Here is a 72,089-nt window from a genome sequence, read left to right on the forward strand (position 1 = left end):
ATAATAATCTTTAAAAAAATTAAAAAGAAGCTGGGCGGTGATGGCACAGGCCTTTAATCCCAGCACTCGGGAGGCAGAGGCAGGTGGATCTCTGGGATCAAGGCCAGCCTGGGCTACCAAGTGACAGCCAAGGCTGCACAGTAAAACCCTGTCTCAAACCCCACCTCCCCTAGGGGGAAAAAATTAGGAGGAAAGTGACATGGACTGAGTGATACAGCGTCCATATTTGGAGCAGTGAGGGAGGGAACAGATGAAACGAAACTCGGCGTGAGCTGGTCATTGTTGGAGATGGGTGGGGGCACAGGGGAGTGGCGTGTGGGGACACAGGACACTGGATCTAGTGGCAGATAACAACCTCACTCTATGACTTTTCTGACTCCAAACACTGTAAACTTCCGTGGAATGGTGGTTGTTTTTGTTTGTTTGTTTGTTTGTTTTGTTTTGTTTTAATTCTCCACAGTAAATAGCTAAACCAAATACTTGGTTTGGGTGTATTAATAAGCTACCATGCACAAATCCATCTCTCTCCGTTTTTCCCACCCCATGCCACCAGACAACAAGACTTTTGTCAGTCTGAAACCACAGACTCTCCAGGTCCAAGTGGACACAACTAACTTCATCTAAATACACGAATCTAAGCTGGACTGTAGACTGAGGCAGATAGAATTAAGGATGTAAGAATCTTCGCTGAGAATAAAGGAGAGCGTGGAAGCCGATCAGGTCCGAGGTATCTACTTAAAAAAAGCATCAAATTAATTTGCATTGGATCCCTTTTACAAACCAACCTTCTTCGTTTGAGGGACTGCTTTCCTGAGTGCTCCCTGAACTCTGTCAATCATTCAGCATCTCCCCTTCTAACGCCCTTAGTTGCCATGAAACTCTTTGTTTTCTGCAGCATTGCTTTTGAGAATTCCGCTAGCAAACTCGTGGAGCCCGGAGAGAAGATCCATCGGGCACCACCAGGCTCCTCTCTGCGAGAGTGGGAGAGCAGGTTTCACTGTCTTTGCAAGAGAAGGTAATTAGAATTATAGCTGTAATAAAGAGCTGCACTCTCAGCTTCCAGGCGGTCTGTTTTACGGAACGCTCATGTGGGACAGACCAATAGAAACAGTTGCTTTCAAAATGCCGTAAGCTTCCTAGGGCACAGGCGCTCCTTAGCCTAAGGGAAGGCAGGTCATAGCTGGCCAGAACATCAGAGGAAGACCCACCTCCAAAGCCGGCCAAGCTGCAGCAGCAGCAGAGCTAACCATGCTTTGTGGCATAGCACTCACTGATTGTGTGGTCCAGACACTGCTTCATGTTTGCCCAAGTCTTCTTCTCACCAGGGCAGCATGAGGGACAGGCTGGCAAGCTTAAGCAGCACTCTTTACTTTCAGGTAGTCTAAATTTTCAACCCTAATGTTGAAACAACTAGCTGTGGTTTTTAAATCTCTCCCGTACCCCTAACGCTAGAGATTGAGCCCAGAGCTTTGTGCATGCTAGACAAGCATTCTACCACTGAGGTACATCCCCAGCCATTTTTGTTTTTAATCTTTGAAGTGCTTTTCAAAATCAGATGAAGAATTGTAAGTTGTTCATTAAAAAAAATTTGGAGTCCTCCTCCACAATGTTTGAATGTGAAGAGGCCTAACTTAACATCAGTGCAGCCATGACAGGCTACAGACGAACAATACTGGGACTAGACCTCACCATTACAATAACCAGGAGAAGCCACAAACTGTACCTTGCTGGAGACCAATCAGAATTGAGACAACCAAGTACTAAATGCTCTAAGACATAAAGGATAGTGTGGTGTCTTCGTTCCGGTTTCCTCACACCTTATATACCTTTCTCTGCTCTGCCGTCACTTCCTGGGATTAAAGGCCTGTGTGCTTCCCAGTACTGGGATTAAAGGCGTGTGCCACCACTGCCTGCCTCTGTTTCCAGTGTGGCCTTGAACTCACAGAGACCCAGACAGATCTCTGCCTCCCCAGTGACAGGATTAAAGGAGTGTGCTACCACTCTCTGGCCTCTATGTCTAATCTAGTGGCTGGCTCTGTCCTCTGATCCTCAGATCAGGGTACACATCATATCACCACATTTCCCCTTTTTTGTCTAAAATAATAAAAATTAAGGCAGTTCAGCTGAGACCGTTTCGGGTGAAGACTCAGAGGATTTCAGTCAGATGATTCGTGGAGTTGGTGAGGTAATAGGTGGTGCCTGTGGCTGCTCTGATCCTCTGATCCTCAGATAAGTTCATTAGGGTACATAACGTATTACCACGGGATCGCTTATGTAATCTGTATATAGGTCACCAATTTCCTTACACCAATGCCAGTACCAATCCCTGTTTGACAAGACTTCTGTTACCTCACTCCTGCCCAGTCAGGAGTTCAACCCTCGTCTGAATCCAGAATTCCCCTACCCCCCATCCTGTACTCCTTAAAACTCTGCCATAACTGAGCTCAAGGCTCTCCCTGATCCAACCTGAGCTTGCAATAAAGGCTCTTTGCTTTTGCATATGAACTTGGATTCCTGGTGATCTCTGAGGGACTCATGACGTGGGCGTAACAGATGCAGCACAGCAGCTCCAGGCCAATGGTAGAGAACAGCTTCCATGCTAGGTTTTTCCATGCAGAAGCTGCTCCCATCTGTCCTGTGCCTTTTATACCAACTAGACAGCAAGGGCCTTTCTTAGGTAGAAAGGAGATGGGTACGGTGGTTCAGTCAGCAATGTCTGCCCCACACGTACCAAAATGGGCAGAAGGCACAGCGTTCAGTCACTCTCACCTCAGCAATGTTTAGCACAAAAAGTACATCAGAAGAAAATGGAGACTTTGCCCATGCTAGCACAGTGGATATAATTCCAGATATTTCTGAACACAGGACTGGATCTTTTTCACCAGCAAAGATGTAGACAGCCACAGATTATAATTCAGACTGTAGGAGGAGGTCACTTGAAACAATCTCAATCTTGGCTGTTTTTGATAAAATATAGGTAATGCCATCGGTCCTACTGTGGGTTGGGAACATTCCATAACGGAACAGATGGGTGTCTGGTAGTACACAGAGAATACTTTAAAACATCCATGTTCCTTCCTATTTGCAGGAGTGCTGGCAACATCCCTTTTGAGTCAGCTGGTCCATTTCTGCTTAGTAGCTGTTCAGCTTGCACCACATCAGAGCGGGCAGAGAGCGGCCTGAGCACCCCTTATGCAATGTGCGTAAACTAAACTGCCAGAGAGTTTGTAATTAGATCCAACATGCTATTGGAAGGAAGACCATAATTTACTTTTTTTTCCTTTTTCTCTTTCTTTTTAATCATTTTCGATCTTTAGCACTAGACTATGTTTGCATTCAACTGTTAGTAACCGGCAAGCTCCTATATTGAAGCCCTGACCCCCAGGACCTCTGAGTGTGGCTGTCCCTGGAGACAGGGTTTCTACAGAGGTGTTAGGTTAAAATAAAGCAGTGATGGTGGGCCTCGGTCCCAAAGGACTGCGGTTACTGTACAAGAGGAAGTTTGGACACAGAATGCACAAATGGAAGGACTGTGAAGACAGGACCAAGAGGACACCTGCAGGGACAGAAACCTCAGAACTCTGACAAGACATCTTGATCTTAGATGTCGGTCCAGACCAGTGAGAAAACACAATCTCTGTTGTTTAAGATGCCCGTCTAGGGCCCTTGGTTAAAGCAGCCCTAGCTGCTGGACCCAGAGATTCTGCCTTGCTCCTGCATCTGGAGTCTGTGCACGCTCCTTTCTAGGATACGTCACAGTTTCCATCACTGTCCAGGGAAGTTTGCAAACCAGGTCAAGAGATGTTTGCATCTGTAAACGACCCTGAATCCGGATGGAAACAGGAACCAAAAGTAAAGGCTTCTAAAGTGTCTTAACATGCACATGCCTGTGGCTTTGCAGGCCCCAGCTCAGCCAGAGCATGTGGCCAAAGCTGCACTCAGCCAGAGCTGCTGCTTGTGGGCTTACAGAGCCCCTGGCTCAGGCCGGAGCATGTGGCCAGACTTTCTTTAGCTTTTTTTTCTCCTGGTGGGTGGTAGGCTCTCTCTCTCTCTCTCTGGATTCCCATTTCAGACTGCCACCACACTAGGCAGCTGCTTTGAAATTTCCTCGGACATCTACTGTTCTACACAGTCGACAGATTTGGTAAGTCAATTAAGATATCTTAAAGGGAAAAATTAGTTAAAAGAGAATTTTTTTCCCACATTAAAAAAACAGGAAACATTTTTACCATGGAAGGAACTTGGTCTCTGTTTGATAACACATTAGACAGTCTGAAAAATGGAATAATTAAATATGGCATTTAAAATGTTTTGAAAACTAAGACTTTCCTGGACAATGAGACATGTCTGCTTCTGGCAGCACTGATTTACTTCAAAGAGGAAGATGGGCATTGAAGACACTCTATATGGAGTTTATCTTCTTCTTGGGGCCATTTGAGCAAGAAACTGCTCTTGCCTGGGCTGCTTGACAAAATGTTGTAGAGACTGGACATGTAGGACCCATGGAAAAATGACCACTATATTTTGCCAAACAAGGTGAGATGATCCTTCAATTTCCTGCTTTGCAGAGGAGACTGTCGGATATTATGCAGGACACAGGGAGAAGTGACTGAGAGACTCTAGGCCTGTGGGCTGAAGATGGACACCCCAACGTTGCAGAGGAACTTTAGATGACTGTCCAGGTAGGCAGCTGTCTCATTTCCAGAATTTTGGAATTTGTTTACAATGCACTTCCTGTTTACTTAGGTAATATTATATCCTTCTGGGGTCTTTGATGTAGTTGAAGACTAGATAGTTATAATTATGGTTTTCCTTAGTTATTATAAGAGATAAATTAGATATGAAACTTTAGACTCACAAATATAGGATAGATGATAGAATGTTTTCTTTAATTTTGCCAAATACTAATAGACTAGGTATTGTAACTGTAATTCTTGCTTGATAACTATTCTATTATATGTAATTTTACTGTGTTAAAGTTAAAAACCTTCCTTTTTGATTAGACAGAAAAGGGGAAGTGCTGTGGAATGCCTTTCTGTACACTGTGAGTATGTGTTGCTATGATTGGTTAATAAAGAAGCTGCTCTGGCCTATAGCAAGTCAGGTTATAGCCAGGCAGGAAATCTAAGTGACAGGAAGAAGAAAGGAAGAGGCAGAAGAGATGTGAGCCAGCCACTCGAGGAGCAACATGTAATGGGATGCAGGTAAAGCCATGGCCATGTGCCAACACATAGATTAATATAAATAGGTTAATTAAAGATGAAAGAGCTAGCTAGCAAGAATTCCTAGCCATTGGCCATTCAGTTTGTAAATAATATAAGTATCTGTGTGTTTACTTGGGACCAAGCAGCTGCAAGATGCGAGTGGGAGAGATTTGTCCTGACCATGGACTGGGCAGGATACAGGAAGTCTTTTGTCTACAGAACTACAGCAGCTACAGACTAGGGAACTAAAGGCAGACATGAGCAGAGGCTGTGGTGGCAGTGCTGTGTGCATGAGGGCGGGGCACTCACTTTAGGGCTTGGAAGACGTGACACACATGCTTTTAACTGCACCAGGATAGTTTGGCAGCAGGTTGCGAAACGTGTCTTCAGTTACTCTGAAGGAGTCAGTGAATGTCAGCAATGTGGGCATCTTGTGACAGAGTGTGCCATTCCCAGGAACTCTGTGAAGGACCAACTGGGCCACACCAGACACTAGGGTTGGTGCTCTCTAGGACACCTCATCTAACTTTCCAACAACTTGGGAAGTGGGTGTGTGTCCCACTTCTAACAAATTGTGTGTATGGGGGGAGGTGAAGTACTTAAGACTTACAGTGCCGCGTGTAACAGTCACAAAGGTCACCAGTGAGGGATTGCCTTTGACGATTGTTCATAAATTTACTTGTGAAACCGGTGGAGCTCAGCTGTCACTCTTTGGGGCTCCCTCCCCCCACTGGAGAGTCAATGGAGATCCTCTCACACTTCCTAGGCAAGCAGTCCTCCACCCCTAGGCTGTATCTCCTCTCTAGCCCTTTTACATTTTTTTTTTATTTTGAGATAGGGTCTTAGTAAGTTGCCTAAGCTGGCCTTGAACTCACCCAGGAGCCTTCAAACCTTAGTTCTTCTACCTCACTCTCCCAAATAGCAAGGATTCCAGGCCTATGACACCAGACCCAGCTTTGCTGAGTCCTTAAACACCCACGCAAATCCATCCCATAGGGTGTTTTTTAGTCTTTCCTTGTTTCTTTTCTTTTTAAGATAGGTTTCTATTCTGTAGCCCAGGGTAGCCTCTAACTCACTTCAGCTTTCCAAGTGCCAGGATTACAGATGTGAGCCACCACACTCAGCACATAGGCCTCAGGTGTGTGTGTGAGTGTGTGTGTGTGTGTGAGTGTGTGTGTGTAAATGTGGGCATACACGTGATGGGATGCATATGTGCCACTACACATATGTGGAGGTCAGAGGGCAACTTTCAGGGGTAGGTTCTCTCCTCCCACCTTGCAAAGGCAATGTCTTTGTTTCTGCCCTGCTGGGTACTCCAAGCTGGCTGGCACTTGAACTTCTGGGCAATTTTGTCTCTGTCTCCCAAGTCACCAAAGAAGTCCTGAGAATACAAATGTATGCCATGACATCTGGCTTTCTTATGTGGGTTCAGGGAACTAAACAGGCTTGCACAGTAAGATCATTTAATCTCTGAGTCATCTCACCAGCCCTTCACCTTATTTTGAGACAGGGTCTTTCGCTGAGCCTGGAGTGCACTGTTTTGGCTAGACCGACTGGCTAGCAAGCCCCGAGAACCACCTACTCACCAGAGGTGAGGTTACAGCCTCACACCGCTATGCCAGGCTTTGATGTGGATGCTGACATTTCAAACCCAGGTCCTCATGCTTACAAAGCAAGTGTTTTACCCTCTACACCATCTCCCTACCTCCACATCACAGATTTTTTTTTCTTTATTTCTTTCCACCACTCTCCCTATGTAACCCTGTCTGTCTGTCCTGAAACTCAATATGTAGATAAAGCAGCTGGCTATGATCTCACTCCTGCCTCTGTCACCCAAGTGCTGATGTTAGGGTCCATGAGAAGTCCTGTAAAAGATCACTAGTCATGATGCAATCAACAAGAGCGTTTATTATACCATCATGTTTATGGAGTCTTTATTATACCAGCATGCTTATGGAGTCGTTCACCTGTACATACAAAATGGCAACAACCCCAAGAGGGTCATGTGTGGTGATATATTGTGTACCCTAATAAACTTGCCTGAGGATCAGAGAAGCAGAGCAGCCAGCCAGTTCTTACCTTTACAAAATGCTCAGCCTAAAGAGAGTGAGTTTCTGTTTCCTCACGCCTTATATACCTTTCTCTGCCCTGCCATATTACTTCCTGGGATTAAAGTCGTGTGTGCTTCCCAAGGCATGAGATCTCAAGTGCTGGGATCTCAAGTGCAGCCACCACTGCCTGGCTCTATTTAACTTCTATACTAGATCAATCTCATGTAGCCCAGTGTGGCCTTGAACTCACAGAGATCCAGGTGTGTGCCACCACTGCCTGACCTCTATATCTAACCTAGTGGCTGGCTTTGTCCTCTGATCCTCAGGCAAGTTTATTAGGTTACACAATGTATCACCACATTCTTGTAAGCTCCTTTTAAGCACAGCTAAGGGGAGTTTTAGGCTTGGATAGATCATTTTATCTGTGATTGGCTTATGCAAGTGGCAATCATATTAGTATGTTTCTAATTTGTTAGGGCTAGCAGGGTTGGCTAAGGCTGAAGCTGTTCCATTCTTGAGCAAGTCTGGACAAGTCACAAGCTTTGTCTTTGTTTGGTTATTGCCTTGAAGTACCTGAGGGGATGAGGGAGGGAGTTGGCCCAGGCCTAATACATGTAATTCTCCTCATTCTTACTGTCAGAGGCGTGGGTAATTGATTTCCCTTTGTGGCTTCCTCAGAAACTGTCTGTTCAGTTTAAAGAGGCAGGAATTGAGACCTAGTTCTTAATTGAGTTAATAGGAGCCTGTTGTGGCATTTGCTTGGCCTTCTCACTGGGATTAAAGGTGTGCACTGCCACCACCAGCCACATCATAGATTCTTAATCGTTAAGATTCTGCTGAATCAGAGTAGAACAGACTCTTACACCAATGTTGTAGAGTGCCACAGATTTCTGTGCAGGGACATGAGCATGGGAAAGGTAAAGGCAAGCCACTGATGCCCATGAGTTTGAACGAATTGGTGTACTGTCTAAACAAAAAAAAAAAATCACTCCCCATCACCGAGAACAAAACCACCAGAGCTGAAAAAACACATCTCAACTCTCAGCAGGGACTCAGACATTGTAAGCAACACTCAGCTTGGATGTGAAAAACCCTAACCCTTTAGGCTTACACCCCCCAAGACCCAGGAAATAAGGAACTAAAAAGAAAACTAGTTCCAAGGGCCACCTGAGTCAGCCACTACTCAATCACCCCTGTAACAATATAACAATGTGAAAAGATTTCTGTTAAGAGATGTGCTCAACTGTGACTGGGATAGTTGCAGGTGTTCCAGGAAGGACCACTGTGACCTTTGTGTAAATTCCACTCCCGCCCTGATACCCCCCTTGAGGTTTCAGGAAGAATGTGCATGCGGACGTGACTGTACCCACTCTGTGATCACCCTGTGATCAGACCATGTTCTTGTGAAACGAAATTGTATGGGAATTGTAATCTTATGGCTTTTGTGGGTTTTTCCTTTAAAAACCCCCATGTGGCTGCAGTAAGATGCGGCTCTTGCTCTTACGAGCAGAGTTTGCCCTTCTGTACAGAAGCCAATAAAATCCTCGTGCTGTTGCATCAACTGGACTGGAGTCTGGGTTCTTGGGGCACCCACTTGAGACCCTAAACTTTGGGGTCCAGCAGATGCAAAGTTGTCCAAGAAAGGGAATTAAGACTGAGCCCGGCCAGCTGAGAAGCAGAGGAACCTGCTTTGCTCTGAAAGCCCCAAGTGTCCTGTGCACAATATGTTATCTTGCAATCCTTCATCTAAAACCTAACCTTGACTTTGGAGCCAATTCCTCTCAGCTCATCATATCAGTTGCTAAAAATAACAAAGATCAGAAAAGCCCCAGAATTTCAACACTGAATGCACGTATGACACGCACAAAGCACATTCTCAGGATTTTGCATGACAGGAACAAAATGTACACCAGTTAGATGATAGTATCAAGAGTGTTTGCTGCCGGGCGGTGGTGGCGCACACCTTTAATCCCAGCACTTGGGAGGCAAAGGCAGACAGATCTCTGTGAGTTGGAGGCCAGCCTGGTCTACAGAGAGAGATCCAGGAAAGGCGCAAAGCTACACAGAGAAACCCTGTCTCGAGAAACCAAAAAAAAAGAGTGTTTGCTTATTGTCCTAACTCATGATTTACATATATACTACATTTTATAGCATGTATGACATTATGAATTAATTACTTAAAGAAGAATCATGCATACACATTGTTATGGGGAGCCCACCAGACATTATCACTTAAGACAGTTTATAGCTAATTGAAAGTTTTTACTCCAGGCAGCTGAGACTACACTCAGGTATTTTTGGAACCCATGTGTAGCAGCCACTGTTTAGGGTAAAGGGTTTTTAAAGGCAAAAACCACATCTTGGTGTATTGCTTGGCAGCTTCAGGGAGAGGTCTTGCTCAAGCAAGCAGTTTAACAGAAGCCAAGATAAGCTAGCTTGGACATCTTGACCTTAGGTTTCTAGAACGGAGTTGGGTAATTATCCATGGGATTCTCCATCAAGGAGATCAAAATAGTTAGACCTAAGATGGCCTCAACAAGAATACAAGATGGAGGAACCTCTGCACTGCCTTGCCCTGACACAACATGAATAGACACGTCATTAAGTTTATCTTAGTGTAAAATGTCAGTCCCAAAGGGAGCCGCCAGCATGGGATTCTGTAGACTGCTAGGCATGTGAGTTAAAGATATCACCTTGTAGGCCAGGTGGTAGTGGTGCACACCTTTAATCTCAGCACTTGGGAGGCAGAGGCAGGCGGATCTCTGTGAGTTTGAGGCCAGCGTGGTCTACAAAGCTAATTCTAGGATAGCCAGGGCTACATAAAGAAACCCTGTCTCCAAAAACTGCAAACAAACAAACAAAGCAAAGCAAAGCTCATGACCCAAAGTAATGGAGACAGGTGCAAAGGGAAGGCAGAGATGCCAGGTACTCACCCTGCTCTTGGTTACCTTGTGACCTGAGGGAGGTATTGATAAGTTTTGGCAAAATCTTTTTATTATTTATTTATTTTCTTCCTTTTCTTTTTCCCCCCCTCTTTATTTCTTTGAAGGTTTTGGGGGAGGTATGGGGGCAGGAACAGAGTCTCACTATGTAGTCCAGGCTCACTTTGAACTCACAGCAATCCACCTGCCTCCGCCTCTGAAGCACTGAGATTACAGGCATGAACCATTACACCCAGCAGTGAAAGTAGTGGTCACCCAGATGGGAGAGGGAGGCCCAGTGTATTGGTGAAATTATGGGGGGTGGAACTTCCAGATCAAAGCTGGAATGGCTACCCACTACAACAGTGGGCAGAATGAGGCAGAGGAGCAGCTTCTGTGAACCTGGTAAAGTTCTGTTTTTAAAGAGCCGTGGTAAAAACACACATAAAACTTGCCATCCTGACATTTTCAGTGTCCCATTCAGGGGCATCCAGTACTCCTTGCTACTGGAAAGGCATCACTACTCTCCTTTCTTTCTTTCTTCTTTGCTTCCCACATGAAACTTTCCACCCTTTAAGTATCTCCCCGTTTTTCCTGCGGCCACCGTGGCCCGGTAACCACCACTCATGCTGTCAGCTTCCTTAGGTTTGACAGGTCCTGTCCCCTTTCTTGATGTCGGGCACTCTTTGAAATTCATAGAGCTGAACGTTTTGTGGGTGTCTGTTTTTCTGTGCGTGGATTATGCCTCAATTAAAAGACAGTATTGGTCTAGGATTCAGCAAACTGAAGCACTAAAGGTTCAGATGTGCAACTGAATGGACCTTTGAAGAATTCATTAACCTCTACTAACTTTTCAATGTTTTGATAATAAAAGTTATCCCCTCCCGAGAAGCAAGTGATTCCATGGTATATTTGGGAGGAGATAAAGGAACTTGCTTATGTAGTGTTGGTGAGTACACCACAGGGATTGTGTGGAGGGCTAGACCATTCCAAGTGTTACTGAGGTTGGGGGACCATCCTTGCTAACGACACCATAGTGAGCAACTCTGCCCATAGGTGGAGGAGATTGGGTTGAGGACTTCTCAACCAACCTTGACTGTCACACAGTACATAACCCCTCCCACGTGTATCCTACATGTTGCTAGACCTTTACCTCAAAGGTTCTATCTGTCTGAGCCAAAAGCTAAGTCATAAGGAGTGAATGTGCCAGGAATTACCCAAGGACAAGTCTTTTGTGTTTCCTAATACCTAAATTCTATTCTTGGTCCGTTCATAACCCATGTATCTGCTGAGAGATCACTTCTCGGACCTTTCCTAACATTGATTTATTTGTTTTTGCTGGGGGTGGTGGTGGGTGAGGAGGAGAGTTGAGACAGTGTTTCACCGTGTAACTAACTCTGCCCTAGTACTCACTACACAGAACAGGCGGGCTCGTCCTGGCTCATCCTGAGTGCCTTCCTACTACCGTAGTGTTTCCAGAATGCTGCTGAAGGCACTGTCTGGCACGTCACTGTGTGCTCTTCCTGAGGACTCAGAGAAGAAATGGCCTCACATTGGTATATTAGAGCAGCTATCTATACCAGCTTTCTATACCTGTTCCTGGTGGTTAGGGTCTGTGCTGGGTGTTCCAGGTTCTTGGCCTCTTATTCAAGGAATTAAAACAGGGGTGCAAAGACATTTCAAAGTAGTATGGAAAGTTTGTTAAAAAGCGAAGCAGAAAGAAATATGTCGTCAAAAATAACAGTGTAACACGAGACTTAGAGTTTTCAAAAGCCCTGATTATTGTTTGGGGCTTTATTTCATGGGGTTCAAGAGAAGGAGGAGCTTGATTGCTCAGGGTCAGATGGGGGCAGTTCTCTGTTTTGGTAGGCTTATGTAAGTTTCCACACATTATAAATGTCCCTTCCCATAATACATCTGATTTTAATCATATACATACCAAACTGTGCATAGTCATAAGAGTTACAGGGGTTCTCCATAAAAATTATTTTAGAGTATACTACTTGCCTTATTGGACAAGCATCTAAAACTAATTTAAACATAGTTGGCTCCTCTACCCTGGTACCCAGATATCACTGGAGTAGGCATGAATAGAAACCATCTACATTTGGTGGTCATTTGGGGGAGGGGAAGGGTATCCCATTGTTTGGGGTGGGTGTACATACAGCTTGATGCACGTCAGGTCCTAGGTTGCTAAGTACATTGGTCAAAGAGGTGTGTGTGTGTGTGTGTGTGTGTGTGTAAATAGTACATGCAAGTAGGGGTCCAAGGTTGCTAAGTGCATTGTCATTATTAGAGAGGTATGTGTATAGCCCAAAGCAAAATGGAGTCACAGGTGACTAAACTATTCCCTGTGCTCACCTGCCTGGTATCTAGAGTACCTTTTGTTCAAGAAAAACTTTTGTGAAAGGAAGTTCAATAAGTGAAGAAGCACAGTGAATAAATGCAACGGAATGTGACCTTTTTCAGAAAAAGGACAGTTTGCACTTGGAGAATTTAAACTCTTGCAGAAGTTTTCTAATTCTTAGGACAATTGTCCTTCAGGAAAAAGGTAATTAAAAAAAATAAAGTAGCCTTTCGCTGCTGCCTCCACAGCCATGAGTATGCTCAGGCTACAGAAGAGGCTTACCTCTAGCGTCCTCCGCTGTGGTAAGAAGAAGGTCTGGCCGGGCGGTGGTGGCGCACGCCTTTAATCCCAGCACTCGGGAGGCCGGCAGATCTCTGTGAGTTCGAGGTCAGCCTGGGCTACCAAGTGAGTTCCAGGAAAGGCGCAAAGCTGTCTCGAAAAAACAAAAACAAAAACAAAAAAAGAAGAAGGAGGTCCGGTTGGACCCCAATGAGACCAATGAAATCGCCAATGCCAACTCCCGTCAGCAGATCTGGAAGCTGATCAAGGATGGGCGGATCATCCGGAAGCCTGTGACTGTCCATTCCCGGGCTCGATGCCGGAAAAACACTTTGGCTCGACGGAAGGGCAGGCATATGGGCACAGGGAAGCGGAAGGGTACTGCCAACGCTCGGATGCCTGAGAAGGTGACCTGGAGGAGAAGGATGCGGATCTTGCGCCGACTTCTCAGGAGATACCGTGAATCCAAGAAGATTGACCGCCATATGTATCACAGCCTGTATCTGAAGGTCAAGGGGAATGTCTTCAAAAACAAGCGGATTCTCATGGAACACGTCCACAAGCCGAAGGCAGACAAGGCCCGCAAGAAGCTCCTGGCTGACCAGGCTGAGGCTCGCAGGTCTAAGACCAAGGAAGCCCGAAAGCGCCGGGAGGAGCGTCTCCAGGCCAAGAAGGAGGAGATCATCAAGACTCTGTCCAAGGAGGAAGAGACCAAGAAATAAAGCTTCTCTCGTGTCTGTACATAATGGGCTGCCTGTGGCCTCAGGCGGATCAGTCATTAAAATAAAACAAGCCTTTAAAAAAAAAAATAAAAAAAAAATAAAGTAACGGAAAGTGGCATACTTCCCTTTATGGGAGACATGAGGTGCGTGCGGTATAAGACGAAGCTTCAAGCTTCAGCAGCGTCTCTGGCAAATAGAAAAAACAGTTGCTAAAGCCAGGCATGATGGTACATTCCTTAAATCCCAGCACTTGGGAGGCAGAGGCAGGAGAATCTCTGAGTTTGAGACCAGCCTGGTCTACGGAGTGAGTTCCAGGACAGCCAGAGCTGCACAGAGAAACCCTGTCTCAAAAGAAAGAAAAAAGAAAAACGGCTGATGAATCTTTCTATTATTACAACCTAAGTGCTCAACTATGTATGAAAACAAAAGTGATTTCTACTTATTCTCAGTTAGAACCATTACAGTGGAATGGGGAATGGGAACAGAGTCTGCGGTTGTTCGTTTTGAATGTTGACTCGCCACAACCCAGAATCACTCGGGAAGAGAGCCTGAATGACTAAGTTGGCCTGTGGGAGATTGCTCTGATGGTCAATTGGTGTAGGAAGACACAGCTCACTGTGAGCAGCATTGTTCCCTGGGTAGGAGGGGACCTTGAACTTGAGAAATTTAAGGACTTGAGAAATTTAAACAAGTATGTTGAAAGGCCCTGCTGCCTGGACAGAGGTTGCAATCCACCATAGACTGGCAGCTTTCTCTAAGCTCAGCAACATGAAGGATTTCCTCCTCCTGCCTCCCCCCAGCAAAAGCTTCCTGTTTTCCACCTACCCTTATCTGGAGGATGTCTCTAGGTCCAGGATGACTGACGTATCTCAAGGGTGACCCTTGACACAGTTCGCTGCAAATGCTCTTCCCCTGAAGACCCCCTGGTAGTTAAGCAAGCGCTCTAGCTATCTTGATAAGAACGTGCTTCCACTAATACAGCTGTATGGTAGGAGCGTGCTACTTAATGCAAATTAAGGTTTGTCCCCAGGCTCCCCAATCCTATGTATTCGATACCACTCTGGAATACAGTTGAGCTGATTCACTGAAGTCATCTCCTGGAGGGCTGTCTCCATCGTACCCACAGCTGTCTGAACCCTGCTCTCCACCTCTGCTCCAGCTCCCTCCACCTTCATGAACCAGTGCAGCCAACGATCCTGAGGGAGAAGAGGAGCCACACAAATACAGCAAGCAGGCAGCCTGGGCGCTTTTGTTTCTCTCTGCTCTTGACTGACTGTGAATGTCATGTGACTAGCTACTTCAGTACCTGCCTTGATGTCTCTGAAATCATGGGCTGTAACCTGGGCTTGTAAACTGAGATAAACCTTCCCTGGACTGGCTGGTCTTATGTCAACCTGATACCAGCTGGAGTCATTTCGGGAAAGGGAACCTCAGTTGAGAAAATGCTCCCACTAGACTGGCCTACGAGCAAGACTCTGGTACATTTTTTTTTTTCAATTGGTGACTGATGTGGGAGGGTCCAGCTCTATCGAGACAGTGACACCCTTAGGCTGGTGGTCCTAGGTACCATTTGGAAAGCACTGCTTTACGGCTTCTGCATCAGCTCTTCCCCCCAGGTTCCTGCCCCCTGACCTGTGTGAGTTCCTGCCATGCCTTCCCTCAATAGACTGTGACCCAGGACAGATAAGCCAAATAACCACATAACCCTTTCCTCCCCCAGCCCTCCCTCCCCATTGCTCAGGATGTTTTTTATCACAGCAACAGAAATCGAAGGAGGACAGGGTCTCACTCTGTAGTCCAGAATGGTCTTCTTAGACCCTGGTAGCTGCCACGTGACAGGCTCAGTGCGCTGGCTAGTTTTACGTCCACTTGACACAGCTAGACTCATCGGAGAGGAGGGAGCCTCGGTTGAGAAAAATGCCTCCGTAGAACTGGCTGCAGACAAGCCTGTACCAGGCTTTTTCTTTTGGGCCACCAAACCAGCTTCCAAATCATGACACAGAGACTTAATATTATTTATGAATGCTCGGCCTAGCTTAGGCTTGTTTCTGGCTAGCTCTTTTAACTTAAATTAACCTGTTTCTCTTGATCTGCCTTTTGCCTCAGTGCTTTTTACCTTTATTTCTGTATGTTCTACTCTGTGTCTGCTGGCTGGTGGCTGCTTGGCTGGCCCGGCATCCCTCTCTTTTTCTCTCATTCTCTCCTCATTCTTCTCATTCTTTCTTTCTCAGCCTAGATTTCTCCTCCTATTTATTCTCTCTGCCTGGCAGCCTCACCCATCCCTCTTCGGCCTACCTATTCAGCTCTTTATTAGACCAAGCAGGTGCCTTAGGCAGGCAAGGTGAAAAAAATGCAACACATCTTTATATAATTAAACATACATCCTTACATCATTAAACAAATGTAGCATAAACAAATGTAACATATCTTTACACAGTTAAAGTAATATTCCTCAGCATAAATAAATGTAACACATCTTTGCCCTGTTAAAATAATATCCCACAACACAAGCCTGCAGGGCATTTTCTTAATTAGTGATTGATGGGGGAAGGCCCAGTCCATTGTGGGTGGTGTCACCCCTGGGATGGTGGTCCTGGGTTCTATAAGAAAGCAGGCTGAGCAAGCTATGAGGAGGAAGCCAGTAAACAGCACTCTTCCATGGCCTCTGCATCAGCACCTGCCTCCAGGTTCCTGCCCTGTTTGAGTTCCTGTCATGACTTCCCTCAATGAACTGTGATATGGAAGCCCAATAAGCCCTTTCCACCCCAAATTGCTTTGGTCATGGTGTTTCACCATAGCAACAGAAGCCCTTATCTAGGAAACTCAGCCGTCTGACCTCCTAGGCCATTAAAGAAGCAAGTTACAGTTAGCAGCAGAAAAGGGGGTTCAGCCAAATGTGTCCACATTGGGAAGAAAAATAAGAGGTCCAATGACAAGCCCCAACCTCACCCCAGCCCATCTTTTGTGTCCTGACATGAGGTTTAGGTTTAAATAGAAGACAAAGAGTATGCTTAACTAAGCAATTCTGGTCAAGGTATGGTCTCTCCCATCGTTGATCCATTAGTTTCTGGGCTCCAGTGCACCTGTGAGATGACCTGATGAGCTGTCAACCTCCTGGCAGGCCATCTCTGCCTCCGGGTTGCCCCACACAAATGCAAGCATACACCTGATCCGTCACTTTCCAGGAGACTGTCTTCCTGCTTTGTAGCCATAAGTTTCTCTGGCCCCATCTGGCCCCGAGGTCCCATAGCTGCTTATAAAATAATCACCCAGAGGCTTAATATCAATTGCAAATTATATGGTCTACGGGTCAGGCTTCTTACTAGCTAGCTCTTATAACTTAACTCAACCCATTTCTATTAATTTATATGTTGCCACTTGGCCGTGGCGTTACTGCAGGCATCTTGTTGCTCCTTCGGAGACGGGCTGGCGTCTCCTTGACTCCACCCTTCTTCATCTCGTCTTCAGTATGAATGGACCACCTAACCTTATCCTGCCCTGCCATAGGCCAATGCAGCTTTATTTATCAACCAATCAGAGCAACACATATTCACAGGGTACAGAAAGACATCCCACGGCACTCCTTCTTCCATAGCGTCCTTTGGCTCACTTTTCTGGTACCAATCTAAGTGGTACCAACTTTATTTTTCTCCCAGCATAAGCTTCCTGGAGAAATTCTAATTCCTTGGGGAAAATCCTGCCAGTATTCTCCTAGCTGAATGGAGGGATACACACATCTCCTTAGAATGGCTTTGTTCCTGCCAGGATGACTAAACTTTTTAATCTATCCAGTGTGTGTCACCACACCCAATTATAATGGTGTATTAAAAGTCTATAAGGCTAGGGAGGCTGCTTGCTGGGAGAGGGCTGGTCTAGCATGCATGAGCTCATATACAATATTGTAAGTATTTTGGGGGAGTTGTTTATTGAAATAATGCTCAAAAAACACAATGTTTAGACCTTCTGGCACTAACTCACTTTTCCTCCACAACTTATTTTAATTAATAAAGGCTCTAGCAAAAGTTTCAGATAATGTTACTGTTCATTACGCTGCAGTGCTCATGGCTGGCCACCGGCCGTGGCTGGCCACCAGCCGTGGTGGCCATGCCCATAGAGGAGAGTGCTGGAGGAGAGTCACGAGCCATGGTTACCTTTTTGAGCTTTATTGGGAGAGAGGGGGGGAGAGAGAGAGAGAGGGAGAGAGAGGGGAAGACAGAAAGAGAGAGAGAGGGCAGATGGAAGGAAGGAACAGAAAGGAAAGAGAAGGACGCACAGAGGGCCCACCCACTTTTTAGGCTGGGATGATGACGTAATTAAGGACCAAATCCTTACAGTTACTACACACAGAAAAGTGAGCCGAAGGACACTGTGGAAGGAGGAACACAGTCTCCTGGAAGTGATGGATCGGGTGTATGCTGGCTTGCACTTGTGTGGGGCAACCCAGGGGCAGTGGGTGGGAGGATGCTAGATGGTAATTAGTTTCTCTATTATCCACTCACCCACACTGATTCCCTTCCCTTACTGCTGTGAAGAATGCAGCAATAAACATGGATGTGCAGGTATCTCTGTGGTGGAATCAGTTCTTCAAGTATATGTGCATGAGTGGGATAGCTGGGTCCTATGGCAGTTTGATTTTTAGTTTTTTTGAGAAACCTCCATACTGATTTCCACGGCTGTGCTAGTTCACACTCCCCCAACAAAGAACCACAGCTACTCCTTTCCAGTGTCCTCGCCAGCATTTGGTGGTGACCATTTTCTGTAGCGTCCACGCTACTCCCGTTCACCATGTCTGAGCGAAGGGCTGAGGATTAAAACAGAGACAAGACAGCAGGTCATTCCTCTCAGTAGAATACTCTTTATTGAAGGAGGGAGGAGGCCTTAAATACAGGCTTACAGCACAGTGGAAGAACCCCGGAGGGCAGAAGTTCGCTACAGATGTTTTACATTCCAGCATTGCACCAATATGCAGGATACACAAACAAGGAACCTCCAGTAATCTGTTTAGAAGAAGGAAACTGGCAGGGAATCAGCATAGGAAGGACACCTGATCAAGGTCAGCAAGCAAGGCAACAGCTACCCAGGAACGGGGGTCAGGGCCCAACAATTTTTTTGAGAATGGCAATTCTGACTGGAGTGAAATGGAATTTCAAAGTCATCTTGCGATGTGCATTTCACTAAAGGCTAAGAAGATTGAGCATTTAAAAAAAAAAAAAAAGAAAGAACACTAATTGGCCTTTTGTGTTTCTTCTTTGAACTATCTGTTAATGTCATTAGCCCATTTGTCGATAGGCAGTTTTGCTTTTTTGGTGTGTAATTTTTGCAGTTGTTTATCTATTCTGGTTATTAGTCACCTGTCGGGCGTAGAGATGGCAGACCTCTTCCCGTTCTGCAGGCTGTCTGTTCACCTTGCTGATGGTTTGCTGTGCAGACAATTTTTCCCTTCATGTAGCCCATGTGCTGATTCTTGGGACTACTTCTGATGCTGCTAAATGTGTAGGAAGTTCATTCTGTTACATTTTTTTTCTTTATTTGTATGAGTGTTTTTCCCCCCTGCATGTACGGAAATGCACTGTGAGCATGCCTGGTGCCCATGGAAACCAGAAGAAAGGACTTGATTCCTAAAGTTATGAATATTTGGAAGTTGCCATGTGGGTGCTGGGAAGGAAACCCAGGTCCTCAGCAAAAGCAGCCAGTTCTCTTAACCTCTGAGTATCTCTCCAGTGCTGTGGATATCGCTCTGTATAAATAAAATGCTGACTGGCCAGTAGCCAGGCAGGAAGTATAGGCAGAACAAGCAGAGAAGAGAATTCTGGGAAGTGGAAAGCTGAGGCAGAGAGACGCTGCCAGCTGCCGCCATGAGAAGATGTTAAGATAACGGTAAGCCACAAGCCATGTGACAACTTATAGATGAATAGAACTGGGTTGATTTAAGATATAAGAACTAGATAATAAGAAGCCTGTTGTGGCCATATAGTTTGTAAGCAATGTAAGTCTCTGTGTGTTTACTTGGTTGGGTCTAAGTGGCTGCGGGACTGGTGGGTGAGAGAGATTTGTCCTGACCGTGGGCCAGGCAGGACCAGGAAAACTCTAGTTACACTCCAGCTACTCCCTAGTGCCTTTTTTTTTTTCAAACTGTGAGCCAGGGTCTCTCTTTATGTAGCCCTGGTGGTCCTGGAGCTTGGTTTGTAAGGCTGGCCTTGAACTCACAGAGATATGCCTGTTTCTGCCTCTGGCATGCTGAGATTTAAGGCTTGAACCACCACACCCAGCTTCTCCATGACTATGTTTGAAATGGACTCCCTGTGTTTCCTCTAGCAGTTTTCATAGTTCAGATTAAGGTCTTTGGTTTATTTAACAGCTGATTTTTGTGCAAGTTCAGAGTTATGGATCCAATTTCATTCTTCTGTAGGTGTATTTTGCCATTTTTGCCAATGCTGTTTATTGAATAGTCTGTCTTTTCTCCCCAAGTCTGTCAAATATTAAGAGGCCATATCTATTATGGGTTCATTTATGGTTCTCTAATCTGTCCTGTTGGTCATGACATCAGTTTTTTTGTGCTAGTACTGGGCCATGTGTTATCCCTAGGGCTCTTCCTAGTTTTGAAACCTATACCACACTCACACCTTAATATGTACATACATGTGAACACTGAAAGTGCGGATTGGGTGTTAGGAGCCTGCCCTCACTCCTGTACATGCGCAGCTCGGGGTCTTGCGTCTTATGTCATCAGGAGGCGCTGGCAACTATGTATGCATGGCATGGTCACACAATCTGTGCCTTAAAAAAGCCGGACGCAGAACCCACCCTCTCTCTCTGTTCCCTGCTCTGCCCTGCTCCCGCCATCTCTCCCTCCCTCCAGGCCTGGCTCTCCTCCCTCCTATCCCCTCCTTCCTCCCAATAAAGCTCTCTGTAACTCTGGTAGTTGTGGCTGTAAGGATTCTGTCCTTAATTACGTCATCAGCCTGTGACTGTGTCCCAGCCTAAAAAGTGGGTGGGCCCTCTGTGCGTCCTTCTCTTCCCTTTCCACTCCTTCCTTCCATCTGTCTTCTTCTCTCCTTCTCTCTCCCTGCTTCCCTTCTCTCTCTCTCTCTCTCTCTCTCTCTCTCTCTCTCTCTCTCTCTCCCCCCTCCCCCCCAATAAAGCTCTAAAAAGGTCACCGTGGCCTGTGATTCCTCCTTCAGCACTCTCCTCGTTTAGCATGGCCGCCATGGGCGGTGGCCAGCCACGAGGAGCAGCGCGCCATTTAACCAACATTGGTGCCAAAACCTGGGATAGACCACCGAGGACCTGCTGTGACTGCTGCCGCCTGCCGCCTTCCTCCCCAATCCAGCGAGACCGTGAGCGCACGCATCCCTCCCCTCCACTGGACCCCTACACAGCTCCCGCTACCGCCATGATTCTTCACAGTGAGTCTGCCGTTCTCGCGGCCATAGTCTGAGCTATATTCTTTGCGACAGACACTCCAGGGGTTGTCCTCGGGCTGTACTGGCAACGGGAGGCACATTTTTGCTCCTGATGAGGGGGTCAATGCAGCACAGCCACTTCAGCCCAGCCCATCCCTTGACAAAGAGGATGGCGAACTTGAGCTGATTCTTAGATCTCTCGGGGATGCCCGAGATTGTAGTCTGATTCCCGGTTTGTTATTTTAATTTTTTATTTTTCTCTCGGCTACAGCCATGAGACAAAGGGGCAGATACGGTACATTTACCACCTACACTGGCAGACAGGGGCGGGCACCAGTAAACCTGGCCACATAACAGCATAAACCCGGCCCCATAACAGTGCCACGGGAACTTCTGCCAGCGAATGGGCAAATAAGAGTTACTTTATCTCCAAGCTTTCTGCTAAAGCTCTGAACCCTTCTCCCTCCCCACTTCTGCATCTGCCACATGCAAACTTTTCTGTCTGACTTCACCAGCAGTGGGCGTGCTCAAATGGGCGGACTTGGACGGTTTCTACCACTCACCCTAATTCACCTTAACTCCACCCACTCATTCTCAAACTGCCTGTGTTTCTCACGTGCATACAGACAGGGTCCTGATCTTTGCCTTGTCCCTAATTCCAAAAAAATAAGTTCTCATGCACCACAAGCTTTTCTCTTCCCAGTTCCCTGTTCTAACTCACTGTTCAGCTAATGGTACAGGACCACCACAGAACCGGAGTCCAGAGATCACCAGCATCTTGTCAAACAGAAAGTTCCCAGCCACAGCCAAGAGGGATACATGTCTCCAGAGCAAACAGATGACAGACAGCATCCCACAACATCTGTCAACCTCGGAAAACTCCCCTTCTCCATTCCCCCCAGAGCCAACCGACGTCCAAAAGTCAGCTGGAAGCAGTTTTTGAGAGGAACGACGCCTCTATTCCCATCTACCTACTTTTTTATATATATATAATAAGCGAAAGTCTGGGATGTAAAGATTCTGTCCTTAATTACGTCATCAGCCTCTGACTGTGTCCCAGCCTAAAAAGTGGGTGGGCCCTCTGTGCTCCCCTCTCTTTCCTTTCCACTCCTTCCTTCCGTCTGTCTTCTTCCCTCTCTCTCTCTCTCTCTCCCTGCCTTCCCTTCCCTTTCCTCCCTCCCTCTCTCTCTCTCTCTCTCTCTCTCTCTCTCTCTCTCTCTCTCTCTCCCTCTTTCCCCCCCCCCCAATAAAGCTCTAAAAAGGTAACCATGGCCTGTGATTCCTCCTCCAGCACTCTCCTCCGCCGGCATGGCCGTCGCGGGTGGCGGCCAGCCAGGAGCAGTACCATTTAACCAACAGTGGCCATGGCTTGTGACTTTCCCGCCAGTAACTAATGCCGATTATCATCCTTTCATTGGGGCGTTTGCCACAGCCCAACGCCTAAGTCTGGTCTCTAGAACTGTGATGGAAGGAGAGAACTAATTCCTCACAACTGTTCTCTGACCTGCACACGCATACTGCTGGTATCTCTACCTCCCACGGCCACCACCACCGACATGACTGTCACGGATGAAGATGGGACCATTCCCTAATGTCTAAGCATGAGCCTTTCCCAAGACACAGATATGACTGTTAGTTATTATTACAGTGGCTCTGTGCTATTCATTAAGCAGCACTGTTTACCGTGCGAGAAAAGCCACAAGGCACAACAAAACCCACTACAAGAGAAGGAACAGAGGGGAATGTGCTTAGGCCTGTGGAATTTGGTGCAGGGAGAGAGAGGAGGGAGAAGAAGGAAGCGGCAGAGTCTGTGACCCGCTTTTATGAATTCCCCTGCACATGCACATATGGGCTTACCTAGCTACACCACGCATGCGCATAGATTATGTGATCATGCTGCAAGCAAATTATGTGACCACAAAGCACATGGATTACATAAGACATAAGGCCCCCGGGATGCCTAAACCTCTTGCTTGGCTACAGGACAGCGCATGTGTGGTCATGTAGCAACAATGACCAACCATCCTACCTCAGCTAATAGAAGCGCCTGCTGCCTTTTTGTCAGGCACAGCTTTAGCCTACGTCTGGTTTTCATTTAAAATTAATTAAATTTAATTTAAAACCTGAAATGCTGAAACTGCTGGGTCCTCGTCACAGGGTCAGTAGGATGTGGAGCCGCAGAAGCACATCCTTGGCTTCAGATGGAAATTCAAAGCAAGGCCTCCTACTGAACTTACCCCAAGTGTAACACACACCAAGGTCATTTCAGTTCTTCCTGACGCCCCCTTGGTTCTCTTGAGGTAACATCTCCTCAGTGCAGAGCGCTGAGACACAACCTGTTTAACAGATGTATTCCTGGTATTACCAGAATCTGAGGGTGTGTACTGGGGCCCTAGTGATGAGGCTCCTCTAGGAATTTCCATGTAAGTAGTGAGGGTGATACCCACAGAGTCCTGAGGCCAGAGAGAAACTGTCTCCACACCCATATTTGTTTCGTGTTTTCTGTAAGTTAGGACACAGCAGTGACAAGTTGGAGACACATCAAGCCTCTCCCCAGCATTGGCCAACACTGTGACTAAGTTTGCATCTCTATGTAGATTGTATTGTTTCTCTGAATGCAAGTGAGCATCCAACCCAAAGCCAGGTCTCTGCTAAGAGCTCTACCGAAAACTGAGGGGGTGGAAACTGGAAGGAAAGAAATCAACGGGAGGACAGTTCTGTGTCTCAAATTCTATTATGGTGGTGGTGGGGTGTATGCCCAGGGGTACTGAAGGCTTTTTGGGGATTCCTAGGGGTTACAGTGAGACAGTGGATGGGAAATTCCCATGCTGGGAGGTACTTTCCAGAGAGCTTCCTCTTTCTCTTTGAAAGTTATCTAGCTGGTTGTGATGGTACATTCCAATAGGATTTGCTGAGGGAGGCGGAGGCAGGAATTCAAGGCCAGCCTGGGCTACATATTTGAGAGCTGGCGAGATGGCTCAGTGGTTAAGAGCACTGGCTTTTCTTCCTGAGGTCTTGAGTTCAGTTCCCACCAATCACGTGGTGGCTCAGAATCATCTATAATGGGATCTGATGTTCTCTTCTGGTGTGCAAGCATACATGCAGACAGAGAGAGAGACAGAAAGTCTTCTGCACCTGGGACATTGACCTCTTGAGGCAAGCACTTGCATTTTTCTTTGCAAACTTTGTTTTATTAATTATTATTATTATTGTTATTGTTATTATTATTAAGCAAGTTTTCATTTAATATAATCTGGTCTCAGGCTCACTATGTAGCTGAGGCTGACCTTGAACTCCTGATCCCCCTGTGTCTACTTCCAGAAGGCTGGGTTACAGGTGTGTGCCTCCACACTTAGTCCCTCAAACACCCGTTTCCTGTATGTTACGTTTCTGCAAGTCATTCACCTGAACCCAGGAGAGGCAGAGACAACGCTGGCCTTTTAAAAGTATCTAAATACCATGGGAAAGGGATGGGTCCTTACGTGTCATAGGCAGAGAAAGGCACAGGGAGGGAAGGGAAGAGGATGCTCCTGGCCGAGAGCAGAAAGACGACAGCCTGTTCATACTTCGATACCTTTCCTTCTTGAGTTTTTTCTTTCTATAGTTGAAATCTCTAGGCTCAGACTCATGCACTTTCGTTCATTTCCTTCCTCACGAGTCAACTAGTGCTCCTGTTCCTTATTTTCTAATATTCATTTCCCCACTTATCTAGAATCAAGCTCCTAACAAGACACAAACAGGGTGGAGATGTAGTTCCCAGGTTAAGTAAGAACATCCACTTGGCATGCACAGGTCCCTGGGTTCCATCTCCAGCAACAACACCAAACAAAAACAAAAGATAAAAACCATGTCCTCACAGGGAAGGACTATGTCTTGTGTGCCTTAGTCTCCTCACAATATACATAAAATCAGGAAATTGTTTAGTTTATAATAAATATCAGAGGCTCCGCACCCATTTGATTCACTAAAATGTCACTTGTTTTAGGTAACTCTTCTATTATTTTATTTTCCTTGTGATTTTATCTTTGAGGTAGATACTTTGAGCTTTCACTCCACAAGCTAAGGCCTAAAAGAATTTAGTCAACAGCGCTGAAATTTTATATGAAGGAAGTATAAGGTTGCTCCAGAGTATGAGTACCAGTCAATTGGAAGAAAGGGTTTATCATTCTTCAGACACAAATCTATCTGGCTAAAGTATCACATGCCCCAAGCTCCTGTTAGTTACTGGTATCACACTGGCAAGCGTAAAAGGGTCATGTCACACGATGAAATTCTCCTGCAACTTGCTTGGCAGGGAAACTGGGATGGTCAAGTAAAACCTGGTTCTCACCCATACCATGTGGGGCATTTGGGGTGAAGTGTATTGAGAACAGGCTGTGCCCAACTCTAAATCACTCAATATCATATATACATATTTTTTTTTTTACTCTGCGTCTTGCCCTAGGAGATTCCATTTTATGAGCTGCCATTTACTTCGTTTTGAGAGGGAGGGAAGAATGCAACCCACGACCCACACCATCCATCTTGTGCCACCCACACAGTGACAAATCACTTCTTGAGACCAAAATTGGAACCGCTGAAAAATTTCCAGGGATCAGTTAAGACTCCCAGGCCATATGGGCATGTTAATCCTATCAGGAAAACCAGGGCCAAGAGCCTATCAGATGTGTCAGCCAAGGAGAAGCTTTCTCACCTGGACCCCATAAAGGGATGGACACCCAGCACTGTGATGGCATGGCCCACACCAATCTAGCATCTGACACCGGATGTGTACACCGGGAGCCAACCAGCAGAGGCCTCTGCAACTGTCACCAGAGCTTTGCCTCATCTCAGTCCCCTACTGTTGACGTGGCCCATTTGACTGGACTGGAACCTGAAACCCACTGACTCCTGGTCTTGGACCATTGCTCAGCCTTTCACTTGCAGTTGTACTCTATGTCTCTGCCCTCAAACCCTGACTCCAGCAGCAGCTCCCCCGGTACTAGTCTGGCTCTTTTGTTGTTGTTGTTTTCAATTGAAGATAAAGTTATTTTCATGCAATATATTCTTATCACGGTTCCCTCCCTCATCCCCTTCCAGATCCTCCCCACCTCCCTACCCTTCCAACTCCATGCCTTCTGGCTATTTTCTTAAGAAAACAAACAGGCAAATAAAAAAGATAAAACAAACAAGGATAAAACAAACCAAACTAACAAACCAAACAAAGAAAGCTAAAGAAACACACACACACACACACACACACCATAGAAACTCAAAATTGGGAATAATAAAAGTCAAGCAGTAAGGTTTAAAAAATCCACAAACAAAGCAATATGAGACAAAAAAAAGTCTCCAAAAACACCCTTTGAGTTGGTTTTGTGTTGGCTAACTACTACTAGGCTTGGGGCCTGCCCTACATATGGCCTATCTCATCTCAGGTTCTTGGCCACCTGAGCACTATCAGGCATGGGTTCCAATGCATGGAGAGGGCCATAAATCCAATTAGATAGTGGTCGCTCCCACATCTGTACCACTGCTGCACCAGCATATCATGCAGACAGGTCACCATTGCAGATCAAAGGGTTTGTAGCAGGGTTGGTGTTTACACTTCTGCTCTGGTAACATGCAGCGTACCTTCAAATACCATGAACACTAGTCAGTAGGGGTGAAGGCTCTAGTTAGACACCAGCTCAACTTCTCCATGTTCGGTGAGTTATACAGGTGCTGTCTCAGCAATAGAGTCTTACCATCAGTTTGTGGAGAGCGACCAGTAGCCTTGGCAATCACTTGAATTATTTGCGGGTTTCCATGGGACCCACTTGGTCAACAACTCCTTCAGATGTAACCCATTCCTGGTACTGGAGGTTTCACTTGGTGATGAGAGACGTCTAGTTGGGGCTTTGTCTCCCTGTTATTTAGTGATTCTGTGTGGATTTCTTTCATGTATGTACATATTTAAAGAGACTCTACCAGGCAGTGGTGGTGCATGTCTTTAATCCCAGCACTCGGGAGGCAGAGGCAGGTGGATCTCTGTGTGTTCAAGGCCAGCCTGGTCTACAGAGCGAGTTCTAGGACAGCCAAGGCTACACAGAGAAACTCTGTCTCAAAAACAGAATGGTAAATGTGGTGCTTTAAATAAGAATGGCCCCTATAGACATATTTTTGGATGCTTAGTTACCGGGGAGTTGAACTGTTTGAAAGGATTAGAAAGATTAGGAGGTGTAGCCTTGTTGGAGTAGTTGTGTGTAGCAAGAATCCTAATTGGTTTTTTTTATTTAAATTTTTTTCATTTTATATAACAACCACTGTGCCCTCTCCCTCCCCTTCTCCCATTCCTCCCCTGCCTCCCCCCATCCCACCCACCCCCATTCACTCCTCATAGGGGGTAAGGCCTCCCTTGGGTAGTCAACACCAGCTGGTATACCAAATTGGGGCAGGACTAAGCCCCTTCCCCCCTGCATCAAGGCTGAGTAAGGCATCCCACCATAGGGAATGGGCTCTAAAAAGCCAATTCATGTACCCAGGATAGGTCCTGGTCCCATTGCCAGGGGTCCCACTAACAGATCAAGCCACCCAACTGTCACCCACATTCAGAGGGCCTAGTTTGCAGGCTCCCCAGCTGTCAGTCTAGGGTCTGTGAGCTCCCACTAGCTCAGGTCAGCTGTCTCTGTGGGTTTCCCCATCATGATCTTGACCCCCTTTGCTCCTACAATCCCTCCTCCCTCTCTTCGACTGGACTCCAGAAGCTCAACCAAGTGTTTCACTGTGGATCCTAATTGGTCTTAATAATAAAAACCTGGAGCTGGATATCTAGATAAATGCTGAAAGATCAGGGAGACAAAGGAGCAAGCTACAGCCACCTCTTACCTTGCCAATTCCTCAGCTTGAAAGGGGACCAAACTCCTGTCTCTGCCCACCTTATATCCCTCTCTCTCTCTCTCTGCCCAGCCATATCACCTCCTGTTTTCTCCTCCCTAGTGCTAGGATTAAAGGCATGTGCCTCCTAAGTACTGGGATCAAAGGCATGAGATCTCAACTGCTAGGATTAAAGGTGTGTCTACCACTGCCTGGTCTCTATGGTTAACTAGCGGCTAGATCCACAATCTGATCTCCAGGCAAGCTTTAATTGTTAGAGCACAAACAAAATATCACCACATTTCCCCCTTTTTGCCTAAAATTTAAAAAAAAGAACATTATAACTAATGTAAATAAAACTATATACAATAAGTACAATAACTATATATAATATGTACAGGCAATAAATGCATCAGCAATGTCTAGTCCATTAACAATTGACAAATTCAGAGAAAATACTCTGTATCTATCCTATCTTGGTGAGTCCAAAAAGTTGCACCTAATTCACTTTCTATTCTAACTTGCATTACCAAAACTTTTTTTTTAAGATTTATTTATTTATTATATATACAGTGTTCTGTCTGCATGTATGACTGGACGCCAGAAGAAGGCACAAGATCTCATTAGGGATGGTTGTGATCCACCCTGTGGTTGCTGGGAATTGAGCTCAGGACCTCTGGAAGAGCAGCCAGTGCTTTTAATCTCTGAACCATCTCTCCAGCCCCCCAAACTCTCTTTTAATGTCTCTCAACATCATATACTTTACACCTCTGTAGTGAATTTCTTCTCTGAATCAGGTAACAAGGAAAAATATAACTATAAAGTCTTCAACCCCATCAGAGACTTGAGAAGGAAATAATATTACCTGAGCAAACAGGAAGTGCAAGCAAGCAACTTCCAAAAATACAAGAAATGACAAAAACAGCTGGCTACCTGGACAATCACCCAAGGTTCCTCTGTAATGTTGGGGCATTCATCTTCAGCCTACAGATCTAAAATATCTGACAGACTTATCTGTGAAGCAGGATTTTCTGAAGGGTTATTCTACCTTGTCTTGACAAAGTTCAGCAGTCCTTTCTTTTGTGTCCTGCTTGTCCCATTTTGACAGTGTACTGTCTGTCAGCAGTCAATGCAAGGGCATTTTCTTGCCCAGTGGCTAATTTTTGCCACAAAGTAAATAAACTCCATATGGAGTTTCTTTGATGTCCATTATCTTCTCTGAAGTAGAATGATGCTTCCAGGAACAGACATGTCTCCTTGTCATTAAAAAAAGAAAAGAACATATGTTATTAAAACATCTTAAATGCATATTCTATAGATCTCTGAAGTGTTTGAAGACTACCTGTCTACCTAAAATACATCTCTGCTTGACCTTGATAACATACGTAATACGACTACAAGTTTGATTATAATAGATGACTAACTACTAACCTGCATTTCTTTATATCCTAAATAGTTGGTAATAATAACCTTCAAGGACTAGAAATTTGCATTACACTGTTAAATGAGATGTATAGGTACAATACCTTAAACAATATTAGAGATGTATGTACAGTATGATCTAATAAAAACAATCTCAACTTTGTATCAATATACAAAGATCCATATCAATGTAAAATATTTAAAACAAGTAGTTGCTTTTTAAAAGAGATTCAATAATCTACCTTTTTATCCTATCATTTCTATGTCCCCCTTTTTTCTTTTTTTCCAAAACAAGAACCCTGAATCTAATCTCCTTTGTTCAGCTTTTTTTTAACCATTTCCAATAACAATTTGTAACCAACCATCCTAAACAATGACAAATATTCATAATCCATTGAACAACCAAAAAAACCCACCTCTTGGGAATGTGGGAGTTATGCTCTTAAAATTACTTCCTGCTCTCTGGGGGTGATGGCATCTTTAGGGGATCCTGAAAAGAAAATTTTGGGTTACTTGTCAAGTCCTGGGAGAGGTAGCTGTATCATTTGTTGTCCAGCCTCTGCATAATGGGAAAGTGCAGGGCTTGTCTCAAGTACTGTCTAGAGTAGTCTGTGAAACTGGATCATCTCAACTAGCCACCTTGAGATTGTCCTAAGCAGTTTCTAGTTCAAAGCTGATCTTTGAGTTGTATTTGTCAGCTTAGTAGCATTATCATAGTTCTGGTGGAATTGTTGTTGTGGGTCCCCATCATCCTTCTGGAGACTTCAAAGGTCACTGTTAGGCATGGTCATGGTTCACTGCCAAAAACTTAAACATTTATATGTCATATGCAGCAGATCTCAAAGAGGTTAAAGGATCAATATTTGTTATGTACATCCAGAGTACAAAAACTTAGTTCTTAGTTACCTAATAGAGACTCAAACCTGAAATCATATATAGGTAGCTAGATGAAACCTTTTTCTAGAGTTAGTTAGTAATCTATATGACCAATAATATTATAACAAAAAGATATATATATATTAATCTTATAAATTTTGATATAATATTTATACCTTAATAAAAGTTCTAAAGAGTCAAAATAAAACCAAAGGTATATGAGATTAGTGGCAATGGAATAGTCCCTAATTTTGGTTTTTCTTCTGTTCCATATTAGGTGGTTCTTCTGACATAAGACAGAGATTTTGGATTTTCCTTTTAACAAGCATGCTTGGGTTTAGAGAAGGAGAGAGCCACACTCCAACTCCAAAGCCAGCTTTAATTTTCAATTGAACTGAAACTACAAAAAGACCATTTGCAGGCTGGAGAGATGGCTCAGAGGTTAAAAGCACTGACTGCTCTTCCAGAGGTCCTGAATTCAATTCTCAGTAACCACATGGTGGCTCACAACCATCTGTAATGAGATCTGGTGCCCTCTTCTGGACTGCTGTCATACATGCTGTACACATAATAAATAAATAAATCTTTTTATATGTCTGTAGAGAACAGCAGAAACAAACATTTAGGAAGATTTATGAAATTTTATCCTGTTGGAGATGTGATATACCAATAGCCCAATTTACTCTTTTTCTGGATGATTTGTCCACTTCTTTTGATGTCTCATTTGTCCAGTGGTCTTCAGATTCCCTAGCTGGATGCCTTCATTCTCCTGAAAAGACAAAAACAAAACACCTCCCAAACCCTAATTTTGAGTAGGTTCCCTTTTGGCAAGTTACATCTGATCAAATTGAAAGCATTTGTTAGTCTTAAAAGTTAGTTTAGATTGAATGGTCATGCTGTTTGATGAACTATAATCAAGAGGTCTCTCTTGTTCTGGTTTCTCCTGAAATTTTTGTTTTATCTTCTAAAGCTCTTCTATAATCCAGAGCAGTATGCTTTTTTATAATAGGCATTAGGTCCTTTAATTGCTCTGGGAAGGAGTTTACCCCATGATGACAAGAAATGACTGAACTGAATTTGACAAGGGGGCCTATGAGAGGCCCCTCAAGGCATTTCCCAATGGCAAAGGGTTACTTTGACTATCCTTTGTTGATCTACATTCATTAGTCCAATGCCTGCCTTTGCCATACCTTCTGCGTAATCCAGAAGGGAGGGACATATTGTTGGGATTATTCTTGGAAAAAAAACATTGTTTCTAGGAATGCCCTGTTTACAATCCCTTTTTAGATAATCTTATTTACTACAATTGAAACATCTGACATTTCGATTTTTCTTCAAACCTCTGGAAATCACCTCTTCTATCCAAGCATCATCATGGTTATGAGATTCAATATTGACTGTATCAATTCCTCTAAGGGTGCTAATCTTGCCTTTAACAGCCTAATTACCCTTTTGCATTGTGCATTATCAAAGGGCAGAGATTCAATTATTATTTGTCTAGATTCTGAATTTGGTATTATTCTATTTACCACTGAAGTCAATCTTTGTAAGAAATTAGTGAAGGTTTCTTTGGGACCGTGTATAACTTTAGTAAATGACTCAGCTTTCTTTTCTACTTCTTCAATTCTGTCCCAAGCATTTAAGGCTGCTGTGCAGCATAAAGCCAGGGTGTGGTGATCACATAGAGACTGCCTTTCTACATTAGTATAATCGTCCTCTCTAAGAAGTTGGTCTTGGGAGATTTCCATACCTCTAGCCCTACTTTGTTGTTCAATGGTCTTAGCCTCATCTTTCTAGCAGGTACTCCATTGTAATTGAGGACCAGGCTCCAAGACTGCTGTAACCAAGTCTCTCCAGTCTTGAGGGATAATCCTATTACACATTGACCACGAGTTTAATATCTGCTTCACAAAAGGTGAATGCATGCCATATGAGACTATTACTTCCTTGAATCTCCTTAAATCTAATATTTCCACAGGAGTCCAATCAGCTCCTATACAGCCTTGGGGATATCTATCACTTGGCACTTCCTGTAAGGTTACTGAATAAATTAAGGCTGGCTGTTTGAAAATCTTAGGCTGTTTCTCTCTAACCTTATAATGCAATGTTGAGATTGGTTCTCCTTTAAATTCCTCTGTCTGGGTCTGAATATCTCTATGATCTGTTTTAATAAGCTTTTCTAAAATTTTTTGTTTGCTTTTTGTTTTTTGAGACAGGGTTTCTCTGTGTAGCTTTGCACCTTTCCTGGAACTCACTTTGTAGACCAGGCTAGCCTCGAACTCACAGAGATCCGCCTGCCTTTACTACCCAAGTGCTCGGATTAAAGGCATGCACCACCACCACCTAGCTTGCTTTTCTAAAACTTTTATCTTGGCACTCATATTAACTTTTTAAATGATAAAACAGATAATATTTATAATTTACAGGATATAAACCCCATCTAAATTAATTATCCTCTCATTTAATTGCTCCATTTGCAAACTGTCCATCGTATATAGAGACCTTACTCCCTCCATTGTAATAGTGTTTCCCATTTTTAATGTGGGAAAAAAAACCTTCTCTCTTTTAATTAATTCCTCCCTTTAAGAAATCCCAGTTGTCTCACCAAATCTGCCAACGATGACAGTGAAGACGTGCGGCTGACTGATTTTGCATAGCATAGTAGAAGCCTGAGCAGGTTTTCAAGGCAGCTACCTAGTTTGGCAGCAGCCAAGGAGGAGGTTCAGGGAAAGCCCACAACCCACCAGGAGAGAAGAAGCCAGTCAGTAGTCTGCATGGGGGAACACGCAAAAGCAGCTACCTCCTGTGGTTTTTGGAAGCCCAAAAGCTTATGGAGTTTGCCGCAGATGGGCTGCAACAGAAAAATCCCAACTTGCTCAGAGTCTTGAAGAAAAGAAAGGAAAACTGTAGCTGGTGATGACTCTGTCCATGTGCAGCTCTGGTCTGTGCTGATGGCTGCAAAGTCACAGGCAAGCAGCTTTTTCATGAATTTGTGCCCCAAAAGTTGGGCACCAGATATAGCATGAATCCTAATTGGTCTTAATTATAAAAACCTAGAGCCAGATATGGGGTAAATGCTGAAAGATCGGAGAGACAAAGGAGCCAGACACAGCCACCTCTTTTTTTTTTTTTTTTAGTTTGATGGCCTTTATTAGTCTTAAAGCAAATAACTTTTTTCCCCAAGAATAACAGTTCAATATTACTTCAAATCTTTATTCCAACTCCAAACATAGAACTATTCCATACAATAGCAAACATTCTGCTTTTTCATGGTCATTACTCAAATATGCTTTGCCTATGCTTACTGTTAAATTGCCACGTACAGCATTTCAATTGAAAAAGGTCCCTTTATATTTTTAGTTATACCTCTTAAGACGGCCCAAGAGAAAATAAACTAATATATGATGCTACTCACTAAAAGAAAAAAAGAAATACTCTTCACGGTCTTTCATTCATTTCATCAACTAGGACACATAAGGCAGCATCTTTTTCTATAGTCTGGTCCCTCCTGTGACCTGAGTTTTCTCTTCGTTGTTCATTCTGTCCAGTACAATTGCTGTTATCATCAGTGTCCACTGGCTCAGTTTTAACTCTCATCCCTGCTTCCGAATGGGGCAAATCATCAGGCAAAGAAGCCAAGCAATTTTGAATCATTTCAATTACTCATTCCAGGTGTTTCGGAAACCTCTCAGCTGTTTCAAGACGTTGACGTTTCTGGACCTCCATCATGACTCTCAAGGTCTCTCTTGCTTGGTGGGGTCGATATTCGTTTATAAGATGATGAACATGTATGAAAAGCAGCTTAAGATCTTCTAGCTTCTCTTCTCGTTTTATACTCCCAGGGCTCCTTATTAAGATATCTAAACGGTCCAAGAAATTAATCAATATAGACATATTGAGTTTTCTCAGTTCTTTCTTGTGATCAAATTGCATAGGATGAAGCCGTTCAATGCCCTGACTTTCCAAAGGGCGAATGATAAGATCATCACATTGGAACTGGTTGCCAAACATCATGTAACTGTCTTTAATTGGAGGGGGAGGCTTGGGAGCTAAGCCTTCTTGAATATTTTCATCTGTATATTCCTTGATGTACTGCATTGGAGGTGGGGGAAGTGCGCTCACTTGCTGTGGTTCACCCATCGTAGACAATCAGGAACCTTGCCATGTGGCTCATGGCTTACCGGCATCTTCACATGCTATTTGTCATCGTGGCTGCTGGGGTTGGGGATTTAGCTCAGTGGTAGAGTGCTTGTCTAGCAAGCGCAAGGCCCTGGGTTCGGTCCTCAGCTCTGGGAAAAAAAAAATGCCACAGCCACCTCTTACCTCACCAAATCCTTAGTCTGAAAGGGGACCGAGCTCCTGTCATTGTCTGCCTTACGTTCCTCTCTCCGCCCAGCCATATCACTTCCTGTTTTCTCCTCCCTAGTGCTGGGATCAAAGGCATGACATCACAAGTACTGGGATTTAAGATGTGTGCCACCACTGCCTGGCCTTTATGGTTAACTAGTAGCTAGGTAAACACTCTGATCTCCAGGCAAGCTTTAATTGTTAGAGCACAAGAAAATATCACCACAGGTATGGCCTTATTGGAAGAAGTGTGTTATTGGAGTGGACTTGGAGGTTTCGAAAGTCCATGCCACCCCTCCCCCCTCAGCCTGTGGATCAGGACGTAGCTCTCAGCTACTGCTCCAGCACCCTGGGTGCTGCCATGCTCCCCACCATGACGACAATGGACTAAATCTTTGAAACTGTAAGCAAGTCCCAATTAAATGCTTTCTTTTATAAGAATTTCCTTGGTCATGGTGTCTTTTCATAGCAATAGAACCCTAATTAGGACAGTAGGTTTTCATATGACCCTTTAAATGGTCCTTAGTGTTAGCTGTCCCTCCCCATATTTCCTCCTTTATCCCCCACCCTCTTCCTCTCCATTTAATCCTCCCATTCTGATCTCCCCCATTTCTCTCTATATATCTCCTTCCTTGAGAAATCCTTCCCTCCCCACCAGTTCCTTACTCTATACCTAACTTTTGTGATTATCCAAATAGCATGTTTATCAAAGACTTAAAGACTAACACTCACATATAAGAGAGTATATTACTGTATTTGTCTTTTGGGGTCTGGGTTTCCTCACTCAGGATAATTTTTTTTATCTCCATCCCTTTACATACAAATTTCACGATTTCATTTTATAAACTCTGTTTAATTCTGTACCCCATTTTTAGTTGGGTTACTTGTTTTCTTGATGTTCCATTTTTTTGAGTTCTTCATATATTATAGATATTAGCCCTCTACAGAATGTGTAATTGGCAAAAATCTTTTCCCTTTATAAAGCCTGCCTCTTTGCCAGATGATAGTATCCCTTGCTATACAGAAGCTTCACTTTGCTTGCTTGCTTGCTTTTTCTTTTTCTTTTGATTTTTCAAGACAGGATTTTTCTGTGTAGCCCTGGCTGTCCTGGAACTCACACTGTAGACCAAGGCTAGCCTTGAGTTCAAATTCACTTGCCTCTTCCTCCTGAGTGCTGGGATTAAAGACATGTGCCACCACCAGGCTACAAGCTCTTCAATTTCATAAGGAGCCATTTACTGATTGTTGTTCTTAGTGCCTATTCTGTCTTTTTTCCACTGTGTATTTCTTGCTTCTTTATCAAAAATCAGGTGTCCATTGTTCTGTGGATTTATGTCTGGGTCTTTTATTAAGTTCCACTGATCCAAGTGTCTGTTTTTATGCCAATACCATGCTTATTTTATTACTATAGCTCTATAATAAAATCTGAGATCAGGGATGGTGAAACTTCCAGCAGTTCTTTTATTTTTTCAGGATTGTTTTAACAGGATTTTTTTTGTGTGTGTTTTCATATGAAGCTGAACATTGTACTTTCAATTTCTATGTAGAATTTTGGGGGGGGATTACACTGAATCTGTATGTTGCTTTTGGTAAGGTGGCTATTTTTACTCTGTTAATCCTACCAATCCATGAGCATGGGAGATCTTTCCCTCTTCTGATATGTTCTTCAATGTCTTAAGTTTTGGTTTGGTTTGGTTTTGGTTTTTCAAGACAGAATTTTTCTGTGTAGCTTTGGAGCTTGTCCTGGAACTCATGCTGTAGACCAGGCTGGCCTCAAACTCACAGAGCTATGCCTGCCTCTGCTTCCCCAGTGCTGGGATTAAAGGTGTGTGCTACCACCGCCTGGCTGTCTTAAGGTCTTTATCATACAAGTCTTTCACTTGCTTGGTTAGAGTTACTCCAAGATGTTTTGTGTTTTTTGAGGCTATTGTGAAAGGTGCTGTTTCCTTGATTTCCTTCTATTTGTCATTTGTATATAGGAAGACTACTAATTTTGGTGTGTTGATATCTGGCTACTTTGCTGAAAGTGTTTATTCACTGTAGAAGTTTCCTTGTGGAGTTTTAGGGTCATTTATGTATACAATCATATCATCTACAAATAAAGATACGTTGACTTCTTTCTTTCCAACTTGTATCCCTTGATCTCCTTTAGTTGTCTTATTGCTCTAGCTAAGACTTCAAGTACTATATTGAATAGGTATATGGAAAGTGGGCAACCTTGTCTTGGTCCTGATTTTAGTGGAAATGCTTTGAGTTTCTCTGCATTTTGGTTGATGTTGCCTGTGAGCTTGTTGTCAATTATCTTTGTTATGTTGAGGTATGTTCCTTGTATCCCTAGTCTCTCCAGGACTTTTATCATGAAGGGGTGTTGATTTTGTCAATTTTTTTCTGCATCTAATGAGATGATCATGTGGTTTTTATCTTTCAGTGTGTTTCTATGTTGGATTACATTTACTGATCTATGTAAGTTGAGTCATCCATACATCTCTGAGATGAATCCTACTTGATCATGATGGATGATCTTTTGGATGTGTTTGGATTATTTTGCCAATACTTTATTGATAATTTTTGCATCTGTGTTCATAAAAGAATTTGTTATGTAACTTTCTTTCTTAGATGGGTCTTTGTGTGGTTTAATATTCAGAGGAATTGTGGGCTCACAAAAAGAATTGGTCAATGTTCCTTCATTTTCTCTTTTGTAGAATAATTTGAGTATTAGTGTTAATTCTTCTTTGAAAGTCTGGTAGAATTCTATGCTGAATCTATCTGGCCATAGGCATTTTTTGGTTGAGAGACTTTTAATTACTGCTTCTATTTCTCTAGCAGTTATAGGTCTGTTTAAATTGCATATCTGATCTTGATTTAACTTTGGTAGGTGATATTTATCAAGAAATTTATCCATTTCTTTTAGTCTTTCCAATTTAATGGAGTACAGATTTTTAAAGAATGTCTTTATAATTCTCTGGAATTCCTCAGTGTCTGTAGTTATGTCCCTCTTTTTCTGTCAAATTTTATTAATTTGTATCTTCTCTCTGTGTCTTTTAGCTAATTTGGCTAAGGATTTATCTATTTTATTGATTTTCTCCAAGAACCAACTCTTTGTTTAATTTGATTCTTTTTCTTTCTCTTTTTTTTCTTTCTTTTTTTTTTTTTGTTGTTGTTTTGTTTGGGTTTTTTTTGTTTTGTTTGTTTTTTGAGACAAGGTTTCTTTTTGTAGCCCTGGCTGTCCTGGAACTCACTCTGTAGACAAGGTTGGCCTTGAACTCACAGAGATCCACCTGCCTCTGCTACCTGTATGCTGGGATTAAAGGCATGCACCAACACCATCCAGCCCAATTTTTTTAATGTACTCACTTAGTTCTATTTGCCTTTTAGAATCACCTTCATTGTGTCACATAGGTTTGGGTATGTTGTGTTTTCATTTTTGTTTAATTCTAAAATTTTTAAGTTCCTTCTTTTTTAATTATTTATTTATTTTTTTATAATTTTTTTCCATTTTACATACCAACCACAGTTCCCCCTCCTATCCCTCCTCCCATCCCCCTTGCCTCCCCATGGCCCACCCCCATCCACTCCTCCAAAAGGGTTAAGTTCCTTCTTAATTTCTGTCTTGAATCAGCTTTCATTCCATAGTGAGTTATTCAGTTCCCATGAGTTTGTATACCTTCTGTTGTTTCTGTTATTGATATTCATCTTTAAATCATGATGGGTAGATAGGATGCAGTGTTGTTTCAATTTTCTTGTATCTGTTGAGACTTGCTTTGTGTCAAAGAATATGGTCAATTTTGGAGAAAGTTCCATTAGCTACTGAGAAGGTGTATTCTTTTGTGTGAGTGTGAGATGTTCTGTAAATATCTGCTGGGTCCATTTGATTTATGATGTTATTTAACTCCAGGATATCTTTGTTTAGCTTTTGTCTGAATGACCTCTCTATTGTCAAGAGTAGGGTATTGAAATCACCCACTATCACTGTGTGAGGGTCAATATGTGACTTTAGCTATAGTAGTATTTCTTTTGTGAACTTGGGTACCTTTGTGTTTGGTGCATACATATTTAGAGCTACAACATCCTCTTGGTTGATTTTTTTCCTCTGGTGAGTATGTAATGTTCTTCCCTATCTCTTTTGATAAGTTTGGGTTTGAAACCTATCTTGTCAGATATTAACATGGCTGCATCTGCTTATGTGAGGGTGATGTCTGTCCTTGCTGCTGAGGTGTGTGTCATAGGGTTTTTATTGCTGTCAAGAGACACTATGACCATGGCAACTCTATAAAGGAAAACATTTAACTGGGCCTGGCTTACAGTTTCAGAGGTTTAGTCCATTATTGTCCCCATTATGGTGGGGAGCATGGCAGCATGCAGGCAGACATGGTGCTGGAGAGGAAACTGAGAGTTCTATATCCAGATCAGCAGGCAGCAGGAAGAGAGAGTGACACTGGACCTGGCTTGAGCATCTGAAACCTCAAAGCCTGCCCCCAGTGACATACTTCGTCCAACAAAGCCATGTCTACGCCAACAAGGCCACACCTCCTAATAGTGCCACTTACTCTAGGCCTATGGGGACCACTCCCATTCAAACCACCACAGTGTTTCTTTGATACAGCAGAAAGATATGTCCTGTTTTTAACCCAATTTGTTAATCTGTGTCTTTTATTGGGGAATTAAGACCGTTAATGTTGATAATTATCAATGAGCAGTGGCTTTTTTTTTTTATAGGTATTGATAACTTGTCTTTGTTGGGTGAGTGTTCCATTGCTTGGTTTCTGTTGCCCTCTCTGGATCTTAGGAAAGTGTGTTGGCTGTGGTTGCCTGATAGGGAGGCTCTGCCAGGTGTGGCCACTGGGTTTCCCAAGTAGAACGTGTTTCTGGGTACTAGGGTTGACAAGAAGGAATGAGAATGGGGTAGGAAGGGGTGAGCTGAAAAAGTCCACAGGAAAGAGGAAAGCTGGATCTACTCCAAGGTTCAGAGGAGTCCTTGGGGAGTGGAGTCAGAGACGGAGGACAGTCACCTGAAAGTGGTCTGTTAGTGGGTTGGGGATGAAACTGGGGAATTTTCAGTGGAGAACAGAAAGGAAAGTGAAGATTGCTTGTCTGATTTCCAGGCCAGTATGGCCAGTGTCTTCCCAGGTAGAGTCTTTAGCCCTATGCCAATCTTTTTTTTTTTTTTTTTTAGAGAGTTTAGATTGACACAAATCTTTCTACATTTGCTTTGTGTGACCTAGACTAGAAGAAAGCCTGGGGACGTATTACCTTTTATTAGTAGACAAAATCCATGCACAATAATTACAAGACAGAAAGAAGAATCCAGGCCATGTTACCAGCTGCCCCACTGTTCCCACTGAGGGTGCAGCTATCTGCTACTATCGCTGCTGCTTCCTCATTTCCAAGGGGGCTGTGGAAGCTCACCAAGCTATGCTTCCTCCATGGTTTGCTACAAGCTCCTCCACAGTCCAAGAGAGAGTGTGCTTCTCCCCACTCAGCCATTTTATATTGGGATTCAGATCACACACTCTCTAATACAAACTTTGCCCTTGGGCCAAGCTGCTCCCTACTATTGGCTATTGCACTGAATGGCAGAATTCCCACAACATTTCCCCCTTTTTGTTTAATTAAGAAGGAAGGTTCCAATCCTGACATAAGAAAACTACATATAATAAGAACTATGATCAAGTATTGTCCAGAGGAAGGAAAAGGTAATAACCTAAGCAAAAATGAAATTATATATAACAGGAACAATTATCAAGTAAGAAACACATTCTAGATGTCCAGACCATAGGTAATAGGCAAATATATAGATTACTCTAATAGTTGTCCTTTCCTGAAGAATCTACATTTTGTGCCTAATATGTCTCTAGCTAAAATTTGGGAGGACTGTAACTGTAACTATCTAGTATTCAATCCCATCAAAGACCTGAGAAGGAATATAATATTGCCTCAGTAAGTGGGAACTGCAAGCAAGCAACTTCCACAAAATGTAAGAAATAACAGAAACAGCTGGCTGCCTGGATAGTCACCCAAAGCTCCTCTGCAACATCAGGGTATCCATCTTTGGCCTACAGGCCTAGACTCTCTGACAGACCCTTTTCAGAAGCAGGAAATTTTGAAGGACTATCCAACTCTGTCTTGGCAAAGTTTGGCAGTAGCTTTTCTTTGTGTCCTGCTTGTCCAGACTGGACAGAATGTCTACTCTCAGCAGTCAAGGCAAGGGCAGTTTCTTACCTTATAAGCCAGTTTGTGCCACAAAGAAAGCAAACTCCACATGGAATGTCTTCAGTGCCCATCATCCTCTTTAGAGGATGCACCAGGAGCAGATACATTTCATGTCAAATAAATTTTAAGCTATTAAAAACATTTTAAATGCCATATTCTGTACATCTTTGAAGTGTTTGAAGATTACCTATCTATTTGGAACATATCTTGGCACACCTAGAAAACCTAACTATGACTATAAGTTTAACAAATATGGGTGGCTATTAGCCTGTAATTTTTTATTATTCTATATAGCTTTAAAGACTAAAACTTCATATTATAAAAATAAATAAGCTGTATAGATAATGCCTTAAGCAAAACAGAAATGGATGTACAGTAGGTATATATAAGGTCAATAACGTCAAAATTGTGACAATATACAAAAATATCTTACCCAGAAGTAGAAATGTATATACAATATGACAAAAGTAAACTTAACTTATATCAATATACAAAAATATCTTTTTTTGAGACAGGGTTTCTCCATGTAACAGTCCTGGCTGTCCTGGAACTTGCTTTGTAGACCAGGCTAGGCTTGAACTCATAGAGATTCATCTGCCTCTGCCTCCCAAGTGCTGGGATTAAAGGTGTGCACCACCACTGCCTAGCAAAAAAAATCTTAAACAGAAGTAGAAAAATATATATGGTATAACAAAAATAACTTTACATTTGTGTCAATATACAAAAATGTCTTAAACAGAAGTTGGAACATGTATACACTAAAAATAATTTTGAATTTGTATCAATATAAAAATATTTTAAGCAGAAATAGAAACATATATACAGTATAACAAAAATAACTTTGAATTTGTATCAATATACAAAAGTACATACCAATATAAATTATTAAAAACTGAGAGTTTCTTTTTTAGTTAAAAGTAGATTTAATAATTTACCTTTTTATCCTATCATATCTATCCCCCCATTTTCTATTTCAAATGAGATCCCTGAGTCTAATCTCTTTTGTTCTGCCCTTTATCCTATAACAACTTATAACCATTTCCTCTACCTGACAACAACTATCCATACCCCTGAGAAAGACTAGAAACCATTCATCCCACCTATTGGGAAAGTGGGTATCACATTCTTAGAATTACTTCCTGCTGTCTGGGGGGTGATGGTATCTCTATGGGACTTTGTAAAAACTGAAACAATGGTTAAGTCTTCAGAGAACTAGCTGCAACATTTGTAGCCAGGCTCTGAGTAATGGGTAAAGCTTATCTGAAGTTCTGGTTGGAGTGGTACAAGAGGGTGGACCATCTCAGCTAGCCACCTTGGAATTGTCCCGAGCAATTTGTAGTCCAAAGCCAATCTTTGGGTGGTGTTTATTGGGCTTAATGGCATTATTATGATCCAGGTGGAATCATTGTTTTGTGGCCCCATCATCTTTTGGAGACTTCAGAGGTCACTGTTAGGAAAGTTTATTGTTACTGTGGAAAACTTAAACATCAGTAATACCAAAATGGAAAGTTTAAATTTTAAGATAGTACTAGACTTAAAGAAAAGAGTCAAAACAAAATTGAGGGGTAAGAGATTTATGACAATAGTCCCTAAATTTTGGTTTTCTTCTGTCCCATACCAGGTGGTTCTTCTGATATGAGACAGAGATTCTGAATTTTCTTTTAACAACATGCTTGTGTTTAGAGAAAGAGACAGCCATACTCCCAACTCCAAATCCAGTTTTAATTGAACCATTAGGCCAGGTTATTCCTTTTCTTAGTAATTTTTTCTCAACAGTTCTCCTTTCTTCTTTAGATTTCTATCTATCCAAAGGCCCTTGATGTCTTCAGGATGAATATTTTTATTTTCATATAAAGAAAAAAAAAACAAAACCCTGCCCTGACCCTAATTTGGTGAGTTTTTTCCTTCTGACACGTTGACTCACCATATTGGTTGATGAACTATCACTTCTCCTAATCAAGAGGTCTCTCCTGATTGAATTGAATCTTTATTAATTTTGTTGGTACCCATAGATTTTCTTCTCCTTTAGAAACAAAAGTAAAACACCTTCCCCAATATAACATATATCCTGGTTTCCATTCTGAGGTCCACACATCTTTAAAGTATACAGGCTGATTTAATTCAGTAGTTTTTCTCCACTGTCCAATGTCTCTCCACAGCTGCCATTTCTTTCTCATTAGCATTTAGAAAATTTAAAGTTAAAAAGACATTATATAATGTGGTGATATTTTATTTGTACTGAAATGTGATTTTATTGGTATGTTAATAAATAAAGTTGCCTGGGGGTCAGAGCTAATAGCAAGCCATAGCAGAGCTGTGGCGCATGCCTTTAATCCCAGCACTTGGTAGGCAGAGCTAGGTAGATCTCTGTATGGTCAAGGATACAGCCAGCATTGGAGACACACGCCTTTAATCTCAATACCAACCATAGAAAATCTGGAGGTCTGTAAAAACAGGCAGCGACGAGGCGGTCATGTAGTTGGGTTTACAACCAATGAGAAGGCAGAACAGAAAGTCTATATAAAGACAAACACTCAGGAAGTAGGTCTCTCTTGGCTGAAGAGGCTAGCTGCAGAAGACGGGTAAGGCTCTTAGCTCTGATCTCTTGGCTTTCTTCTTTGCATTGGTTCTGTGTTTCTTATTTTAATAAGATGGTTGATTACATCTACAATATAATCTGTCTCTGGGGGGTTTTATTACCCCTTTGTTTGTTTAGCATTTCTTTTAAAGTATGATTAGATCTTTCCACAACTGCTTGACCTGTAGGATTGTGTGGTATATCTGTAATATGCTTTATGTTGTAATATGAAAAACACTGTTTAATTTTACTGGAGACATATGCTGGAGCATTGTCAGTCTTAATTTGTACAGGTATTCCCATGATGGCCATGACTTCTAACAAATGTGTGATTACAGAATCAGCCTTTTCAGAACTCAAAGCAGTTGCCCATTGAAGTCTGAATATGTATCTATGTTGTGGTATACATATTTTAATTTTCCAAACTCTGCAAAATAAAACACATCCATTTGCCAAATTTCATTTCTTTGAGTACCCTTTGGGTTACTTCCTGCAGGTAGTGGAGTAAGGTTATATAAGGAATAAGTAGGACGTTTTCTCATAATTTCCTTGGCTTGTTGCCAAGTGACAGATTTTTGAAACTCTTGCTATTGACATTGTGTTTTTAAAGAAATTTGAGGCTTCTGGCACGTTTCATACCAAGAGTTGATCAATTTCATCATTACCTTGAGCTAGAGGATCTGGTAGACATATATGGGATCTAATATGTGTTATATATAAGGGATGATTTCTATTTCTGATTATTTCTTATAACTGAATAAATAACAAGGTCAATTCTGTCTCATTTGGAATAAGTTTAGCAGTTTCAACATGTAAAATAACTTTCTGCATATAGTCAGCAACTATGTTAAGAGGTTCTGGAAAATCTAATACCATGAGAATAGCATATAATTCTGACTTTTGAACAGAATCATAAGAGCTTTGAGCCACTTTATTCAAATTTCTTGATTTATAACTTGCCTTTCCTGATTTATTGGCATCCATATAGAATGTAGGGGCTCCAGAAACTGGTGTTCCCCATACAACGTGAGGAAGAATCCAATTAGTTCTCCTTATAAACTGAATTCTCTTGCTTTGGGGATATTTGTTGTTAATCTCTCCCAAGAAATTACTACAAGCTCTTTGCCAATGTTTATTTTCTGTGAATAAAGTGGAAATTTCATCATTCATAAAAGGTATTACAATTTCTGATGGGTCCATTCCTGTCAACTGATGAAGTCTTAATTTTCCTTTTAGAAAACTTTTTCATATGTCTTTAATGTTTTACTCTGTTTGTGTGGTTAAAAAAATCCATTCTAAGATATCATATTCTCTCTGCATTAAAATTCCTGTAGGGGAATGCGTAGAGGGTAAAATAACCAGAATGCAATCAAGCTCCAGATCCAAACAATCCACATGTGTATCCTGTAAGTCTTTCCACCAAAGTCAATTCTCTTTCAGCTTCATCTGATAACTCTTTTGGACTATTTAAGTCCTTGTCACCTTTCAGGGTTTGAAACAAATTACTTAGTTCTTGAGTTGTTACTCCAATAGTGGGCTATAGATCAGTAAAGTCTCTCAGCAATTTTTGAAAGTTATTAAGAGTCTACAATTGATGTCTTCTGATTGCACCTTTGGGATTGAATTTTTTGTAAACCTATTTTATATCCTAAGTAATTAATAGAATCTCCTCTTTGTATTTTTTTAGGAGAATTTTGTAATCCCCAGTAAGGCAAAAAAAATTCTTTACTTCTGTAAACATTTTTCTAAAGTATCTACATTTGAATCAGCTAATAAGATATCATCCACATAATGGTAAATTACAGATTGAGTTAACTGTACATGAATTATTTCTAATGTCTGTCATACAAAATGTTGTCCAGGGTGGGGCTATTTAACATCCCTTGTGGGAGAATCTTCTATTAATATCTCTAAACGGGCTGAGAATTATAAGTAGGCTCTGTGAAGGCAAAATTTTCCCTATCCTTTTCTTGTAGAGGTATAGTGAAGAAACAGTCTTTCAAATCAATAACTATAATAGACCATCCTTTAGGTAACAGTGAAGGCAGGGGAATTTGATGCTGTAGAGAGCCCATTGGCTGAATTACTTTTTTTTTAATGGCTCTTAAATCTGTCATCATTCTCCATTTTCTAGATTCCTTTTTAATAACAAATACAAGAGAATTTCAAGGACGGTTCAACTCTTCAATATGTTGAGCATTCAGCTGCTTCTGTACCAGCTGTTCTATGTCCTGTAATTTTTCTGATGTCAAAGGCCATTGTTCCACCCAGACATGTTTGTCAGTTAACCATTTTAAAGGTAGGGCTGTTGGTACCTCTGAAAGATCAAGAGCTGTTGTGCCTTGTTTTTGTACAACATGAATGGATGGTGACTGTTCTTTATAAACCTTTTAATACTTTTTCCAGAAATATATGTTGATTTATGGTTTGTTTCTGAGGTTGTAAGAATGCTAATCTGGGTATTCCATTGCTGTAACAAATTACAACTTCATAAATTCATTGCTATATAAGCCACAAATGGCTTTGATTTTCCTTTCTGTCCTTTTGGCCCTATACATTCAACCCATCTCATGCTTTGTTTTACTTGAGACATGGTTCCAAACCCTAAACGCAGAACATTTACCTCCTGAAGAGGCCAATTTGGATGCCATAATTCTGGTGCAATTATAGTTACATCTGCTTCCATGTCTAAAAGACCTTCAATTACAATGTCATTTATTCATACCCTTAGCTTTGGTCTTTGATCATTTATAGAAGTCTGCCAAAATATTCATTTTATGCTTTCTCCTGAAACTTTTATCTTTTAAAGCTATTGTATCATCCAGCAAAGTATGTTTTTTTACCATAGGCATTAAGTCCTTTAATTGCTCTGGGGAGGAGTTTCCCTCAGGGTGACAGGGAATGACACCACCTCCATCACACCACATTCCCATACTACCATTTTTATCCCATTTTCCCTATCCTCACTGTAGTAGCCAGGGTTCTCTAGGGGAACTGAACATATATAATGAATCTCTTTCTATATCTAGAAAGGGGATTTATTAGAATGACTTATAGGCTGTGATCCAGCTAATAATACAACAATGGCTGCCTATGAAAAAAAGGTCCAAGAATCCAGTAGTTATTCAGTCCACAAGGGTCTTCAGTATGTGCCAGAATCTGGAAGAATTAGGCTCCAATGCCAATGAAAAAATGGACTTGCTAGTGAGAAGAGCAAGCAGGCAAAAAGAGAGCAATTTTTCTTCTTTCATGTCCTTATATAGGTTTTCAGAAGAAGATGTGGCCCAGATTAGAAGTAGGTCTTCCTACCTTAAAGATCCTGATTAGAGGTAGATCTTCCCATTTCAAATTAAGCAAAAATCCCTCACAGGTGTGCCCCTCTGTTTTTGGGTCTTAGTTAATTCCAGATATGTCATGGACATAATACAGCAGATGGCAACTAATATTCGAGAGGTCAACCAACCGGATGAGTAATTGTTGCACGAATGCTAAATGGTCTTATAATAAAAACCCAGAGCCAGATATTGGGGTAAATGCTGAAAGATCAGAGAGACAAACCATAGCCACTTCTAACCTTGCCAACTCCTCCAGAAATCCTCAGACTGAATGCCTCTGAGTCCTCAGCCAAAAGGCTCTTTAGTTACTGTCTCCTCACACCTTACATGCCTCTCTCCACCCAGCCATTTCATTTCCTATCTCAACCTTTCTAGTGCTGGGATTAATGTCATATGTGCTTCCCAAATATTGGAGTTAAAGGTATGTGCCACCACCGCCTAGCTCTGTTTCTCTCCTAGACTGGATGAATCTCATGTAGCCCAGTGTGGCCTTGAACTCACAGAGATCCAGATGGATCTCTGCCTCTTGAGTATTAGGATTAAAGATGTGTGCCACCACTGCCTGACCTCTATGTTTAACTCTGTGGCTGGCTCTGTCCTCTGATCTTCAGGCAAGCTTTATTTCTTGGGTTACAAATTTCACCACAAATAATTCTCTGATGGAGGAACATCTTTCGAGCAAGGCTTGGGTTTTTATATCTTCCTCTGCCTTACTATGGATCAGAGACGTTCTAGGATCATATATAGCTACACCTACAAGATGTTTAGACTAGTTCTCAATGTAGATTCTTTTCATTCTCAAATTAGTTATTCTTTGCTATATTTATCCACTAATATAAAAATGGCTAATTCATCCATTTATTAAAAAAGTTTTGTTCAAATTAACTCTCTATGAAATTTTCTTATTAATTTGGATATCACTAGAGGATTAACTATTATACTTCTAGTCATTTCTTTCAGTCATCTTCAGACTTATAATTATCCATATTATATGATGCCCATAGGGAGATTTATATGCTTTTTTTATTAAATGAAAAAGGGTGAGATGTTATGGGCCATGGCATAATACAGCAGATGGCAATTTATATTCAGGTGTCAACCCACCAGATGAATAATTATCTGATGGAGGAAACTTATTCAAGCAAGACCTATAAGAACACAGACACTAAATACTGTTTGCTTCTGTCTGTAATTTCACATACAAAAAAACAGCTATTGGAATTTCCCCACTACCTGTACTGTAATGTGTCTATCTCATGATTACATCTCAATTTTATGGATATTTATATCTGTGGATTGTCGGGAAGATGACTCCTCCATAAGATATATAATTTTGATGAATAAAAATAATGTTTCATAGGTAGGCCTATTGTTACACACAAGGCCTATGAGTCATATCTGAAAGCTATTTTATATTACAACTCAGGTTGACATAAGAAAATGGTTGCATTCCCCCAGCTCTAAGACAATTGTATACCTTTAGCTGATTTAATGCTTCAAAGTAACTTCAGATTAAGAACAAGTGCCTTGCTAATGGGTTTTAAGATAAACATTCCCTATCTTGGTTCACGAGGACATACTGAGCTATGTTCCTAAATACAAAAAAAAAAAAAAAAGGCCAATTATTGTGAGCTGGCAATTTAGTCCTTGCACCCATTCCTGACCTCAATTTGTGAAAATGTATTTTGACTAGTCAAGGCTACAGAAAATAACTTGACTCTGTAGCCCCTAATGAGGGCTGCAGGTATTCTTAGAAAATCAGACATTACACACACAGGATAGAAAAATATATTTCAAGATTTAAAAACCTTTTATTGTCACTATGCCTTAGAGAATTCCATAATGAGCTCATATTAAAAAATTTAGGGTTAATCTGAGTTTCAACCAAAGCATTTATGACACTCTCTTTCTGTAAATACTTCAAGAAAGCCCAGCGTTTCTGTTAATCACAAAATGTCAGTTTAAAATGTTTATTACATTCAGAAATATAGGAGATATATATATACACACACATGTATATGTATATATAAATTCCTTATTTTTCTTAGACTCCTCAATAGTCTAGCTTTATAACTTTTTTAACCCTTTATAAGATTATTTCTTTAGTTAGACAACATAATGACTGATTCTTTATTTGCAGCTGCAGCTGCATTTTATGGCCAATTAAGAAGTTGAGATTTATTACATATGTATTGTCAGGATGGCTCTGTTTCTTATCATTTACTGAAATGTGACCTTAAATGTAACTTCTAGATTCAGCATGAAAGATTCTATTAGAGATATGAACAAAGAAAAGCTGGAACCAAGAAGAGAAAATAGAGAGGAGATTCAGCAGCATGAGAAAATAAAGAGAGACACCATTAGAATGTGTGTGTTCCTTTCCTAAAACCCTCAGATAGAAAAAGTACCTAAAGCCCCACTACTCTACAGCATTCTCTTTACAACCTTGCAGCAGCCTTAGAAGCTAGTCTTTAGGCTACAATACAAATATAATCAAGCTGACATCCAAGAATCACCATCACACTCACTATCTGATTCTTTTCATGGGTTGCAATGTTTGGGATCCCAGGAGGGGCTCTTTGGTACAGATCAAATGTGTACTCTCTTCTATTACATGCTGCATCCCAACTAAAGGAAACAGCAAGATAATACTTCCAAATCATCTCCATATCTGTTTTTCAGCCAAATCCAGAAGCTAAAATGAAGAATAGCTCCTGCATGCCTACTTCCCGTTGTAATTCTTCTGTTACACAGGCAGATAAATTATCACCCATAGCAGGGACCACACAACTGCCAACAAAGCTTATCCTGTGTGTTAGTTTCAGGAACTACACTATATTTTGTAGTCCACTGTCTGTTTCCAAGGAGGCCCTATATTTACATGGCAGACCACATTCAGCAAGGAGGTAAGTCAATCCTCACCATATAGAGGAAGACAGCCACACCAACATTTCCCTCATGGTTGTTCCACATGATTTTCCATCTGGTCTGCCAGCTCAACTTCAGTTGTATGTCTTATCACTGATAACAAGGGTCATGCAACTTTCCTCCACATCTTAGAGGCGCACCATCCCATAGTACATGGGTAAAGATGTCTACATAAGGATTCCTCCAATGGATGCTCCACCCTTAGATGGTTTAGCCTCAGTTGCCTATCTTATCATCCATATGAAACTAGAAGGAAAACAGGATAAACAGGTAAATTTCAGAGGCGTTCTAGGCCACAGAGACTATTGTATTATACTACAACATTGAATATACCATGAACCTAAAACTGCTTTTAAAGTGAGTTTATCTTTAAAATGTGAAAAATTACAATGTTGGGGGAATTGAACAACAACAACTTTTGAGTAATTGAAGGAATAAATCTGTAAAGCATTACAACCTATTGAACACCTAGAAATACTGTCAACCATAGTGGCAGACTGACATTTATAGAACATTGTAAACCAACAAAGCAACATATATACTGCTTCTATATACATTAAATATTCACTAAAATGCAGTACATTAACAGCTATAGAAAATTTAATAGCTATTAAAAAATTTCATGCAGCCGGGCGGTGGTGGCGCACACCTTTAATCCCAGCACTCGGGAGGCAGAGCCAGGCGGATCTCTGTGAGTTCAAGGCCAGCCTGGGCTACAAAGCTAGTTCCAGGACAGGCACAAAGCTACACAGAGAAACCCTGTCTCAAAAAACCAAAAAAAAAAAATTTCATGCGAATCAACAGAATTGAACTAGAAACCAATATTATAAGAGTATTTTTCAAAGGGTGTGCATTTGGGTGGGTGGGAAGGTGGGGAGGATCTGGGAGGCATTAGGGGAGGAAAAACTGTAATCAGAATACATTGTCTGGGAAAAAATCTATTTTCAATTAAAAGGGGGGATACTTTTCAAAACCCCCAGATATTTGGAAATAAAAAGCATATTTATTAACAAAAAAATCTAGAAATTTAGAAAATTTCCACTTAAAAAAGAGTAAATAAGACAGAAAATTAGGATATATAATAAGGAAATTAAAATTCCACAGTAATAACTAGTTAAGAGGCAGCTAAATATATGCTTAGAAGGATCTTCATAGTATCAATTGTGTTAGAAAGAAGAGGACTGGGGTGTGTAGCTCAGAGACTGCAGTAGTTACTTGCTGCAAGCCACAGAAAAATATATGAAGCAGGAATTCAGCTGATTATGACAAAGCTGTACCTGGAGGAATTAAGAACTCTTCCAGAGGATAAGGTCAAGGCTCAAGGAGTCTTGGTGATAGTAGCTTTTGATTATCAGCCGTTTCCTGAATTTCTCAAAAAACCAAAAAAAAAAAATTTCATGCGAATCAACAGAATTGAACTAGAAACCAATATTATAAGAGTATTTTTCAAAGGGTGTGCATTTGGGTGGGTGGGAATTTCTCCTGTACTATTGTAGCTTTTCCATTATTTATTGGGCACAATTTCCCCTCTACTAATGAAATATTTAGATAACCTTCTGTGCTGACAGCTGTACACAGCCAAAACCTCAGTTCAAGCCTCCCTGTAATTATCGTCATTAGCAGCATCTGGCCAGGATCATCCATGGATGGACAAAAGTATCTTATCAGAGATACCTCTGTACTCTCTAAGAACAGACTTCAGCATCTAGACTATCTGTTTGAGAAGGCCTAGCGGATGTGCTAATTAAGCTTAATTTTCTCCCTTTCCAAAGTCTTATCTCTAGTTTTAGATCTACCTTTGACCATTAACTCAGAATTAAAGGGTTTCTACTTACAGGTACATCAAGCTGACTCAGGCTGCCCAACCACCTGCCAGAAAACTGCAGTAGCCCAGATAGCTTGGAAAATAAGGGGCCAGAGGAAAATAAGGCAGTTTTATTTTTACTCATCACTGATAGAGTCCTAACACTTTAACCACTTCTAAGAATATAGTTGAGCACATAAAACCCCCTTTGCTCAGATATTAACTGAATTTAGCCCTCAGTTGATTCTGTTCCCCATTAGTCACTTCCCTTTTGGGTTGCAGATGATGGCTGGCAATTACTGCTCCTTTGTGTGGATCTTATTGCCCCTCCTTTTGACCCTGAGGGACCCAGAGCATTGCTATTGCATGGATATATAACTGTAAACCTCAGAGACTTGAAGGGAACATTACTGAGAACTAGAAGAATGAGATGGAAGATGAGGAAGAGCCAGATGAGGAAGAACTAGGTGGATAAGAATGAGATAAAGAAGACCAAGATGGGGCAGAACCAAGATGAAGGAACTAAGATAGCTCTTAGAGGGAACAGCAGAAAGATGCAGGGAGAATCAGGCAAGAAAGAAGCTAAATAAGAGAGCAAAATAGAAGCTGTGTATAGCGAGAACTGACTCAAACAAATAAAGTGAATGGATTAAAGAGTTTTCTGTACACAGACTTATTAGAGAATCCCTCAGATTAATCCGCCACTGGTAGCATCTCTTCTGAAACTCTGGGTGAAGGCTATTGGGAGGCTGGACCCCCAAAGCTTTTGATAGTTACTTTTCTGTTGCTGTGACAAAAGACCATGACCAAAAGCTACTTATAGAAGAAAGAGTTTATTTGGGGCTAAGATTCCAGAGAGAGTCCATTACGGCAGTGAGGCATGGCAGCAGGAGCAGAAAGCCGAGAGATCACATTTTTAAATCAAACAGAAAGCAAAGAGAGTGAATAACCCTCCCCCGACCCCCAGTGATGACATACTTCCTCCAGCTAGGTTACACTTCCCATTAACCTTTACAAACAGCGCCACCTACTGGGGGCCAAGTGCTCAAATATATGAGCTTATTGGGCACGTTTCTCTTTCCTACTGCCACATAGGTAAAGCGCTTGCCCAGCATATATACGGTGTTAGATCTGATTCTTAGCACCAAAGGAGAGGGTAGAAAGCAAAAGAAATATTTTAAATCAATGATCTATTCTGCCTTCAAAACTTTGATAAAAGCAAAGTAGATGCAAATCCAGCAAAAGTGAGGACGTCACAATGTAAACAGTGCTAATGATATGAAAGAAATTAAATGAAGTAAAACCCAAAAGCTTTGTAGAAATATTCCAGTACTGGAAACTGACCTGCAGTATACCAGACAAGCACTCTACCAATGTGCTATATCCTTATCCCTCTGTGGATAACCAATAAACCTCATGTTGTACTGATCAAAAAAAAATAATACTACTATCAGGAAGAAAGAAGGAAGTATCTCCATAAATCCTAAAGAAAATGAAAAGGCAATAGAATATTACAAACTCGCTTTCTATAAATTCCACAGGCTAAATGTATCTATTCTTTGCAAGCTACAAATTACCAAAGCCTCTCATATAATGGATCTTTTTTTATATTGCTAGCTCTCTAATAATGACATAGAGACTTTTTAGTAATTATGAAAGCTTGACCTTAACTTAGGCTTGTTCCAAACTAACTCTTACAACTTAAATTAATCTGTTCATATTAATCTACATTTTGCTACATCTGGCTGGCAAATCTCCAACACCTCCAATTCTTTCCCAGAGTTCCTATCTCTTCCAGGAAGTCCTGCCTATGCTCTCCTGCCTAGCTATTGCCTGTTTGGTTCTTTATTAAATCAATCAGAAGATGCCTTAGGTAGGTGAGGTTTAACAGAGGCACATATTCACACAGTGTACAAAAAGATTATCCCGCTGGGCAGCAGTGGTGCACTTGGGAGGCAGAGCCAATCTCTGTGAGTTTAAGGCCAGCCTGGTCTGCAGAGCAAGATCCAGGACAGGCACCAAAGCTACACAGAGAAACCCTGTTTTGAAAAACCAAGAGAAGGAGAGAGAGAGAGAGACAGAGAGAGAGAGAGAGAGAGAGAGAGAGAGAGAGAGAGAGAGAGATCATTCCAACATCTCCCTCTTTCAGTCCAATAAAAGGCTCTTTCTCCAACATCAATAAACTATATACAATAAGAACAATTATCAGGTAAGAATTACATTCACAATGTCTAATCCATTTGTATTTGGAGAAAGTACTCTATTATCTTTCCTATCTTGGTGAGTCCAAGGTTTTGTACCTAAATCACTTTCTGCCTTAACTTATATTAACAACCTAAAAAGTCCTTTTTAGACCTTAAAACATTTTCTTAAACAAATAACTTAAGCTTTTATGTTTCTCAACCTTATACACTTTACACCTCTTTTGTGAGTTTCTTTTCTGAATTTGATAACAAGGAAAACTAAAGCTATAATTACCTAGTCTTCAACCCCATCAGAGACCTTAGAAAGATAAAATATTACCTGAGTAAACAAGAAGTGCAAAGCAAGCAACTTTCAAAACTATAGAAATGACAGAAACAGTTGGCTGCCTGGACGGTCACTCAAGTTTCCTCTGCAACATTGGAGCACCTATCTTTGGGCCTTCAGGCCCAAAATATCTGACAGACTTTTCTGTGAAGCAAAAATTTTGAAGGACTGGTCTACTTTTTCTTGGCAAAGTTTGGCAGTCAACTTCCTTTGAGTCCTGATTGTTCCATTTGGACAGCATACTGTCAGAAGTAGAGGCAATAGTAGTTTTTTGCCCAGTGACTAGCTTAGCCACCTTTGAAACAAACTCCATATGGAGGTTTTTGATGCCCATCATCTTCTCTGAAGTAGAGTAGTGCTGCCGGGAGTAGACATGTCTCACTGTCATGAAAAGCCATATGTTATTAAAACATCTTAAATGAGCCGGGCGGTGGTGGCGCACGCCTTTAATCCCAGCACTCGGGAGGCAGAGCCAGGCGGATCTCTGTGAGTTCGAGGCCAGCCTGGGCTACCAAGTGAGTTCCAGGAAAGGCGCAAAGCTACACAGAGAAACCCTGTCTCGAAAAACCAAAAAAAAAAACAAAACAAAACAAAAAAAAACTTAAATGCCATATTCTGTAGATTCTGTTGGAAGACCACCTATCTATCTAAAATATATCTGTTTAACTTTGAAAACATATCTAACATGACCACAAGTTTGATTGTTATAGGTGACTACTTGCCTGCATTTCTTTTTTTTTTTTAAAGATTTATTTATTTATTATGTATACAGTGTTCTGTCTGCATATACACCTGCAGGTCAGAAGAGGGCACCTGATCTCTTTATGGATGGTTGTGAGCCATCATGTGGGTGCTGGTAATTGAACTCATGACCTCTGGAAGAACAGCCAGTGCTCTTAACCTCTGAGCCATCTCTCCAGCCTCCAACATTTCTTAATTATATTAAACAATTTGTAATATTTCAAGCACTAGAACTTTACATTACAATTTTAAATGAGTTGGATAGGTACAATACCTTAAACAAGAGTAGCAACATATATACAGTGGATTATAACAAAAATAACAAAATTTGTATCAATATACAAAGATCCATATGAATGTAAAATATTTGAGATGAGTAGTTGCTTTTTAGTTTAAAAGTAGATTCAGTAATCTATTCTTTTATCCTATCATTCCTATATCCCTCCTTTTTTTCTTTTCATCCTTTATCCCTCCCTTTTCCCCAACACTAGATAGGAGAGAAAGGAGAGAGGAAAAGAAAAGAAAGAAGGAAAGAAGAAAGAAAGAAAGAAAGAAAGAAAGAAGAGAGAGAGAGAGAGAAAGAAAGAAAGAAAGAAAGAAAGAAAGAAAGAAAGAGAAAGAAAGAAAGAAAGAAAGAAAGAGAAAGAAAGAAAGAAAGAAAGAAAGAAAGAAAGAAAGAAAGAAAGAAAGAAAGAGAAAGAAAGAAAGGAAGGAAGGAAGGAAGGAAGGAAGGAAGGAAGGAAGGAAGTGTCAAGGACACAGAGAAAGAGACGGGGGGAGGAAAAAAGAAGAGGGAAATTCCACAATCTAACCTCCTTTGTTTAATTTCCTTCCTGACCATGACCAATAACAACTTGTAACCAACTCCCCTAAATGATGACAAACATCCATAACCCACTAAATGACCAAAACCCACCCTACCTCTTGGGAATGTGGGTGTCCTGTTCTTAATATAGCTTCCTGCTGTCTGGGGGGAAATGGCATCTTTAGGGGACCCTGAAAAAATTGGGGTAATGGTCAAGTCCTGGGAGAGCTAACTGTATCATTGGTCGTCCAGTCTGTGTGATGGGAAAGTGCAGGGTTTATCTGAAGTCCTGGCTGGAGTAGTCAGTGAGGCTGGACCATTTTAGCTGGCCACTCTGAAGTTGTTCTGAGCAGTGTGTAGTCCAAAGCTGATCTCTGGGTGGTATTTGTCAGCTTAGCTGCATTACCACAAATGCAATGGAACCAGAAGTCACCTTCCAGGCCAAGCTCATCCAGCTTTTTGTGGATTGTCTAGGGCCTACTGAGCCTTTTATGTATTCTTGCTTCTCACTGACTGAATGATGAGGCTCTGGAACTCAAGGACAGGTAGCTTGAAAGGTCCTGGGCCCTGGAAGGTGAGTGAATGTTTAGGAGGACTGGTGGTGGCACTGCCCAGTTTAACACAGCTGTCACCTGGTCACTGCTAGCTCAGACTCAGTATCTGTCTGTCTCTCTTCAAAATCCTGATGGCCAACCAACCCCCATTATTTTCTTCTTGAGTTTTTGTATACTGTGTGAAGATGTGTCTCTGCTTAACCTCACCCATCTAAGGTACCTTCTGATTGGTTTAATAAAGAACCGAATGGCCAATAGCTAGGCAGGAGAAGATAGGTAGGACTTCTGGGCAGAGACAGGAACTCTGGGAAGGAATCTGGCATGAGGGATTCTCCAGGGAGACATGGAGGATGTTGGACCTATGGTATTGGAGAGAGATAATGAGCCACATGGCAAAATGTAGATTAATGTAAATGGGTTATGTTGTTTGATATTTTGTTTGTGTTCTGACAAATAAAGCTTTCTTAGAGTCAGAGGGCAGAGCTAGCCACTAGTTAACCATAGAGGTTTGGAGGACTATAGAAAGAGGGACAGGAAGTGGTAAGGCAGGGCTGAGACAGGATCTTGTCCCTTTTGGACTGGAGAAACAGAAAAGGAAGTGACTGTGGCTGCTCTCCTGTTTCTCTGATCTTTCAGGTTTTTACCTGATATCTGACTCCTGGTTTTTATTGATAAGATTAGTTATATTTACACTTCATCTGGCACACAACATGGGGTGCCATGTGTAAGTGGATGATTCTCTACACCTGCCGATTCCCAAATAACCACTCAGAGGTTTTAAATTACTTAATTTTTTTTTGCTTCCATAATTTTTTTTTTTTTTTGCTTATTACCATATTACTGAGATGGGTACTGGAGAATCTGTCTCCATGCTTTGAAATCCTGCTCAGCCTTAAACACCCTGTGGGAATGAGGATATTGTAGAAATGAAAAGCACCAGTTGACCTGGGTTCCCGGTTCAGCTGGCTATGAGCTGTACATCAGACAGGTGGCTCTAGAATTGAGGCTACTTTCTAACCTTCAGCTGTGAGCCTCTGCAGTTATCTCCAGATGTTGAGATCTGCTCCTTGCCATCAAAGGTGAGGCTACTGAGCATTGTGCAACCAACAACTACCAACAGATAAATGACTACCTTAGTTTCCTGTCACCTACACTGTAGATGTAACCAACCATCTTATTAAATAAGATAAACAGAGCCAATTCAGAGAAGAAAGCCAAGAGGTCAGAGCTAAGAGCCTCACCCTTCCTGATTCAGCGATCCTCTTCAGCCAAGAGAGCTCTCCGAAAAGGACCTACTTCCTGTGTGTATGTCTTTATATAGTCTAGCTGTTCTGCCTTCTCATTGGTTGTAAACCCAAACACGTGACTGCCTCGTCACTGCCTATATGTACCGCCCTCCAGGTCCTTAAAGGCGTGCGCCACCGCCACCACGCACTTGCTATGGCTCTAATAGCTCTGACCCCCAGGCAACTTTATTTATTAACATACAATTAAAATCACATTTCAGTACAAATAAAATATCACCACACTACACTCCACCCATCCATGAGTACGCTCCATGGTCATTTCCCTACCTAGACCATGGCAGATCTCTTCAGGCTCAGTTTCTCTCTCTCTTTTTTTTTTTTTTTTTTTTTGCCCGTTTTTGGAGTTCTTGGGATAGCTCACTTTTAAGCAGGATTGCATCAAGACTCAGTCCTCTAGGACACAGTGAGTGACAAAAAAATAGACCTCTATAATGTGGACTCATCATCAAGAGGAGTTACTAACTCACAAAGTCCTCTAATTGGGTCTAAACCTTATGAGAATGATGGGCTTGTCCTATGAGACTACCAGTTTCTTTTTCCCAGGGTTACACATCTGACATTCAGGATGAGACTTCCTGTTTTTCTTCTCTGATGGGGACCCAAAGGCTGCCCCCCTCCTTGATTCTGTTTACTTCCTGTCCTGTTTACCTCCGGGTTTCAGCTGTCTTATTACCTACTTATGATTCTTGCACTCACTGCACTTTTCTCTGGAATAGAGGCGATCCTTTGTTATCCTCCTGACGCCTCTTGTTCACCACGTACACAGAGGCAGCTTGTATTTACCATCCTACTTTAGAAGTATGCCCTTTAAACTTTTAATTTAAAGCTGGTATGATGTGTCAGGTTGGTCATGCCTTAGGTAAGGGTCGATGGTTAACTTCATTGGGGCTCTATTAATGTTTCCTGTAGCTGTGAGTGACATGGGCTTCAATGTCCTTCCTGGCTACCTTAAAGTTTCCTCAAGAATTTCTTCAGCAGAGGCTGTAGCTCCCAGATCCCTTGGTTATAATGCACAGGATTACACTAGAGCTCTAGTGTGGTGGTTTGTGAGGTGTTAGGAGAGAGAAACCCCCTCAAAGGAGTATGATGAAATCCCTGGTTTAACTGGACTTGACTCAATAGGTATTCACCTTCACACATGTTTAGGAGACACTTTTTTCTTCTTTAATAAGACAAAAGAAAACTATAGAGGCTGGTTTTAATTAACTGTCACTTTCCCCCAACACAATTATGCTTCATCAGTTAATATGGCTTACAATGAAGGGTAGACTTTAGTTACAGAGAATTCTCTAGGTATATTCCAAAACTGTTACTTTTCCTTCGAGGATACCTCATCATGAATTTTCCACTGCCTGTCTAAATCAAAAGTTTCTTTTTCTTCTCTCGAGTCATCACAGTGAACATTTGGTGAGGATCCTGACGTACAACCCACAAATAAAAGAAAGAAAAGCTGACAAATGTAAAAAGAGAAATTGACAAGTGTGACAGACTGTTTTAGCTTGGGTTCCTGTTGCTGTGAGGAGACACCATGGCCACGGCAACTCTTATAAATGAAAACATTCACTTGGGGCTGGCTACAGTTTCAGAGGTTCAGTCCATGTCATCATGGTGGCGAGCATTTGCACAGGAGTCCAATCAGCTTGTACACAGCCTTGAGTATTTGGCAGTTTCCGTAAGGTTACTGGATAGATTAAAGTTGACTGTTTGAAAGCCTTAGGGCTGTTTCTCTGTAACCGTGTAATGCAATGTTGAGATTGGTTCCCCTTTAAATTCCTCTCTCTGGGTCTGAATATCTCTATGATTTGTTTTAACAAGTTTTTCTCAAGCTTTTATCTTGACACTCATATTAGCTAGCTTTTTTAATGATAAAGCAAAAGTGATTGAACAAATAATATTTATAATTGACATTACATCCATCCATCAACATTTATTACACTCTCATTTGATTGTTCCATTTTCAGACTGTTTAATGTATAGTCAAACAGAAACCAAATGCCTTCCACTGTAAAAAAATGTTTCCCATTTTTTAAAGTGGGGGGGGGAAAAACGTTCCTTTAACTAATTCCTCCCTTTAAGAAATCCCAATTAACTCATCAAATTTGCTGACAATGAGATTCAGATGATGGTGTGGCAGCAGCCTGGGGGGGAGGTAGCCAGAGAAAGCCAAAACCTACCAGGAGAGGAAAGAAGCAAAAGATCCAGCCATCTGCACAGGGGAAGTGTAAGAAAGTGGCTAACTCCTGTGGTCTTTGGAGCCCCCAAACCTATGGAGTTAGCTGCAGAGGGGCTGCAACAAAAACTTAGCCAGCAGGTTAGGGAGTCTGGCCCATGTGGGGTGGAGACTCCAGCCATGGGCAGCACAGGTGAGCCAGGGACTGCAAGGTCACAGGCAAGTGGCCTTTTCATGAATTTGTGCCCCACAAGTTGGACGCCAGATGTTGCATGAGTTCTAATAGGTCTTAAAAAAAAAACTGAGCCAGATATTGGGGTAAAAGCTGAAAGATCAGAGAAGCAGAACAAGCCACAGCCACCACCTCTTACCTCACCAACTCCTCAGCTGATCCTGAAAGCCTCTGAGTGCTCATCCAAAAGACCCTTTAGTTCTTGTCTCCTCATACCTTATATACCTTTCTTTGCCCTGCCATATTACTTCCTGGGATTAAAGGCCTGTGTGCTTCCCAAGCAAAGGCATGAGATCTCAAATGCTAGGATTAAAGGTGTGTGCCACCACTGTCTGGCTCTGTTTCTCTCCTAGACTGAGTCAATCTCATGTAGTCCAGGGTGGCCTTGAACTCACAGAAATCCAGATGGATCTCTGCCTCCCAAGTGTTAGGATTAAAGGAGTGTGCCACCACTGCCTGACCTCTATGTCTAACCTAGTGGCTGGCTTTGTCCTCTGATCCTCAGGCAAGCTTTATTAGGGTACACAATATATCACCACAGCAAAAGTCACACAATAAATAATTTGACTGAGTTTATACCTATTAAACAGATTTCATTAAAAAAAAGTTGATACTCTGTGAACATAAACATCCAAGACTAGAAGGAAATGCTAACCAAACATAAGGACAAATGACATAAACTTCCCACATTCTTCTAGAAACAGAACAGAGGAAGGTTTTAATTCATTCTGTTTATAGACTTCTACAAGCAGGAGTTTCCTAAAATTAAAACCAGACAAAAGCAAAATATTTATAAAATATCCATATAAACAGGCAAAAATGTTTATAGATTAGAAAACAAAGCTAAAAATAGAAATCAGTGAAACAGCTGGGCATCAGGGTGCACACCTTTAATCCCAGCACTCAGGAGGCAGAGGTAGGTGGATCTCTGTGTGTTGGAGGCCAGCCTGGTCTACAGAGAGACAGGTCTATAGCCAGGACTACATAGAGAAACTATGTCTTGAAAAATAAAGAAGGAGGAGGAGGAAGCAGAGAGAGAGAGAGGTATGTATGTTAATTAGTTTGACCAGCACCATAACCCATGAAATGGTGTGACTCGCATTTAGGGTGGGTCTTCCCATTGCAATTAACCTAATCTAGAAACTTTCTACAGATGTGCCCAGAAGTTCGTTTCCATAGTAGTTCTAAATCTTCTGAAGCTGACAATAAGATTAATTATCATAAGCACTTAAGCACTTTATAAAAATTCCAGTGGCTCTAGCTGAAATCTTTCTGTATTACTGCTAGAAACTAGTTCTACATAGCCTGGCTGTCCTGGAACTCTCTGTAGACCAGCTGGCCTCGAACTCACAGAGATCTACCTGCCTTCACCTCCCAAGTGCTGGGGTTAAAGGTGTGTGCTACCACATCTGGCTTGTTTCTATTTTTTTGTTTTGTTTTGTTTTTTCAAGACAGGGTTTCTCTGTGTAGTTTTGGTGCCTGTCCTGGATCTCGCTCTGTAGACCAGGCTGGCCTCGAACTCACAGAGATCCGCCTGGCTCTGCCTCCCTAGTGCTGGGGTTAAAGGTGTGCGCCACCACCGCCTGGCTCACTTGTTTCTATTTTAAATGTTGTATCTTTTACAAGAAAAAGTTTTATTCCTTCCTTTCTTCTTAAATGCAAACTTTCTTAGACTCTCAGAAAGCTGGCTACGGCCTTTCTTCCACCTTTTCCAATCTTCCCAGGTTCATCCACATAAAAACACTGGCTGTGGATACTACTCTTATTGTTATGTATTTCTATTGGTTCCTTTTAAGTTTCCATTTCTCCGAGGAAATACCTGGCCTTTCATCTGCTTTATCTGGTACAACATCTATGAAATTCATATAACTGCTTTAATGGGACATCTTCTAACTGTACACATGGCATATCACTACAGCCCAGAAGTTCCCATTTTATCACAATTTTGTATAAACTACATTGTAGGATGAAACATAATTCCGTATTTTTCCTGGGGAAGCTCAAGCCTCCTGCCAAATCCATTAGTGAGGATGAGGGAATGACCATTCAGGGCAGTGTCCAGCTCAGGCTTCTTCAGCTTTCACTGTGCTCAGTCTGCCTGTGATTGCCTCAACCCCAACTTCCAGCTCTGTCTCTATTTTCTATGTTTTTCACTTTTTTTAAATTTTACTCTTGTTTTTTTATTTTTTATTTTATTTTTTTTAAAGACAGGGCTTCTCTGTGTAGCCCTGGCTGTCCTAGAACTCACCCTGTAGACCAGGCTGGCCTCGAACTCAAAGATCTACTTGCCTCTGCCTCCTGAGTGCTGGAATTAAGGGCCTGTGCCAACACCACCCAGCTAAATTTTACTTTTAAATTCATTATACTTTGAAACATGAAAGTGGGTGTCATAATAAATAAGAACAATACTATCTGGAAATCAAGTCTTCTGTGTCAGAATTGAGCTTGAGAAGAAGGCGGTCCCTCTTGATGGGCAGAGGACCCACAGATCTGCTGAGAACTCATTAGGGGAAATAAGCATCTCTGACCACAGAGGAGAGGGATTACAAAGTACCGGAATGACTCACCTTAACATGAAAATGAGAGACATTGGTGCCACATGCAAGACTGTGACACTTCCCATTCTTCACCCAGATGTATCCCTGGTACTTAAGGAAAAAGTTTTGTACACGGCTTTCCCCAGGTTACTATCATGCAGGAGACAACAAGTAAAATTACGAGGTGAAATGTTCCACTGGGGACACCACTGTTCTTTGCTCCCCAGTGAGATCTTGTTATCTTACAATAGACATTAAAATTACAGACCTGCAGAGAAATCAGCTAAAAACACCATTTACATGCTGGTTCTTGGATGCACTAAATCTCCCCACGCCTCCGCCTGGATAGGTGCTTCTTTATCCCATAGCCATAGAATCCACTGGTGACTAGCTCGGTCCTAAGCAGGCATTGGAAGGAATCAAACTGGATTGCCAGGTGAGGTTTTTGGTAGCCTCAGATTACACATCTACTTCCCATCATCCTACTCAGCCAAGATGCTCAATGAGAGAAATTTTCTTTTTAGGATATAGAGCCTTTTAGTTGAGACTTAGGAAAATACTTTGTACCTTAATAAATAATTCTAACTATCCATTTATCTTTCAAATAATGTAACTACATCAGTACTCAAGTACCATTGATTACATTCTATTGATTTTAACACTGCTTATCCAGAGAAGAGGTAAGTTTTAACTCATGCTGATTAAGTACTCTCTGTTTTACCTCTTTGATATGTATAAATAAAATAAAATTATGATCGGATGATTGGCACGTGTGAGTTCTAAGTTGAGAAATTTAAAATAATACTATTACATACTTTAAGTTTATGGAAATGAAGTTTGTAATGAAAACATTGCCTCCTTTGCCATAACCTCACGTTACTGAAAAATATCTACAAGTATGTCCTTGGGAAAACAGTTCAAATTGGACCTTCACAAAATACAAATTAATGATGTTAGTTCATAAACATGTCTCCTACCAGTTAGGAAGTGTCAAAGAGAGAACAGAGAATGCAAGCTTCCATTACATAATTTTAGAACAAATAAATGTGTTTATTTCCTTTTCCTGGATCCAAAACACCAATCAAGAATTGGGGAAACAGAATATTTGTGACCATTAATCCTATCTCTCTATGTGATTCATTGAAGCATATCCCTGCCCATTTCTCTGGTAAAGGGTTTTCCCAAAACTCATTTTGTTTAGAGCAAACTGTGGGGAAGTTGAAGCCAATTCTACCTTGTTCTTTTAAACTCGGGTTTTACCCCTCACTTATACCACTGAAGAAATTTATTTATAAACAGGTTTTTCCTTGGTCGTCATTAAGGTGCAAGAATATAGTGAGAAAGGGAAATTAAATCTGTTTGGCAAGAAAGCTGGCTTAGCTCCTCTCTCCTTGTGGAGCTGATCAGGGAGCCGTCCCTCTGCAGGACCATTTGTGTGTCCCAGTAATGACAGCTTGGTGTCTGAGACAGAGGTCCTCTGAGGTTTCCTCTTTCTTTACTTCAAGGAGTGCTTCCTTTTCTACTGGCTTTTTCTCAACAGAGATGTAGAAGTGGTGACATTCTATTAAACGAGCTAGCTGCAGGTGTGAGCCCCGAGCTCTGCTTTATAATCTTGCCACTTTACAAAAGCAATCCACAGTTTTCACCCCTGTGGTTTGCTTTATTCCAGTTGCATACAACTCTGACATCTGGGGGGTGATGCTCTTCTCCTCCCTGGGGTGCCAGCTTTTTTCTCCCTGTGCTCTTCATAGTTTCCCAGCTAGAATTGTGCCCCACGGTTAAAAAAAAAAAAAAAAAAAGAAAAGAAAAAAGAAAAAAAAAATGCTGCCCAATTTAGCCTCAGCGTAAACTCATCTGCATGAAGCAGGACCGGTTTCATGTCCCAGAACCTTTGGTCCATTTTGACTTGTAGATGGTGATGAGGACAAAGTTGGTGAAGTTGAGCTGTAGAACAATGACAAGCCAAAGCATGGTCTTCCATGTATGTAAGAATGGTCACGTGCTTCTTGGTCCTGGACATGAATATTATTTATACCTCACCCAATTTTAAGATGCATGGATGATTATGCTTATGCAATACATGAGAAAATACATGGATCCTCCAGATCTGCCCCCTCTAAATATGATTGCCCACAAGATAGTAAGTGTCCACACTGCTGCCTGCTAATGGGTTTTTGCTTCCCTATACTCCCTGCTTCTCCCCTGACTATTGGCCTGAGTACAATGACTTGAACATTCACTACTATTCTGGGGACCATTTGATGATGCCTCATGTCATAAGACTGCCCATCAACTCCATAATGGCAAAACACAGATGCCTAGAATATCTGCTTCTGTGATCCATGTAATAAAGGAGTCTTGACTCTATTATTCTTCCTCTGAAGGTTTTGCAGATATCATACCAGCTCAGACTTCTCTTTCGTATTTCTTTATGTTTCCTTTCCTTAATTGTCTACTGAGGCTTTCCTTCCTCATTTCCAAGGTAGTCTTATCTGATGTGACCAGTTTCCAAAATCCTTGTTATTTTCCTTGTGATTCATGTCTATGTCTGCAATCCACAAGTGAGCATTGCCTGCAGAGAACAGAAGAGGGCATTCGTTCTCCTGTAACTAAAGTTACAGTGGTAGGTAGCTGCTATCTGGGTGCCAGGACTCAAACCCAGGTGCTTTGGAAAAACAGCCAGTGTGTTTGACTGCCGAGCTAGCTCTTCAGGCCCCCAAATGCAATGTTTATGCTTGGTATGTACGGTGAGCCAGATATTCTCTCTACAACCGTACCTCCTATGAGCCATGTTTGAGGAGGGTCTCCCAGACTACTCTGCAGATGCTAGAGAGCTACTATTCTGACCTGATCTTCTAAACTAAGCGAAATGAAGCAAATATGAGTGCAGAGGAGGAAGCACAGTGGAAGAGAAGATACTAACAGGATCCTTTTTAGCTTATGTTCATAAGGGGTTCACACCCTCCAGAACCCATTTGCTTGTAAAATAATGTACTCGAAAGAAAACAGTGATGCACCTTATTTTACAATGCATAAAAATATTAAACAGTATATAATGATGGTGGTGTGTCCTACAGAAAATTTGGACAGTTAGGGTTATATTTTCTTTTGTCTCTCCTCATGCTTTAAGAGTGAAAATATCAGTGGGTGCTTCTAAATGGACCAAATTGTGTCATTTGTCTTACTTGGTACTTAATAGAAAGATGTCATCTTCTAGTCACAACAGGGTTGGCGCATATAAGAACTCATGGAGACTGTGGCAGCATTCACCAGGTCTGTACAGGTCTAAGTCAGATGGAGTCCTGGCTCCGAGAGGGGGAAGTGGACATGAGCTTCCATTCCAAACCACACTTAAGGGCAGGTCCTATGCCCAGCAGTAGATGGCCAACACAAAACACACTCAATAGCAGTTTTTGTAGATTTTTTTTTCTGTCTCATATTGCTTTGTTTGGGCATTTTTTTAATCTTACTGGTTTGGTATTTTTATGAGGTGTGTGTGTGTGTGTGTGTGTGTGTGTATGTGTGTGTGTGTGTGTGTGTGTGTGTGTGTTCTTCTTGTGCTTTTTTTGTTTTTTCTTTTATTCTGTAATTATTATTATTGTTATTATTATTATTATTATTATTATTATTATTATTATTTGCCTGTTTGTTTTCTGAAGAAAGAGAGAAAGAAGGTGTGGAGTTGGATGGGTAGGGAGGTGAGGACCACCTGGGCAGAGAGATGTGGGAGAGGAAATTGTGCTCAGAATATATTATATAAAAAATTATTGTCAATAAGAAAATAAACTGAAAAAATCTTGGGGCTGCTGCAGACCCGGCTCCCCCTCCCCGAAAGTGGATGGCATAAGAGGTGTTTGTCATTTATCTAACATCCTTTTGCTCACTAATACTCACCATTCTTTGGTCCCTCTTAGCAATAGCCAATCTTGGACCCAAAAGGAAACTCATCAACCTCCTTCTCTGCCCCTTCCCTTTCTGCGCTCTAAACACTTGGCTGGTGGGGAGCAGCAGACTATGATTCTTTTACATGTTTTCCTCCCCAAAATAAAACTTTTTATTGCCAAAAAATAAGAACCTTGGAGAGATGGCTCAACAGTTAAGAGTACGTAGTGTCTTGCAGAGGATCTACATTTTGTCCCCAACCCCCAAACCAGGAGCTGACAAACCAGATCCAAACCCTGACCTTCTTCTGGCCTCGGCAGACATCTGTACTCACAGGCAGACACAGGCACACACCTACAGACACATGCACATAATTTAAAATCTAGGGAGTTTGTTTTGTGTTGTTTGTAATCTTTAACATTTCTATATTCCTTTAGTGTCCTATATTACAAAATTATGTGGTCTAAAAAGCCAAGAAATAATTTTTCCTTACACCCTAATTTAATTCTAATTCTACCAGCCATAGGCATTCCACATATCTGCAGAGAAACATGTTGGCCTATGTTTCCACCAGTTAGTAAATGGATTTTGTTCAAATGAACTAGTCATTCTAGCATGACAATTTAAAAGGCATGTGAGATCTATACTCCTCTTTGGGAAGGTAAAGAGGAAAAGTCTAAAATTCTATCAGAGACTATTCTAAGGTTTCAATAACTTTGTATCTTCTATCTTTTAACAGAGGTTGAATTGATCAACTATTAAAAATAACTGTACTAAATAGCCCAAGTTACATGTACAAGAAACCGCATAATAATAAAAAGCAATTGCTTCTTTTTTATAGACATCATTATATACCAGAAACACTCCCATGCTTGGTATGTATACTTCATCTTTTTCTCATATGAGATCTCTACTTTCTAAACTATGACTGTGGATATTTTATAAACAAGATGACTGGACCTTGGAGTTGTAGACTGCTTAAGGTCACACTCATAGTCTAGCAGCTCATAGTTGAACACTCAATCAGGGTGAAATCATAGTCCACATGTCCCAACACTCCCTCTGTTGATGTATCAAGATTTAGTCTGGTGATAAATCAGCTAAAATAAAGTTAATGCTGAAGTAACTGTTCCTAAGGACTTATCTGATCCACTGATACTGTGCTTGGAAGAGTCTCAGTTCCATTTCTTCTCAACTTCTCATTTAAGTCTACCAAAAAGATGTAACTGTTACTACAGTCAAGAAGATGCAGGTCAAGGCATTAAGGGTGTATCTCAGATGTGCTCACCTCACATGCACAGTGCCCTGGGTTCAATCCCAGGTACCACACAAACCAGGTTTAATGGTATACACCTATAATCCTACCACTGGGGGGGGGGGGGTTGGAGGCAGGAGGATTAGAAATTCAAATTCATCCTTAGCTACACAGTGTCTTTGAGGCCAGCCTATGCTGCATGAAACCCTGTCTCAGAAAGAAGGGAAAGGAGGAGGAAGAAGAAGATTAAAACCAAATAAGACATTGCTCTTGCCCTGAAAAAAAAAGGTGCTAATCAAGAAATACTCATGCTACTCTATGGCAATTTTTATTGTGTAAGAAAGTGTATGTACTGTGGGAGCAAGCATGGGAAACAGAATCCAGCCGTGACTAGAAAGTGCTAGGAGAAGAGCAAGTGGGATAGCTTCTGGAGAACATGAGGACAGGTCAGGGTGCACTGTGATTGGTCCATATGTTTCCAAGAGGGCAATAGTGTTGTATGAGATTGATGAAGACAGCAATAGGTAATAAATGACTTCTCTTGCTTTGAGATGTGCCCTACGTGTTTCTTTCCCCCATAAGATGAACAGAAACGACCTCCTGTACGATAACAATGGCATAAGAAATGCCTTTTTTTCTGAGATTGCCTTTGGGATCTCAGCCAATACTGTCCTCCTGCTTTTCCTCGTGGTCACGTTCTCTCGGGAGCCCAGGCACAAGCCTACTGACTTGATAACTGGTCTCTTGGCTCTAAGCCACATAGTGATGCTGTTGACCATGGCCATCATAGCTACAGACATTTTGGGGTCCCAGAGTTTTTGGGATGACTTCATATGTAGATCAGTTATTTCCTTGTATAGGCTGATGAGGAACATCTCCATTTGTGCTACATGTCACCTGAGCATCCTCCAGGCCATCATCCTCAGCCCCAGAAGTTCCTGTTTGTCAAAGTTCAAACATAAATCCTTTCATCACAACTCATGCTGCTTTCTTTCCCTATGGACCTTCTGTATGTCCATTAGTGGTTTCATGAATTCCATTGTTGCCACCCCCAACGTGACTTCGCACACTCTTATACTAGTCACTAAGTCCTGTTCTCTCTGGCTTTTTAATGACTTGACCAGATACTTACTTTGTGTACTGGCTGTTTTCCGGGATGCCATTCTCGTAGGGCTCATGATGCTTTCAAGTGTGTACATGGTAAGTGTCTTGTTCAGACACAAGAGGCGCTGTTGGCACCTTCATGGCACCAGCCCTTCCCCCAGAGCATCTCCGGAGCAGAGGGCCATCCGTACTATCCTGTTGCTGCTGAGCTTATTTGCAGTCATGTACTGTTTGGACTGCATTGCCTCCTCCTCGAGAAACATGTGGAATAACGACCCAACTCACCGTCGTGTCCAGATGTTTGTGTCTAGTGGCTATGCCACACTCAGTCCTTTGGTGTTCATTAGCACTGAACAACGTATAATTAACTTTTTGAAAGCCACGCAGGGTGGACAGTAAATGTTCGATTATTCTGTGGTGAACAAGTACCCTTAACATGAACTAGCACATTGGCTTCAGGGTAATCAATCATGACATACCATACATGATCTCTGGGTTAAATAAAAATATAGACATAGAAACATTTTCTCCGTTAAACCTATTTTTGATATATACATCAAAAAGTACCCAGTCTACCATTCAAGCTTATGTGATTCTGAAATAATACAAGTTACTAATAATTTCAGTTGCCTGTAGTGGTATTTGTTCAGCCCATGACCTTGGGCTATAAGGCCCAAAAGAGGCGGTGCTTCCTGCCGTTGTACGTGACCTCTTTTGAGGAGTTGGAGAAGGGTCACAAGCTCCTTCTCCCTGCTCCTGCCTGTGAGGTGGATTCACTCCCCGTCAGATCAGAAGATAACTTCAGCTGTCTATTCCATTCTGTATTCATGAGTGTATTTCCTCAATTTATATCTTAATAAATTCTGTTACCCATTTAATAGACTCATGTGGATTGATCATAATAGTTGTGGTCAGAAGGAAGACTCAATCATTACAACACAGAGTGCCTTACATATTATAGGTGAGAATTTACAACACTTTTTATACATCACTAGTCGTGGTGGCCTATATTTCATTAACTAGGTATATAAACTATTATTATCAAGAATCACCATGCTATACACTATGATCTACAAATATAATGAAAATCCTATAAAAATGTAGATGGCTTTTTTTAACAGAAATATGTTTGAAAATCTAAAATCCTCCATAAAAAGACACCACTTCTGTTTGAGGGTGTCCTGCTAAGTGCAGGGGCTGCTACCCAGACAGTGTTAGGAGGGAGCAAGCACGTCTAGAATCTTAGCACTTTGGAGGTGGAGTCAGAAAGAGCAGGTATTCAAAGCCAGATTTAGCCGCAGAGTGAATATAAGGCCACCCTAGGCTACATGAGACCCTGTCGAAGAAGAGGAGGAGGAGGAGGAGGAGGAGGAGGAGGAGGAGGAGGAGGAGGAGGAGGAGGAGAAATTATCAGTCAATGAAGGCTCTTCCTTTGTGATACAAACTCAGGTTTTACACATCAAGAAGACCTTCATTAGGTATCAGTGCCTTAGTGTTACAATTCCCACAATCCAAAAATAATGAGAAAACACATCTCTATTCCTTATTAACTATCCAGTGATCTGTGATCTTCATGGATAACAGTTCAAATGGACCAAGCCAGGCCTTCAACAGGCAAAGCAAAAGAGACAGAACAAAGCTATAAGCATTAAACTTCCTGACTTCAAATATATCACAAAGCTATAATAACTGGGACATTATGATCTTGAAAGAATAAGAAACATATATACACTAACAAAAAATACAGACCGCCGGGCGGTGGTGGCGCATGCCTTTAATCCCAGTACTCGGGAGGTAGAGGCAGGCAGATCTCTGTGAGTTCAAGGCCAGCCTGGTCTACAAAGTGAGTTCCAGGAAAGGTGCAAAAAAAAAAAAAAAAAACCAGACATATTCAGCTGTATGTATATATATACATATATATGTACATATATGAACATGTATATATACATGTTCAGCTGACCTTTGACAAGGATGTGCAATGGAGACAGAACACTATTTTGAACAAATGGTCCAGAGGACAGTGGCAGAATATAGACCTTTATCTTATATCTAAAAGTTATGGAAATAGGTATTAACCTATTTTAATGTAAGACCTGAATATATAACCTAGGAGAAAAACACTGGCACACATTTACCACATCTCCCTGTCCTCTGGGAACATGAGCATTCTGACTTGCCTCTTACTCAATGTACACATGGGTTGACTCACATTGTACCACCCACTTATGCAAAGTTGTCTGTCAATCAAAAATTGAAAGAATAGAATAAATTTGTGAGGATAACTTTAAAATTTTTCATTTATTAGTGTGTTTGTGTGTGGGTATGTGGGTGCATGTGTGTGTGCATGTGCATGATGTGTATATGGGGTGAGTGTTTGCCATGGCACACATGTAGAGGTCAGTGGACAAGGTTTTGGAGTCAGGTCTTCCCATTCACACTTAGGTGGGTTCTGCAGATTGAACTTGTGCCATCAGGCCCGCACTGCAAGCACCTTCGCCTATAGAGTGGGCCCCGCAGACTGCATAGCTGCATCTGTGACACAGCAACAAAATGGACCTGGCCCCTTGGAGATATGGCTCCTCTAGAATCTGACCACAGAAGTACAAAAGGAGCCTGAGCATATTATGCCAGAAAGAAGGTGTGCCCCCAAAATAAAAATTCATGACAAAGAACACAAGAACTAAGCTAAAGGATCTTGAAATAACCAATGCTGGAAGAAAGTGATTAGTAAATTAATGGCTTTGGTGGTAGAATATAACTGAAAGCACACACTGAGTGTATCACTCCATACTGATGTAAATACGTGACACCACACACTGAGCACATCACTCCATACTGATGTAAATACGTGACACCACACACTGAGTGTATCACTCCATACTGATGTAAATACGTGACACCACACACTGAGCACATCACTCCATACTGATGTAAATACGTGACACCACACACTGAGCACATCACTCCATACTGATGTAAATACGTGACACCACACACTGAGCACATCACTCCATAATGATGTAAATACGTGACACCACACACTGAGTGTATCACTCCATACTGATGTAAATACGTGACACCACACACTGAGTGTATCACTCCATACTGATGTAAATACGTGACACCACACACTGAGCACATCACTCCATACTGATGTAAATACGTGACACCACACACTGAGCACATCACTCCATACTAATGTAAATACGTGACACCACACACTCAACACATCACTCCACACTGATGTAAATATGTGACACCATACACGATAAGGGATGGAGAGAAATCTTACAGAAGAAATGATAACATAGCCTCTAACAGGTAGACGACTTGCTTACAAAGAAAGGAACAGGAGACTAGGGAGATGGCTCAGTTGTAGAGTGTCTGCGGCACAAGCGTGAGGACCTGAGTTCAGATGCCCAGAATCCATGTGAGAAGCTGGATGTGGAGGCACACACACCTGTAACCCCAGTGCTCTATAGAACAGAACTTAGAGAGTGAATATATATATATATGTATTCTATATATGTACACACTCTATATATGTACACATTCTATATATGTACACATTCTATATATGTACACATTCTATAGAGAGAGAACGTGTGTGTGTGTGTGTGTGTGTGTGTGTGTGTGTGTGTGTAAAGGAGATTTACTAGAATGGCTTACAGGCTATGATCTAACTAGTCCAACAATAGCTGTCTAACCAGGG

The 72,089-nt window shown here is 41.8% G+C and overlaps 3 protein-coding genes across 3 annotated transcripts; 2 read left to right on the forward strand and 1 right to left on the reverse strand.

The window, feature by feature from the left end:
* Positions 1-872: 872 nt before the first annotated feature.
* Positions 873-13,577, forward strand: LOC131925681 (large ribosomal subunit protein eL19-like). The gene is made up of 3 exons (XM_059281040.1): positions 873-1,015; positions 3,089-3,203; positions 12,988-13,577. The coding sequence occupies exons 1-3, from the start codon at positions 873-875 to the stop codon at positions 13,522-13,524; spliced, it is 795 nt and encodes a 264-aa protein (XP_059137023.1). The 3' UTR covers positions 13,525-13,577.
* Positions 13,578-33,189: 19,612 nt separating this feature from the next.
* LOC131925355 (mediator of RNA polymerase II transcription subunit 7-like) lies at positions 33,190-34,213 on the reverse strand. The gene is given in 1 exon segment (XM_059280654.1): positions 33,190-34,213. A coding segment is annotated over 1 exon segment (702 nt). The 5' UTR covers positions 34,200-34,213; the 3' UTR covers positions 33,190-33,497.
* Positions 34,214-67,855: 33,642 nt separating this feature from the next.
* Positions 67,856-68,776, forward strand: LOC131925576 (vomeronasal type-1 receptor 90-like). The gene has a single exon (XM_059280952.1). It carries the CDS (start codon positions 67,856-67,858, stop codon positions 68,774-68,776), a length of 921 nt encoding a protein of 306 aa, XP_059136935.1.
* The last annotated feature ends 3,313 nt before the right edge of the window (positions 68,777-72,089 follow it).

The sequence above is a fragment of the Peromyscus eremicus genome, chromosome 15, assembly GCF_949786415.1.
Source record: "Peromyscus eremicus chromosome 15, PerEre_H2_v1, whole genome shotgun sequence".
Lineage (NCBI taxonomy): Eukaryota > Metazoa > Chordata > Mammalia > Rodentia > Cricetidae > Peromyscus > Peromyscus eremicus.

What these genes read in the sequence shown, in the direction of transcription:
- LOC131925681 (XM_059281040.1), top strand. Translation starts at nt 873, where the DNA reads ATGAAACTCTTTGTTTTCTGCAGCATTGCTTTTGAGAATTCCGCTAGC. An exon ending in CACTGTCTTTGCAAGAGAAG is followed by an intron (nt 1,016 to 3,088) that starts GTAATTAGAATT and finishes TCCTATTTGCAG; the next exon opens with GAGTGCTGGCAACATCCCTT. An exon ending in GCACCCCTTATGCAATGTGC is followed by an intron (nt 3,204 to 12,987) that starts GTAAACTAAACT and finishes AAACAAAAAAAG; the next exon opens with AAGAAGGAGGTCCGGTTGGA.
- LOC131925576 (XM_059280952.1), top strand. Translation starts at nt 67,856, where the DNA reads ATGAACAGAAACGACCTCCTGTACGATAACAATGGCATAAGAAATGCC.